Source organism: Amblyraja radiata, chromosome 27, assembly GCF_010909765.2.
Source record: "Amblyraja radiata isolate CabotCenter1 chromosome 27, sAmbRad1.1.pri, whole genome shotgun sequence".
NCBI classification, from domain to species: domain Eukaryota; kingdom Metazoa; phylum Chordata; class Chondrichthyes; order Rajiformes; family Rajidae; genus Amblyraja; species Amblyraja radiata.
Genome location: NC_045982.1, coordinates 36,837,190 through 36,909,278, shown reverse-complemented (window position 1 = coordinate 36,909,278; position 72,089 = coordinate 36,837,190).

Below are 72,089 nucleotides of genomic sequence, written 5' to 3'. Positions count from 1 at the left end.
TAGGGTCGCTCACATAAAGAAGGGGGTCGTCGGCATATAGAGACACACGATGTTCCCTGTTTCCTCTCCTAATGCCCTGGAATAATGTGGTTGACCTAAGTGCAATAGAGAGAGGCTCAATTGAAATCGCAAAAAGAAGCGGCGACAATGGGCAGCCTTGACGAGTGCCACGTGCTAATGGAAAATAATCAGATCGCAAATAATTTGTCTGTACACATGCTAAGGGTGAATGATATAATAGCTTAACCCAGGCTACAATTTTTTTGCCGAATTTAAATCTCTCCAAGACTCTGAACAAATATGGCCACTCCACTCGATCGAATGCCTTCTCCGCGTTCAAATAGATAACAACATCTGGGCGCGGAGAAACACCCAGCGAATAGACCACACTGGCCAGTCGGCGGATATTAGAAAAAGAATGACTATTTTTAATGAAACCCGTTTGAGCTTCTGAGATTATTTTGGGAAGTTGGCATTCTAAACGGCAAGCCTGCGCCTTCGCCAAAAATTTTACATCTACATTCAAAAGTGAGATGGGGCGGTATGATCCACTTTGAGTCGGATCCTCGTTTTTTTTAAGAAGAAGTGAAATAAATGCCTATGAAAGGGTGGGGGGTAATGAACCTTTTTCCAAAGATTCTTGAAACATTTCTAAAATAACAGGTGTGAGCTTATCCTTAAATTTCTTATAAAATTCTAATGGGTAGCCGTCAGGGCCCGGGGTTTTACCACTCTGCATCGCCATAATGGCATTATTAATCTCTTACTGCCCAAGGGCTTGGTCTAGATCTTCTGCCTCTTCTAATTCCAGAGTGGGTATTTCCAAATCGTCTGAGAAATTTTCCATATTCATTGTATCCAAGGGGAATTCTGAGGTGTAAAGAGAGGAATAAAAGGCTGTGAAAGTATGTAACCATATAACAATTACAGCACGGAGACAGGCTAACTCTGCGCTTCTAGTCCGTGCCGAACACTAATTCTCCCCCAGTCCCATCTACCTGCACTCAGACCATAACCCTCCATTCCATTCCCGTCCATATACCTATCCAATTGTTTATTTCATTTGGTTTGCTTGTTATGTCTTGGTGAATGTTTCTTATCTGAGGAATAAGTCGTGATGCGGATTGACGCTTCAGCTGGTGAGCCATAAGCCGGCTCGCCTCATCACCGTATTCATAATAAAGACCACGAGTCCTAACAATTAGTTGTTCTGTTTGATTAGTAGATAGAAGATTGAATTTTGTTTGTAAATCAGCACGGCTTTTATATATTTCGGCGGTGGGTGCTTCAGAATATTGCCTATCCAGAGCCAAGATGGATTGTAACAGGATTTGAATTTCCTTTTTACGTTCTTTATTGGCATATGAAGTATAAGATATGATTTGATCTCTTAAGTCGGTTTTTAAAGTTTCCCAAATTAAAGAGCAGAATACGGACTCAGTTCTATTAATTTCGAGGAATGTGTCTATGTTAGCCGATACAAAACTGCAACATTTTTCATTGGAAAGCAAAAGGGGGTTAAATTTCCAGAGAGATCGTTCTCTAATGTTTAAAGGAAAGCCTAGGTCCAGTATCACAGGCGAGTGATCTGATATTACTATAGCAGTATATTAAATTTTCTTAACCCTAGGAATGAAGGAGCTGTCTATTAAAAAAACAGTCTATTTTGGAAAAAGAACGGTGAACATGAGAAAAAAAAGAGAATTGTCTAGCAGTTGGGTTCAGGAATCTCCAGGGGTCCACATAACCATTTTGTTGCATAAACAGTGAGAAGGTCTTGTATTTGCCATACAAGAAGGTGTCCCCTTAGAACTAGACCTATCAAGCAGTGGATCAATAGCACAGTTCAGGTCTCCTGAAAAAAATAGCTGGTGCGTGTTCAGGTCAGGTATTAATGACAAAACCTTATTTGCAAAGTGAACATCATCCCAAAATAGGGGCATAAACATTCACTAAAACGACAGGTTTTTGAAAAAGACACCCGGAAACTATAATAAACCGGCCATTAGGGTCACTGACTACGTCAGACGATGTAAACTGTATTCTTTTGTTGATTAATATTGCCACACCCCTGGACCTGCTATTAAATCTGGATTGAAAGATCTGACTAACCCACGTTTTACGCAGTCTATTATGATCTTGCAGTCTCAAGCGAGTTTCTTGTAAAAGTAGTATATCTGTTTATAGTTGTTTTAGGTGAGAAAAAACGTTTGCTCTTTTAACAGGACCATTAAGCCCCTTTACATTCCAAGATATAAACCTCACAGGATAGTCTCCATCAATATCACCATTAGCCATATTTCAAAATATATGTTTCAAAAGTACATACAGGGTCTGCCATCCAAAACCACGCGAAGGATGCATGTGGGAGCCCACAATTGGGAAAAAAGAGAATACAAACAAAAAAAAGGAAGTCGAGTGCATTTGTAACAATCAAAGAATAAGTTGCTATTACCCAAAAACCTTTCCCTCATCCCCTTACAATAACAACAACAAAAACATTTAACCCCCAGAAACCTAGATCTTCTTTCCCGACTGAGGACAATCGCAGGCATTACCAAACAAACAACTTCCAAAGTGTTCCCTAACTAACATTTTAGATCCAATTGAGGGTGGCTCCCTTCTTTGAATGGTGTACAGTCGTTTATTCTACTTTTAAGGTATATAGGCTAAGATAACCCCGGACAAGCAAAGCATTACGAGAAAGAAAGAAGCAAAAGATTGTATCCCAGAGAGTAATCACAGACATTTACATTTTCGCTGGCTAAAAGTCCTCAACTCACTACTCAAATTCTGTAGCATTGCAGTTCAGCTCAGTCGAGTTCCACAAGTTAAACTGAAGAATGAACGAATCTTCCAAAGATTAACAGTTTACCGCCGCAGGAGGCCGCCGCAGGCGGCCGCGTGGATATCCTAAAAGGTAATTGTTCTTCACGGCCGTCACCTCCCCAGCGCGAGTAGTAAAGCTTATTGGCAGTCTCTGGTGTATCGAAGTAATGCTTTTTACCTTCATGAGTGACGTGGAACCGGGCAGTATACAGGAGTCCAAACCGAACATTTTTCACGTAGAGCAGGGATAGAAAGTTGCTTCCCAGCTCCACGCTGAAATCCTCATGAAAAAACACCCGGCGCACTCGGAAGGACAGCTCCTGCCTCCGTTTGGTGATGATACGATGTTTATCCTGGAAGTAATGAAAGAGAACCAGGAACACTCTTGGCTTAGATGGTTTGATATTCGGGACGTTCGTTGGTTAGGTCCAATCCGGTGGGCACGCGAAAGCATAAGAGGTCTTGGGAAGAAATCAGCCCTCAGCACTTCTTCAAAAAACTTAGTCATAAATTTTACAGGGTCCGAGCCTTCCAGCTTTTCTGGAATCCCGATTTCCGCGACCGGTTCTCGAGGTCATCTAGCTTCATTTTCAGGTGTGTGTTTTCACTCTGTAATGTAGCTATGGCATTTTCGGCGCTCACCGGTCTGTCACTGTGGTCATTCAGGCCGTCTTCAACCTCGCGAATGCGTTCATCATGCAATTCGTAATAGGATTGAACTTGCTCCAGACTGGTGTTCACCGGCGACAAAGCCACTTCAAGTTCTCTTTTGTCAGAGTCATATCAGCAAGGAGTGCTGAACGAAGCCTTTCCAAATCCTCTGGTAGTTCAAGGCCAGCTTCCGGGAGCGGTGCCAAAGCTGCAGCATTCTTGCTTGAGATTTCACTGTCTTTTCCCCCGTTTTTAGCTCGACGGCTCGTTTTACTTACTGTTTCAGATGCTTAATACTGCCTCGAGTCCTTCGTCGTGTTTAATAGTGGGTTATCTAAAAAATATAGCAAAGATAAACAAGTAGACGAGCAAAAATCGAGAGCCACGCTCACACACAGCTGTTCAACCCATGTTCAACCCGGAAGTCTGGGTGGGGGGGGGGGGGGGGGTGGGTGGGAGGATGCTAGAGTCAGCCATTAAAGATGGGATAGCAGCACATTTGGAAAGTGGTGAAATCATTGGACAAAGTCAGCGTGGATTTATGAAAGGTAAATCATGTCTGACGAATCTTATAGCATTTTTCGAGGATGTAACTAGTAGAGTGGATAAGGGAGAACTAGTGGATGTGTTATATCTGGACTTTCAGCAGGCTTTCGACAAGGTTTAAGAGGGAGTTAGAAGTGGCCCTTGTGGCTAAGGGGATCAGGGGGTATGGAGAGAAGGCAGGTACGGGATACTGAGTTGGATGATCAGCCATGATCATATTGAATGGCGGTGCAGGCTCGAAGGGCCGAATGGCCTATTCCTGCACCCAATTTCTATGTTTCTATGTTTCTATGTCTCACATAAGGAATTAGTATGCAAACTTAAAGCACACGGTATTGGGGGTTCAGTATTGCTGTGGATAGAGAACTGGCTGGCAGACAGGAAGCAAAGAGTAGGTAAGGTCCAATACCTGGTTCTCTACCTTCCTTTGCAACTAGATACTAGAGAGAGAGGGAAACTCTGGTTGAGTCGTGCTGCAACAATAATCTCTAGCTGAACTCTTAACAAGCTTGTACAGATGTACTGCAGAACGTATCCTGACTGGTTGCATCTTGGCTTGCTAAGGCAATCCAATGCACAGAAATACAACAGGCTGTATGGTGTAGTGAACTCAGCCCAGTCCATCACAGGCACACTTCTCCCCACCAGTATCTACATGAGAACCCACCTCAAGAAGGCGGCATCGGTCATCAAGATTCCCATTCATCCGGGCCGTTCTCTCATCTCGCTGCTACAATCAGGTAGGAGGTACTGAAGCCTGAGGTCCCACACCAACAGTTTCAGGATCTGCTACTTTCCTACAACTGTATTATTGAATCCATTTGTGCAATCCTAATGCAACCGTAATTCCTCCTGCACTACCATGGACTTTTAATAACAACATGATTTGACTGATGTCTTGTAGATTTACACGGTCCTCTCGTAAAAGCATTTTAAGTTTTAAAAGGAAATCCACTTTCGTGCAGTATGTGGATGACTTGTTGGTGTCTACTGTAGATGAGCAAAGCAATCGCGAGGACACTACTCAATTATTGAAACATCTGGCAAATATAGGATATGTGGTTTCTCAGTCCAAAGCATTGATGATTCAACAAAAAGTAAAGTTTCTAGGAGTAATAATTTCGGCTACAGAGAGAACTTTAGAAAAGAGCAGACTGGAACTAATTTGCGAATGTCCTATTCCAAAAGACGCAAAGCAAATGAGACAGTAGCTCGGTATGGTGAATTACTGCGGACCCTGGATCCTTAATATTGCACTAGACACCAAGGAATTGACTCCTTATGCTAGACTAGAGGGTGAATTTCAATTGGCCAAAGAACCTCGGGAAGCTTTCAAGAATTTGAAGAGATCTTTAATGCAGGCCCCAGCACTAGGAAGGCCACTCTACGATAGACCCTTCCAACTTTATTGGACCAACCTTTCTAATTGCTCGACTGCAGTCCTCACCTAAAAACACGAGGATAAGCACAGACCAGTGGCTTATTACTCATCAAAACTCGACCCAGTAGCAAGGGTCACTATGCACGTAGATCCTAACAGCAATCTATAATAGTCTACTGTCTGCTGCAAACCTAGGGCCTACAGCAAGACATAGTAGTGTACAGTCCCCATTCGGTGGCAGCCTTGTTGGGACAGCTTCAGCCTCAGCATATGACAATGGCTCGCCAAAATAAATAAGAAAATTATCTATTGAACAATCCAAACTCCAATTTGGACACTGTACGAATAGGGTGGAAGATTGCAACCATCACGTGATCCGCCCTGTTTCGACTAATGCAATCAACTCGACGTGCACAAACGGAAGATCAAATAGAACAAGTTTTTTTTTTAATTTTATTTTTATTAGAAGTACAATAGGTTGCAGTAATACACACCACATATATCTCATTACATTTGTTGTACCCCTTCATTTTTAGAACTTTAAAAAAGATAGAAATAAAAGAAGTAAGGAAAGTGAGAAAGAGTCGCGAAGGTGCAGGAAAGTGTTGGGGAAAAGAAAGCCCATTAGAAAAGGAGTTAGAGAAGAAAGTTAAGAAATAGACCCTAGAAAAGAAAGAAAGAAAGAGTAACAATCGCTCTATTATTATTTTTTTAAACTCCGCAAAAAGGGATATACCAACCGTATTTTTCACCCCCCATTACCAGATCCTGGCACCATTTATTTTATAAATTACTATTGCACCTTATCCTTGTAATAAGTCCATAAATGCAGACCACGTCTTTTGGAAGTGGTCTGCTTTGCCTGCTAGGTGGAGTCTCATCTCTTCCAGATGTAGTGTTTCGAACATGTTTGAAATCCACATTTTTATTGTTGGTATAGGAGCATTTTTCCAGAATTTGAGTATAAGCTTTTTTCCCCACTATTAGCCCGTAATTAAGTAAATTCTTTTGAAACACGTTTAGTTCAGGACTACCTTCCGTTATTCCAAAAATAATCCATTCTGTTTTTGGTATGAGTTTTATTTTAAATAGTTTTGTGAAGATTTCAAATATTTCGTTCCAGAATTTTTGGATTTTTATACAAAAAACAAAAAAGTGCGCTATGGTAGCTTAATGAGACTTACATTTATCACAAATGGGTGAGACGTTAGGGAAAAGTTTATTTATTTTTGTTTTTGAATAGTATAGTCTATGTAATGTTTTGAATTGAATTAGAGTATGTCGTACGTTGATCGAGCATTTATGCACATATAGTAAGTGTATATCCCAGCTCTCTTTTGACATTTTTATAGCTAGTTCTTGTTCCCAGTCTCTTCTAATACCATCGGTTGTAGGTATTTCTATGTTTAAAATAGTGTTGTATAAGTATGATATTAGGTTTGCTGATTCGGCCTTTGTCTTCATTGCTTCGTCCAGTAAGTCTGGAGGCATGTTATGATAGTATTTTGTGTATTTTTTCAGATAGTCACACAACTGAAGATATTTAAAATATTGATTATTTCTCAAATTATATTTCAGTTGTAATTGTTGAAATTATAATAATTTTCCGAATTCATACAAGTCTCCGAGCGTTTTGATTCCTATTCTTTCCCATTGTGTAAATTATTTATCTATAGTAGAAGGTTTAAACGACGGATTATTGACTATTGGCATTAAAAGAGATAGATTTCTTAATTTTAGATTCTGTTTTATTTGTTTCCAAGTTCTAATTGCGCTATGTATGATTGGATTTATATTGTAAATTTTGTTATTCAGATTCATTGGCGAAAGGAGAGTCGCTCCTATATTACACGGAGAGCAGTCCTCTCTCTCCATTACAATCCAGTCCACCTGCTGGGCAGAATTGTCCAGCAGGTGAATCATATTTTTAATATTTACTGCCCAATTATAGTACATAAAGTTAGGGAGCGCTCGACCACCCATCTCTTTGGGTTTACTAAGGTGTGTTCTTTGTATTCTGTGGGACTTATAGTCCCATATAAATTTTGTAATGTCTGAGTAGTTTTTTGAAAAAGTTTTTTGGAAGATATAAAGGTATTGATTGAAATAGATATAGGATTTGTGGTAGAAAGATCATTTTTATAGCATTTATTCGACCTATTAAAGACATCGGGAGCGTTTTCCAGAATTTGATTAGACTATTTAGTTTCTTAAGTAAGGGACTATAATTGGCATTAAACAAAGCGTGATAGTTTCTAGTAATTTTAATTCCCAAATATTTAAATTTTTCTGTGGCTATTTGAAAGGGGAATTTTAAGAGATGTGTTGAGTCTTTCGGTTTTATCGACATAATTTCACTTTTATTCCAGTTTATCCTGAGAAAGATCCAAAGTCCTCAATTAGCTTTAGTATGTTTGGTATCCTAATGTGGGGTTTTGTGATGTACAGTAGTACATCGTCTGCATATAAAGATATTATGTTATTTGAATATTTTGTATTATAACCGTAAATACCCGGGTATGTTCGGATTTTTTCAGCTAAAGGTTCAATTACCAGAGCAAATAACAGCGGTGATAATGAACATCCTTGTCTATTGCCCCTTGATAATTGGAATTTTGTAGATAGTATATTATTAGTTAATATTCTAGCCGTAGGTTTGTTATAACCATATAACCATATAACAATTACAGCACGGAAACAGGCCATCTCGGCCCTACAAGCCCGTGCCGAACAACTTTTTTCCCTTAGTCCCACCTGCCTGCACTCATACCATAACCCTCATTCCACACCGCTACCACTCTCAGAGTAAAGACGTTCCCCCTCATGTTACCCCTAAACTTCTGTCCCTTAATTCTGAAGTCATGTCCTAGTAAATCTCCTCTGTACTCTCTCTATTTTGTTGACATCCATCCTATAATTGGGCGACCAAAATTGTACACCACACTCCAGATTTGGTCTCACCAATGCCTTGTACAATTTTAACATTACATCCCAGATTCTATACTCAATCCCTGATTTATAAAGGCTAGCATACCAAAAGCTTTCTTTACCACCCTATCTATATGATATTCCACCTTCAAGGAACTATGCACGGTTATTCCCAGATCCCTCTGTTCAACTGTATTCTTCAATTCCCTGCCATTTACCATGTACGTCCTATTTTGATTTGTCCTGCCAAGGTGTAGCACCTCACATTTATCAGCATTAAACTCCATCTGCCATCTTTCAGCCCATTTTTCCAAATGGCCTAAATCACTCTGTAGACTTTGGAAATCCTCTTCATTATCTTGGTATCATCTGCATACTTACTAATCCAATTTTCCACCCCTTCATCCAGATCATTGATGTACATGACAAACAACAAAGGACCCAACACAGATCCCTGAGGCACCCCACTAGTCACCTGCCTCCAACCCGACAAACAGCCATCCACCATTACCCTCTGGCTTCTCCCATTCAGCCACTGTTGAATCCATCTTGCTATCCCTGCATTTATACCCAACAGTTGAACCTTCTTAACCGACCTTCCATGAGGAACCTTGTCAAAGGCCTTACTAAAGTCCATATAGACAACATCCACTGCTTTACCCTCGTCAATTTCCCTAGTAACCTCTTCAAAAAATTCAAGAAGATTAGTCAAACATGACCTTCCAGGCACAAATCCATGTTGACTGTTCCTAATCAGACCCTTTATCCAGATGCTTATATATCTCTAAAGATACCTAAAGATCTCTAAGTATCTTTTCCATTAATTTGCCCACCACTGAAGTCAAACTAACAGGTCTATAATTGCTAGGTTTACTCTTAGAACCCTTTTTAAACAATGGAACAACATGCGCAGTACGCCAATCCTCGGGGACTATTCCCGTTTCTAATGACATTTGAAATATTTCTGTCATAGCCCCGGCTATTTCTACACTAACTTCCCTCAATGTCCTAGGGAATATCCTGTCAGGACCTGGAGACTTATCCACTTTTATATTTTTCAAAAGTGTCAGTACTTCTTTTACGTTGAAACTCATAGTATCCATAGCTACTCTACTAGTTTCCCTTACCTCACATAATTCAATATCCTTCTCCTTAGTGAATACCGAAGAAAAGAAATTGTTCAATATCTCCCCCATCTCTTTTGGCTCTGCATGTAGCTGTCCACTCTGTCTCTCCAATGGACCAATTTTATCCCTCGTTATCCTTTTGCTATTAATATAGCTGTAGAAACCCTTTGGGTTTACTTTCACCTTACTTGCCAAAGCAACCTCATATCTTCTTTTAGCTGTTCTAATTTATTTTTTATATAATAATTTTATCCATGCGATGAAGTTCTCTCCCATTTGAAATTTTTGCAATACTTTAATCATGTAATCCCATACTACTTGATCAAATGCTTTTTCTGCGTCCAATGAATGATTGATAACTCTTGTTCTTGAGGTTTGTGTGAATGCATTATGTTAAGCAGACGTCTCAGGTTATTAAATGAGTGTCTCTTGGGTATAAATCCCGTTTGATCCTCGTTTATTAATTTACTAACATATTTACTTAGTCTTCTAGCTAGTGTTTTCGCTAATATTTTTTGATCCGTATTTAACAGTGCAATAGCTCTATATGAGCCTGGTTTTTCTATGTCTTTATCTTTTTTAATTATTAATGTAATCGTTGATTCTGCTAGTGTTTCAGGTAAGATTTGTTCTTTAAAAGCGTATGTATACATTTTCTGTAAACGTGGTGTAACTATATCGTAAAAACATTTATAAAATTCGTTACTGAATCCGTCTGGTCCTGGTGTTTTTCCATTCTTTAGTGTGTTTATTGTGTCTTCTATCTCCTTAGATGTAATTTGTGCTCCCAGTTCCTCTTGTTCCTTCAATTCTAGTTTTGGAAGATTACAATTGTCCAAGAACTTTGAAACTTTATTATTATCTGTTAGCGTTTTGGATGTGTATAAATTCTGGTAAAATTGAGCGAATCTTTTATTGATATCATTAGGTGGTGTTAATAATTCCCCTCCATCTGATTTAATCTTTAAAATTGCGTGGTCTTTTTCCCGTTTTTTCAGTTGGCATGCCATAAGTTTATGGGGTTTATCCCCAAATTCAAAGTGTTCCTGTTTTGTAATTTAGAATAGTCTTAAAACTTTCTCTGATAATAATTTATTTAGTTGAAATTTCAATATTAATATTTTATTATGTTTATCCATAGTTGAATCTTTAGCATTATCTATATCTAGTTGTCTGATTTGTTCTTCTAATTGTCTTTGTTCGTTCTTATTCTTTTTGTTTTGAAAAGCTTGGTATGAGATAATGACTCCTCTAAGAAATGTTTGAAGGATTCCCATAGTAAAGTGGGCGGTATGTCTGGTGTATCGTTTGTCTCAAAAAATAAGTCCATCTGTTTTTTTAGATATATACTCCCTTGTGGGTCTTTTAAAATTTGCGAGTTAAACCTCCAGAACGATTTATTTGTAAACATTCCTTCCAGTTTTAAAAAGAAAGTTAGCGGGGAGTGATCTGAAATCGTATTGGTGTGATATTTAGGGTTCATAGTGTATGGGATTAGTTTTGTATCCACTAGGAAATAATCTATTTTCAAGCAGATTTGTGGACAGAATTATCACACGAGGACGTCCTATTGGGTAGAAAGCGGACCCTCTCAAGTTCCGCATCGTTGTGGACCAATTTCAAATTCCAAGCGAGTGTATAAAAATCAGTCTAGGTCTTGCACCAAGACTCTTTTTTATTCAACAAACGTCAACGGAGAAACATATAGCCGAGAGTGGCTTGTGTTTTTCCCCTCAAAAGGCCGGATATATTCCTTTAATTGTAAACCCCTATCTTATCCAAACTCATGAAAACTCAGAGAAGCACAGGAATGCCATGTTGACCCAGAAGCTACAGGAACAAATAAAAGCAGAACAGCAGTACTGGCGGCATGTCATTGAGAGAATTGTTGCCGTAAAAGGCACTCTTGCAGGACGAACCATTCAGTGGAGACAATGAACAATTTGGATCTCCAAATAACGGCAATTATTGTATTGTATTGCATTGTATTCAAATGTATTGTCATTGTCTCAGTTAGAGACAACGAAATGAATTTCCCTTACAGACAGTATCATAAAAATAAAAATAAATAAATAATAATAAATAATAAAACATATTAAAAATAAAATAGAATTTAAAAAAAAGCACAAACACTGAAAGTCCACGACACAACATAACACAGTGGCACCAAGGTGAGGAAGGCACCATAGTCCAGCCAGCCTCCCCTCCGTTCTTCCCAGATGTTCACTCGTGGTCGAGGCCTTCCTAGCAGCCGCAGTCGCCGCACCGGGCGGCCAGATGTTCAGGCCCTCACGCCGGGCTGGTGGAACGCCGACGCCGAACCCCGACGGTGAACATCCTCCTCCTCAGCGGCCCGGACCTCCTGATCAGCCGCCTCCCGCAGCCGGAGTCCGCAGACCCCGAGTCCGCAGGCCGAGCCGGGCAGAGTCGCAGGACCCCGCGTTGTTGATCAGCGCCGCCCGCGTTGGGAGCTCCGCAAACCGCAGCTCCATGATGTCGGTGCAGCAGGTCGAGCACTCCGGGCTCCAGACGGCGATCCCCGGTAAGGCATCGCCAGCCCCGCGATGTTACAGCCCTGTCCCGCCGCTGCTGGAGCTCTGGTCGATCCCGGCAGGAAAGGCCACGCCAATCCAGTAGGTAGGCCGCTGGGGGGGGGGGGGGGGGGGGCGAGGACGCGACTCGAATAATAGTCGCGTCCTCACCAGGAAGCGGCTGAAGGACGGTATCCCCCGCACCGTGCCCTCTTCCCCCACATAAAAACACCAAAAAAACACAAAAAAACACACTTTTACATAACTAAATAAACAAAAAAACAAAAAGATACCGGGCTGTAGGTGGAGGCTGCTGGCACCAGCGCCACCGGAAGTACAACACCTGTTGTACTTCCGGTGGTCTTATCTTGGTCTTTTATAGATAGATAGATAGATAGATAGATAGATAGCCTTTTATTGTCATTCAGACCGAAGTCTGAACGAAATTGCAGCAGTCATACATATAATACAATACAATAAAACAACAATAAACACATATTAGAGCTAGTTGCAAAATTGGATCCATTTTTACCGGCTCATTTCAATCGGTATGGAATCTCCGGATCAGGAAATCCCTCTTAGTTGTCAAAAACTGTATGTGAGGAAATAATTCAACTCATGGCAAAAAAAGTTAAGGATGCAATTCTGGCTGACTTGAAAAAGGCTGGATATTTCAGCTTGTTAGTGGATTCCACCCCTGACATTTCACATACTGATCAGTTGACTTTAATTGTCAGATATGTATCACCTGAAGACGGTTTACCAAGTGAGAGATTTTTAACTTTGCTTGAGCTAAAAGTCCACACAGGAGAAAGCATGGCTGATTTAGTGTTTAACCATCTCACTACAGCTTGAAATTGACTTTAGAAAATTCCGAGGGCAGTCTTATGACAATGCTGCCAACATAGCTGGTAGGTACAAGGGTATGCAGCAAAAAATCCTCGAAAAAAACAAATTTGCAAGATTTATTCCATTCATTAGATTTGGTGGGCCGTTCGGCTGTTGATTGCTGCCTTGATGCAGTTTTGGAATTATCAATGATACGTTCTTTTCATCCTCCACAAAGAGATGGGCAGTTCTAAAATCATTTTTGCAACCTCAGTCAAAAGTGTCTAAATATTTGTCAGACACTAGGTGGGAGGCACATGCAAAAGCCACAGAAGCTCAACAAAATAGAGAGAGTACAGAGGAGATTTACTAGAATGTTGCCTGGGTTTCAGCAACTAAGTTACAGAGAAAGGTTGAACAAGTTAGGGCTTTATTCTTTGGAGCGCAGAAGGTTAAGGGGGGACTTGATAGAGGTTTTTAAAATGATGAGAGGGATAGACAGAGTTGACGTGGAAAAGCTTTTCCCACTGAGAGTAGGGAAGATTCAAAAAAGGGGACATGACTTGAGAATTAAGGGACTGAAGTTTAGGGGTAACATGAGGGGGAACTTCTTTACTCAGAGAGTGGTAGCTGTGTGGAATGAGCTTCCAGTGAAGGTGGTGCAGGCAGGTTCGTTTTTATCATTTAAAAATAAATTGGATAGTTATATGGATGGGAAAGGAATGGAGGGTTATGGTCTGAGCGCAGGTAGATGGGACTAGGGGAGTTTATGTGTTCGGCACGGACTAGAAGGGTCGAGATGGCCTGTTTCCGTGCTGTAATTGTTATATGGTTATATGGTTATATGGTTATAAGCTATTTTGCAAAGTTTTGCAAAGTTACAGCGTTATCACTGAAGCGGTCATTTGTACTCTGATGTTAATGTTTAAGCTAACAATCTTTTGCAGAAAATGGAAAACTGGAATTTGTGTTTATGCTGCATTTTTGGACCCGTCTGCTAGGTCATTTCCACAAGGTCAACAAAGCCATTCAGAAATCCAAACTGTTATTGAGTACTTGTGCAAGTTTGTACAGTTCACCAGGATTTTGTAAGCAAAATGCGAGAAGATTTTGGATGGGCTTGCGCAACAAGCAAAGACCACCTTGCCAGATGTTTACCACAGAACTGTCACAGGAAGACAAAGAGTAAGGAAATGATGGAAGTGCACCTGGAGCTGATGCTTTAGATGAACTATCTTCAAGAGATAAGTTTAGGATAAAATCCTTTATTCCTATACTAGACGCACTTGAAACCAATTTAAGAAGAAGAAGTAATGTGTACAGTGAAGCTGCACAACAGTTTTCCTTTCTTACTAATCTAAGCAAGAAATTCAGCAAGGTGCTGAACTGTTGATGGAAGCATACCCAGAAGAAGTTGACCTGAAAATAACTGATGAACTTTTGCATCTTCACTCGTACGTGAGACAAAGCCATATGCCTACAGAAGAGCACTCTCTGTCTCATACAGACCTTTATCAAATTATTTACAAGGATATTTTTTAGATGGCCTTCCCTAATGTAGAAACAATCTTGCGGCTCGTTCTTAGCTTAATGGTCACAAACTGCTCGGGGAGAGAGGTATTTTTTAAGACTCAAAATAATTTAAAATGAATTAAGGTCCACAATGTCTCAAGAGAGGTTGTCTGCCCTGAGCATTTTGTGCATTGAGAGTGACAGACTTGGACAAACAGATCTTGGTGAACTTCTGGATGATTTTGTTATGAAGAAGGCAAGGAAAAAACATTTTTGCTCTAAATGTATTTGTAGTTTCTTTATTTCTTAATATTCCACATTCAATTCAAGAGACACTTATTATCACATGCACCAAATGGTACAATGAAATTTGAGGGTCACCATGCGACATCAGAACGGGAGAACATTCTCAGCGGCTTGGACTTCCGAATCGGCCACTTCCTACCGGAGGCCGCGGTTCCCGAAGTCTGTAGGCTGAGCTGGGCGGAGATTCACGCTGGCGGCCCTAGCCAAAGGGATCCCAGAGCTCCGCGATGTTGAAATCAACGCGGCCCGATGTTGGGAGCACCGCAAACCACAGCTCCATGACGTTGAAGCAGCAGACCCAACACTCCAGAGCTACAAACGGCGATCCAGGTAAGGCATCGCCCGCTCCACGGTGAATCCAATATAACCATATAACAATATGCATTTTAAAACGAAATGTTTAATGACAACATAAAGTAGGATCTAAAAGTGTTACACTGACACTGTCGGGTAGTCATGGTCCTCTAGTCGTGGTGGTGGGGGGTTGGGAGGGCGGGGGGCTCACAAGTGAAATAGCTTAGGGCCTCTCCATCTAAATCCGGCCCTGGAGGGGGCAGAGAGACGGGGGGAGTGGGGAGGGAGAGGGGGGGAGAGCGGGGGAGAGAGGAGTGTAATAGGGGGCGAGAGAGGGGGGGGAGAGGGGGAGAGAGAGAGTGAGTGAGGGGGGAGTGGGGGTAGTGAGCGGAAGAGAAAGGGGAAGAGAGAGAGAGAGAGGGGAAAGGAAAGAGAGAGTGAGAGGGGGAGAAGGGGAGTGAAAGAGAGAGGGAGAGACAAGGGAGAGAGAGAAGGGGAAATGAAACAGAGGGGGGGAGAGGGGAAAGAGAGGGAGGGGAGACACAGGGTGAGTAGGAGGAGAGGGTAGAGATAGGCTGGCAGAGAGAGGTTGGAGATAAAGTGGGGCGGGAGGGAGAGGAGGTAGAGAGGGTGAGGACGGAGAGAGAGAGTGCGGGAGAGTGGGGAGGGAGAGCGGGAAAGAGAGTAGGGGGAGAGAGAGGGAGGAATGAAATAGGGTGAGCGTGAGAAGGGGAGAGAGAGGGGGGGGCAGTAAAGAGGGAGAGAGAGAAGGGGGAAAAGGAAAGAGTGGAGAGAGAGAGAGAGTTTGGGGCCTGTGTCAAGATGGCCGACTTTTGCCTCCTGTTCCCAGCGGAGGGCGGCAAAATGGCCGTCTCCCTCCCAGTATCCACGAAAAATCACCATGCCCCCCCCCCCCCTCCTTATCCAGAGTCCCCATGATGGTAAACATCTACACTGGAGCCGGAGCCCGGAGCGGAGAGACTGCGGCCGCCTCTGGGATGGATGCGCTCAGAGCGGGGATTTATTAATGAGCCGAAGCACTGAGGTGAGCGGATATTTCACCGCGATCTTCACCCGCTCCCTGAACCTGGACTGGGTCGCCGCGTAAATAAATGTGTTGGTGCAGCAGCTGAGATTCCTCAGCAACATCCCGACGTTGTTAAAGATCCATTGAGAATCATTCATATCAGTTGCAATTCGTGTGATCTGAATATTGACGAAATTTACAACCAGCGTCAGCCACAGGAGGATAAATGTGCCGGAGATGGTGAAGAGTAAAACCATAGACCTCCTGCTGCTCTCCATCTCCGGGTCACTGCGGTTTTCCCCTTTGCTCTCACCCTTCAGCCCCTTACAGACCCGACTCGCCACTAAAATGTGACGGACTGTCTGAGCGTTGAGCAACAGGATTACAGCGAAAGGGAGGAGTGGAGTTAAAACCGTGTCGAACCAGTCAAATGCCACCCACCCGGGGTCAGTGTAATAACGGTCTAGCGCGACACAGCCCCACGGGACATTGTCGATGATTGACAGAGGTTCATTTGTGAAGTAGCGGGGAACGTTTTTCAGATGGAGCAGAATGCCGGCTGTTCCCAGAACCGCAGCCGCAGTTTTCCCGCTGCAATATTTAGTTTTCAGCTTCTGGCAACAAATGGCGACAAACCGATCAAAGGTGAAAGCGACGGTGAACCAGACAGAACAGTCCGTAGCTGCACACTTCAGTATTTCGATAACACTGCACACAGGGATGATGGACAGGAAACTCCAATAAAAGTAATGAAATCGGATCTGATGCAAATTGACCTCGGTGATGACGGCCAGTAGATCGGCCGCTGCCATGGCCACCAGGTAGCGAGTGGTGCAGGTGGAGAGGCCGCACTTTCCCATGGACAGGATCACAATCGCCACTAAATTCACTGCGGAAAGACAAGGGAACGGACACTGGGTATTTACTGAACACGTTCTCCGGGGCTAAACACCGGCACGACTTTTAGATAAAGATCAGGAGTGTTGGAGTCGGTGCGCGGCTGAAAGTTTAACAATTTCAGACCCGGCTCCGACTGTGCCCGACCTGCCTGCTTCAGGGGAGAAGAGATAATGCGACGGGCGGGGTAAAGCGCGGGAATGGAACGAGCAACTCGCTGCAATAGGCGGAATGTCCTTTCTATAGTTAACCCTGCTCACAATCCCTGATGGGGCCGGTTTCACAGACTAAACCGTGATCGGCCGCGTTTAACCAGGGCTCTGAGAACTCGGCATCTGATGGGGACGAGGAATGTTCCGGAGGGAAGGCAGGGACAACTTACAATCCGGCAACAGGGTGGCTCCGTTAATGGATTCATTCCACAGTCAGTTCAGTTCAATAACAACACACGCCGGTAGATCCGCGTTCAGGAGATCGATCCAATTATTGACCAACAGGCGGTGGAATCCGACTGTGAAAGACACCACAGTGAGATACAGTGCCCACAGGAGCGGCTGTTCACTCAGGTCAATAACTCAGACACAGTGAACTTAACAAAGTAAACCCATCCCAGTCACACCGTGCCGGAGAGCTGCCTGTCTGTCCCGAGCACTGGGACAACTCTGGGCAAGGTCCCTCTGAAGGCAAGAACAATATTCTAGTGGCTCCCGGCCGGCAGCAGTGAGAGAAAAAGAGGGTTAGTTTCAGCTATTTGAAAATAAGACAAATCACAGCAGCGTTAATTCACAAATATTTCACGGAGAGCATTGATATTCTTCACATATCTTGAACGACCTTCATCAGTTGCGAACTTGTAACATGATCAGAATCAGTTCAACACCAGTTAATACCCTGAGTTATAAAACTTGAATTGGTCTGCTCACTTACCAGGGATTCCACCGGCAGCAATGATCACGTACAAGATTTTCTCCACGTCGTAATATTCCGAAAGATTTCCCCCCATTTCTCTGCCCAGCGCCGTGTCCCCGTGAGCTACCGGTAATGTCTCGGAATGAAATGCTGAGGCAGAACATTCCCGGAGATTTTATACCATTTTCCGTCTCCACCGGGACAGTGAAGTTTCAACAGTTTAAAAATAGAGATTTAGAAATGATTCACAAACAGATGACATCAGCCGAGTGAAATCCCTGCTGAGACAGGTTGTGATTTATTCAGGGAATTGATTGAGAAACTCCAAAGACTGGGAATTGTGGCGATGGAAATTGGGAGATGCGGCAAAGGGGATATTGTTTCAAACTCCATCAGATCCATCTCTCCACCACATGTTGTTTGTCTGATTTCCTCCAATCCGTTTCACTCAGCAAGGCAATGCCAAATTCCAGGGACCCTCTCATGGCTTCTGGTGCCCAGTTTGAATGTGGACTGGACTGGGCGACCTTTGTCCACAGGTTGAGGAATTAGTTCAACAGATCACCTCGGACTAAAATGACCCCCCGCCCCCCCCTCCACTCTGCTTCACCACTCAATATGATCGCGGCTTAACTGACTGTGACCCCAACCCCACACTCCCGCAGACCCCGGTAGCCATTCACTCCCTGCTTGCCTGGAATAAATCTGACTATACCATGGGACAAAAACATTAGAAACATAGAAAATAGGTGCAAGAGGAGGCCATTCGGCCATTCGAGCCAGCACCGCCATTCATTGTGATCATGGGTGATCATCCCCTATCAATAACCCGTGCCCGCCTTCTCTCCATATCCCTTGACTCTACTAGCCCCTAGAGTATCCATCTCTCCCTTAAATCCATCCAGTGACTTGGCCTCCACGGCTCTCTGAGGCAGGGAATTCCATAAATTCACAACTCTCTGGCTGAAAAAGTTTTTCCTCACCTCAGTCTTAAATGACCTCCCCTTTATTCTAAGACTGTGGCCCCTGGTTCTGGACTCGCCCAACATTGGGAACATTTTTCCTGCACCTAGCGTCCTTGTATAATTTTATATGTTTCTATAAGATACCCCCTCATCCTTCTAAACTCCAGTGAATACAAGCCTAGAATTTTCAATCTTTCCTCATATGACAGTCCCGCCATCCCAGGGATCAATCTTGTGAACCTAAGCTGCACTGTTTCAATCACAAGGATGTCCTTCCACAAATTAGGAGAACAAACTCTACACAATATTCCAGATGTGGTCTCACCAGAGCCCTATACATCTGCCTTCATCACCCCCGAGGAGGAACGACCCAAAGACTCAAGACACTCAGAGAACAGAAACATTGCCGCCGCAGAATTGTCCTAAACCTAAATAAAACGGCGAATGATGCAGCACCTCTACCTCCTCTCTTTCTCTCTCCCTCCATCCTTACTGCTGTCACTCTCTCTGAACTGTTACCCTCTCTCCTACGCTCTCTATTCCCCCTCTCTGGGCGGCACTGCTGGAATGACACTGTGAAATAGTACTGATGGAGTGACTCACCTTGGGGTAGTTCTATTGGAATGACACACTGCGGGGTTGTCGTGATGGAGTGACACAATGCGGCTAGTACTGATGTAATGACACGCTGTGCGGTAGCACTGAAATATTGACACTTTCTGCTAGTACCTATGGAATGATAGTTAGGTAGTTGGTTAGGTAGTCCTGATGAAACGACACATTGTGTTGTAGTACATAGAGAGACACATATGTAATGATACATTCTAGGACAGTGCTGATGGAGTGACACTCTTCGGGGTAGTACTGATGTAGTGACATTCTATGGTACTGCTGATGGAGTGAAACACTGTGGGGTAATACTGATGGAATGACACTGAGGAGTAGTATTGATGCTGTGACACTTTAGGGACGTACTGATGGAGTGACACTCTGGGATAGTACACTTGAAGTGAGAAACGGTGTGCGGTAGCACTTCCACTTCTTCTTATCGAGTCCACACACAAGATTAGAAGTTGTTCAGCCAGAGCTGAACACACTTCTCGGCATCTGCACAATGGTGTCTGTCTTGCGCTTCTTGTGCGTCTTGTGCGTGGTGGTGGAAAGATTGGTTGAAACAGGGCCGCGACGTGAACGCTCTTTCCTTGACCCCTGCGGTAGTACTGATGGAGTACTACACAGTGTGTTAGTACAGACGCAATTATACACTGTGGGGTAGTATTGATGGAGTGACTCATCGAGGTGGAGCATTGCTGGAGTGACACACTGTGGGGTAATACTGATGGAGTGACACACTATGGCGCATTACTGATGGGGTGACATATTGTGGGGTGGTACAGACATACAATGTAGTCGGAGACAGTAAGACTGGTGGGAGAACTGGGAAGGGGAAGAGGGGAAAGATGGAAAGCAAGGGCTACTTGAAGTTATAGGTCAATGTTCATACCGCAGGGGTGTTAGCTACCCAAGCGAACTATGAGGTGCTGTTCCTCCAATTCGTGCTGGGCCTCACTCTGACGATGGGGGGTCCAAGGGCACCACACTCTGTGGTTGTCCTGATGGAGTGGCATAGTTTGGTGTAGTGCTGATGGAGCAGCACACTGTGTAGTAGTATTGATGGAGTGACACACTGTGGGGTAGTACTGATGTATGATATATTCTGGAGTAGTTCTGATGGAGAGACACACTTTGGGGTAGTAGTGATGGAGTGACATACTGTGGATAATACTGCTGGAATGATAACCTGTCAGTAGTTCTGATGGTCACACATTGTGGGGAGGTTCTGATGGAGTAACAAACAGTGGGATATAACTGATGGAGTGACACACTGTGGAGTAGTACTGATGGAGTTACACACTGTGGAGCAGTCCTGAATGGGTCGCACACTGTGGGGTATTACGGATGGAAAGGCACACGGTGGGTTTGTTCTGATGGAATGCCACTGTGGGATGAATCGACTCACTGTGAGGTCGTAGTGATGGTGTGACATAATCTGGGGTGGTACTGACGTAATGGCACTCAGAGGGGGAGTACTGGTGGATTGATGCGCTGTGAGGCAGTACTGATTGAGTGACACACTGTGGGAAAGTACTGATGGAGGGACACAATGTGAGATGGTAAGGAAGGATTGAGACATTGTGGGCTGGCACTGATGTACTATATAACCATATAACCATAGAACCATATAACAATTACAGCATGGACAACATGCCATCTCGGGCCCTCACAAGTCCGTGCCGAACACTTATTTTCCCCTAGTCCCATCTACCTGCACTCAGACCACAACCCTCGATTCATTTCTCGTCCATATACCTATCCAATTTAGTTTTAAATGATAAAATCGAACCTGCCTCCACCACTTCCACTGGAAGCTCATTCCACACAGCTACCACTCTCTTAGTAAAGAAGTTCCCCCTCATGTTACCCCTAAACATCTGACCCTTAATTCTCAAGTCATGTCCTCTTGTTTGAATCTTCCCTACTCTCAATGAGAAAAGCTTATCCACGTCAACTCTGTCTATCCCTCTCATAATTTTAAATACCTCTATCAAGTCCCCCTTAACCTTCTGCGCTCCAAAGAATAAAGACGTAACTTGTTCAACCTTTCTCTGTTACTTAGTTGCTGAAACCCAGGCAACATTCATGTAAACCTCCTCTGTACTCTCTCTATTTTGTTGACACCCTTCCTATAATTAGGCGACCAAAATTGTACCCCATACTCCAGAATTGGCCTCACCGATGCCTTGTACAATGTTAACATTACATCCCAACTTCTATACTCAATGCGCTGATTTATAAAGGCCAGCACAACAAAAGCTTTATTTACCACCCTATCTACATGAGATTCCACCTTCATGGAACTATGCACAGTTATTCCTAGATCCCTCTGTTCAACTGCATTCCTCAATTCGCTCCCATTTACCATCTACGTCCTATTTTGATTTGTCCTGCCAAGATGTAGCACCTCACACTTATCCGCATTAAACTCCATCTGCCATCCTTCAGCCCACTCTTCCAAATGGCCTACATCTCTCTGTAGACTTTGAAAATCTACTTCATTATGCACAACACCACCTATCTTAGTATCATTTGCATACTTACTGATCCAATTTACCACACCATCATCCAGATCATTGATGTACATGACAAACAACAGTGGACCTAACACAGATCCCTGTGGCACTCCACTAGTCACTGGCCTCCAACCTGACAAACAACCATCCACCATTACTCTCTGGCATCTCCCATTCAACCACTGTTGAATCCATCTTGCTACTCCACCATTAATACCAAACAATTGAACCTTCTTAATCAACCTTCCACGAGGAACGTTGTCGAAGGCCTTACTGAAGCCCATATATACAACATGCACTGCTTTACCCTCATCAATTTCCCGAGTAACCTCTTCAAAAAATTCAAGAAGATTAGTCAAACATGATCTTCCAGGCACAAATCCATGTTGACTGTTCCTAATCAGACCCTGTTTATCCAGATGCTTATATATATTATCTCTAAGTATCCTTTCCCTTAATTTGCCCACCACTGACGTCAAACTAACAGGTCTATAATTGCTAGGTTTATTCTTAGAACCCTTTTTAAACAATGGAACAACATGCACAGTACGCCAATCCTCCGGCACTATTGCCGTTTCTAATGACATTTGAAATATTTCTGTCATAGCCCCTGCTATTTCTACACTAACTTCCCTCAATGTCCGAGGGAATATCCTGTCCGGACCTGGAGACTTATCCACTTTTATATTTTTCAAAAGGGTCAGTACTTCCTCTTCTTTGAATCTCATAGTTTCCATAGCTAATTCCCTTACCTCACATAATTCAATATCCTTCTCCTTGGTGAATGCCGAAGAAATTAAATTGTTCAATATCTCCCCCATCTCTTTTGGCACTGCAGATAGCTGTCCACTCTGACTCTCTAATGGACCAATTTTATCCCTCGTTATCTTTTTGCTATTAATATAGCTGTAGAATCCCTTTGGATTTACTTTCACCTTACTTGCCAAAGCAACCTCATATCTTCTTTTAGCTTTTCTAATTTCTTTCTTATAACCATATAACCATATAACAATTACATCACGGAAACAGGCCATCTCGGCCCTACAAGTCCGTGCCGAACAACTTTTTCCCTTAGTCCCACCTGCCTGCACTCATACCATAACCCTCCATTCCCTTCTCATCCATATGCCTATCCAATTTATTTTTAAATGATACCAACGAACCTGCCTCCACCACTTCCACTGGAAGCTCATTCCACACCGCTACCACTCTCTGAATAAAGAAGTTCCCCCTCATGTTACCCCTAAACTGCTGTCCCTTAATTCAGAAGTCATTTCCTCTTGTTTGAATCTTGCCTATTCTCAAAGGGAAAAGCTGGTCCACATCGACTCTGTCTATCCCTCTCATCATTTTAAAGACCTCTATCAAGTCATCCCTTAACCTTCTGCGCTCCAGAGAATAAAGACCTAACTTATTCAACCTTTCTCTGTAACTTAGTTGTTGAAACCCAGGCAACATTCTAGTAAATCTCCTCTGTACTCTCTCTATTTTGTTGACATCCTTCCTATAATTGGGCGACCAAAATTGTACACCGTACTCCAGATTCTTTATACTCCTCAAGCACCTCATCTACTCCATGCTGCCTATAAATATTGTAGATCTCTCTCTTTTTCCGAACCAAGTGTCCAATTTCCCTTGAAAACCATGGCTCTTTCCAATTTTTACTATTTCATTTCAACCGAACAGGGACGTAAAGATTCTGTACTCTTAAAAATTCACCTTTAAATGTCCTCCATTACTCTTCCACATCTTTCTCATCAAACAAAATGTCCCAATTCACTCCTTTTAAATCCTTTCGCATCTCCTCAAAGCTAGCCTTCCTCCAATAAAAAATTTCAACCCTAGGTCCAGTTCTGACCCTCTCCATAATTATATTGAATCTAATGGTATTGTGATCGCTGGACCCGTACTGTTCCCAAACACATTCCCCAACTCTGCCACCTGACCCGTCTCATTTCCTAACAGGAGGTCCCTTCTCTAGTAGTTACCTCTATGTATTGCTGCAAAAAACTATCCTGCACACATTTTACAAACTCCAAACCATCCAGCCCATTTACAAAATGTGTTTCCCAGTCTATGTGTGGAAAATTGAAATCTTCCAAAATCACTACCTTGTGCTTACTACTAATATCTGCGATTTCCTTACATATTTGCTCTTCCAATTCTCGCTCCCCATTTGGGCGGTGCTTACAAAATCCCGGTGAACTGTACAAACTTGCACAAGTATTCAATAACAGTTTGGATTTCTGAATGGCTTTGTTGACATTGTGGAAATGACCTAGCAGACGGGTCCAAAAATGCAGCATAAACACAAATTCCAGTTTTCCATTTTCTGCAAAAAGGTTGTTAGCTTAAACCCTTCACATTAACATCAGAGTACAAATGACCGCTTCAGTGATAACGCTGTAACTTTGCAAAATAGCTTCTGTGGCTTTTGCATGTGCCTCCCACCTAGTGTCTGACAAATATTTAGGCACTTTTGACTGAGGTTGCAAAAATGATTTTCGAACTGCCCATCTCTTTGTGGAGGATGAAAAGAGCGTATCATTGATAATTCCAAAACTGCATCAAGGCAGCAATCAACAGCCGAACGGCCCACCAAATCTAATGAGTGACCAGCGCATGGAATAAATCTTGCAAATTTGTTTTTTTCGAGGATTTTTTGCTGCATACCCTTGTACCTACCAGCCATGTTGGCAGCATTGTCATAAGACTGCCCTCGGCATTTTCTAAAGTCAATTTCAAGCTGTAGTGAGATAGTTAAACACTAAATCAGCCATGCTTTCTCCTGTGTGGACTTTTAGCTCAAGTAAAGTTAAAAATCTCTCACTTGGTAAACCGTCTTCAGGTGATACATATCTGACAATTAAAGTCAACTGATCAGTATGTGAAATGTCAGGGGTGGAATCCACTAACAAGCTGAAATATCCAGCCTGTTTCAAGTCAGCCAGAATTGCATCCTTAACTTTTTTTGCCATGAGTTGAATTATTTCCTCACATACAGTTTTTGACAACTAAGAGAGATTTCCTGATCCGGAGATTCCATACCGATTGATATGAGCCAGTAAAAATGGATCCAATTTTGCAACTAGCTCTAAAAGACCAAGATAATTGCCGTTATTTGGAGTTCCAAATTGTTCATTGTCTCCACTGAATGGTACGTTCTGCAAGATTGCATATTACGGCAACAATTCTCTCAATCACATGCCGCCAGTACTGCTGTTCTGCTTTTATTTGTTCCTGTAGCTTCTGGGTCAACATGGCATTCCTGTGCTTCTCTGAGTTTTCATGAGTTTGGATAAGATAGGGGTTTACAATTAAAGGAATATATCCGGCCTTTTGAGGGAAAAAACACAAGCCACTCTCGGCTATATGTTTCTCCGTTGACGTTTGTTGAATAAAAAAGAGTCTTGGGGCAAGACCTAGACTGATTTTTATACACTCGCTTGGAATTTGAAAATGGTCCACAACGATGCGGAACTTGAGAGGGTCCGCTTTCTACCCAATAGGACGTCCTCGTGTTATAATTCTGTCCACAAATCTGCTTGAAAATAGATTATTTCCTAGTGGCTACAAAACTAATCCCATACACTATGAACCCTAAATATCACACCAATACGATTTCAGATCACTCCCCGCTAACTTTCTTTTTAAAACTGGAAGGAATGTTTACGAATAAATCGTTCTGGAGGTTTAACTCGCAAATTTTAAAAGACCCACAAGGGAATATATATCTAAAAAAACAGATGGACTTATTTTTTGAGACAAACGATACACCAGACATACCGCCCACTTTACTATGGGAATCCTTCAAACATTTATTAGAGGAGTCATTATCTCATACCAAGCTTTTCAAAACAAAAAGAATAAGAACGAACAAAGACAATTAGAAGAACAAATCAGACAACTAGATATAGATAATGCTAAAGATTCAACTATGGATAAACATAATAAAATATTAATATTGAAATTTCAACTAAATAAATTATTATCAGAGAAAGTTATAAGACTATTCCAAATTACAAAACAGGAACACTTTGAATTTGGGGATAAACCCCATAAACTTATGGCACGCCAACTGAAAAAACGGGGGAAAAAACACGCAATGTTAAAGATTAAATCAGATAGAGGGGAATTATTAACACCACCTAATGATATCAATAAAAGATTCGCTCAATTTTACCAGAATTTATACACATCCAAAACGCTAACAGATAATAATAAAGTTTCAAAGTTCTTGGACAATTGTAATCTTCCAAAACTAGAATTGAAGGAACAAGAGGAACTGGGAGCACAAATTACATCTAAGGAGATAGAAGGCACAATAAACACACTAAAGAATGGAAAAACACCAGGACCAGACGGATTCAGTAACGAATTTTATAAATGTTTTTACGATATAGTTACACCACGTTTACAGAAAATGTATACATACGCTTTTAAAGAACAAATCTTACCTGAAACACTAGCAGAATCAACGATTACATTAATAATTAAAAAAGATAAAGACATAGAAAAACCAGGCTCATATAGAGCTATTGCACTGTTAAATACGGATCAAAAAATATTAGCGAAAACACTAGCTAGAAGCCTAAGTAAATATGTTAGTAAATTAATAAACGAGGATCAAACGGGATTTATACCCAAGAGACACTCATTTAATAACCTGAGACGTCTGCTTAACATAATGCATTCACACAAACCTCAAGAACAAGAGTTATCAATCATTCATTGGACGCAGAAAAAGCATTTGATCAAGTAGTATGGGATTACATGATTAAAGTATTGCAAAAATTTCAAATGGGAGAGAACTTCATCGCATGGATAAAATTATTATATAAAAGATAAATTAGAACAGCTAAAAGAAGATATGAGGTTGCTTTGGCAAGTAAGGTGAAAGTAAACCCAAAGGGTTTCTACAGCTATATTAATAGCAAAAGGATAACGAGGGATAAAATTGGTCCATTGGAGAGACAGAGTGGACAGCTACCTGCAGAGCCAAAAGAGATGGGGGAGATATTGAACAATTTCTTTTCTTCGGTATTCACTAAGGAGAAGGATATTGAATTATGTGAGGTAAGGGAAACTAGTAGAGTAGCTATGGATACTATGAGTTTCAACGTAAAAGAAGTACTGACACTTTTGAAAAATATAAAAGTGGATAGTGTGGCATTCCACCTGTAGTACCACCCAAATAGTCTCCCTAGACGAGCCCTCTAATCTATCCTGCCAAAGCACTGCTGTAATATCTTCCCTGACAAGCAATGCAACACCTCCACCTATTGCCCCTCCAATTCTATCACACCTGAAGCAACGAAATCCTGGAATATTTAGTTTCCAATCACAGCCCTCCTGCAACCATGTGTCACTTATCGCCACAACATCATACTTCCAGGTGTCAATCCAGGCTCTAAGCTCATCCACCTTTCTTACAATGCTCCTAGCATTAAAATATACACATTTAAGAAACCCACCCCTCTTATTCTCTGTTTATTACCTTTTTCTTCTTTCTCCCCTACATTTTGGGTCCGAGTGCTACCCTTCTCTGCCTCCTTCCTCACACACTGACTGCTAGCTTTCCCTATTTGATTCCATCCAACCAACCGTTCTAGTTTAAAGTCTCCCCAGTAGACTATGCAAATCTCCCCGCCAGGATATTGGTCCCCCTCGGGTTCAAGTGCAACCCGTCCTTTCTGTACAGGTCACACCTTCGCCAAAAGAGGTCCCAACTATTCAGAAACTTGAATCCCTGCCCACTCTACCAGTCCCTCAGCCACGCATTTATCCTCCACCTCGCTCCATTCCTACTCTCACTGTCGCGTGGCACAGGCAGTAATTCTGATAATGTGTGGTACTACAGGTGGAATGCCACACTGGGGATTGTATTGATAGAGTGACACACTGAGGGGGAGAATTAATGGAGGGACACGCTGTGGGGTAGTACTAATTGAGTGATACGCTATGGTGAATGTCTGATGGAGTGACAAGTTGTGTTGTGGTACTCATGTAGTGTCATGCTGTGGATTTGTTAATGAAGTGATAAAATGTATGGTAGCACGAGTGGAATGCAACACTTTAGAGTAATCATGATGGAGTGACATACTTCGCCGTGATACTGATGGAGTGACACACTGTGGGGTAGTACTGATAGAATGACATACTGTAGAATAGTACAGATAGAGTAACACACTGTGGGTAGTACTGATGGAGTGACACACTGTGGGGTAGTACTGATGTAGTGATAACCTGTGAGGTAGTTCTGATGGAGTGACACACTGTGGGGCAGTACTGATGGAGAGACACTGTAGAGTAGTACTGATAGAGTGACACACTGTAGAGTAGTACTGATAGAGTGACACACTGTGGGGTAGTACTGATGGAGTGACATAATCTGGGGTAGTACTTATAGTGACAGATTTTCATATCGTTTCAAGGATTATTTCCTTTAGTCACTATGATTGAAGACAGGGGTTCAGGAGATATTCGAAACGCATTCAAGAGCTCTCCACGAGACATTCAAAGCCGTCGAAAGGGAAATATTCCCAAATTAGTCTCCTGATTAATAGCTTCTTCATTGTAGCAGCAAAAACGGTAAGATATTCATCCAAACTTCTTCTTGTACAAATACAGAGGCCCGAGAGCCGTTGGAGTGGACGCAGAGGGAGGAGGAACACAATTCTGCAACGTTCCAACGTTCCATTCGCATTTTAAAACAAGTGGGCTTGAGGAAGCCGCTGATTGGTGGAAGCAGACAAGAGGGAGCAGCTGATTGGGGGTCAGATCCCTGCTGATTGTATTGTATTGTAGCAGATTAACCATATAACCATATAACAATTACAGCACGGAAACAGGCCATCTCGGCCCTACAAGTCCGTGCCGAACAACTTGTTTCCCTTAGTCCCACCTGCCTGCACTCATACCATAACCCTCTATTCCCTTCTCATCCATATGCCTATCCAATTTATTTTTAAATGATATCAACGAAACTGCCTCCACCACTTCCACTGTAAGCTCATTCCACACCGCTACCACTCTCTGAGTAAAGACGTTCCCCCTTATGTTACCCCTAAACTTATGTCCCTTAATTCTGAAGTCATGTCCTCTTGTTTGAATCTTCCCTATTCTCAAAGGGATAAGCTGATCCACATCAACTCTGTCTATCCCTCTCATCATTTTAAAGACCTCTATCAAGTCCCCCCTTATCCTTCTGCGCTCCAGAGAATAAAGACCTAATTTATTCAACCTTTCTCTGTAACTTAGTTGTTGAAACCCAGGCAATATTCTCGTAAATCTCCTCTGTACTCTCACTATTTTGTTGACATCCTTCCTATAATTGGGCGAACAAAATTGTACACCATACTCCAGATGTGGTCTCACCAATGCCTTGTACAATTTTAACATGACATCCCAGCTTCTATACTCAATGCTCTGATTTATAAAGGCTAGCATACCAAAAGCTTTCTTTACCACCCTATCTGTATGAGATTCCACCTTCAAGGAACTATGCACGGTTATTCCCAGATCCCTCTGTTCAACTGTATTCTTCAATTCCCTACCATTTACCATGTACGTCCTATTTTGATTTGTCCTGCCAAGGTGTAGCATCTCACATTTATCAGCATTAAACTCCATCTGCCAACTTTCAGCCCATTCTTCCAAATGGCCTACATCACTCTGTAGACTTTGGAAATCCTCTTCATTATCCACAACACCCCCTATCTTATTATCATCTGCATACTTACTAATCCAATTTACCACACCTTCATCCAGATCATTGATGTACATGACAAACAACAAAGGACCCAACACCGATTCCTGAGGCACCCCACTAGTCAACTGCCTCCAACCCGACAAACATCCATCCACCATTACCCTCTGGCTTCTCCCATTCAGCCACTGTTGAATCCATCTTGCTACTCCTGCATTCATACCCAACAGTTGAACCTTCTTAACCAACCATGAGGAACCGTGTCAAAGGCCTTACTAAAGTCCATATAGACAACATCCATTGCTTTACCCTCGTCAATTTCCCTAGTAACCTCTTCAAAAAATTCAAGAAGATTAGTCAAACATGACCTTCTAGGCACAAATCCATGCTGACTGTTCCTAATCAGTCCCTGTTTAAAGCTGCGATACATTAAAGGGCAGAAAACACTAGTGGGTGTTGTGTACAGGCCACCTAACAGTAGTAGTGGAGTTGGGGATGACATCAAACAGGAAATTAGAAATGCGTGCAACAAAGGTAAAACAGTTAAAATGGGTGATTTCAATCTACATATAGATTGGGTGAATCAAATTGACAGGGGTGCTGAGGAAGAGGATTTCTTGGAATGCATGCGGGATAGTTTTCTAAGCCAACATGTAGAGGAACCAACGAGAGAGCAGGCATATCTAGACTGGGTATTGAGTAATGAGGAAGGATTAGTTAGCAGTCCAATTGTGCGTGGCCCCTTGGGCAAGAGTGACCATAATATGGTTGAGTTCTTCATTAGGATGGAGAGTGACATTGTTAATTTAGAAACAAGGGTTCTGAACTTAAAGAAAGGTAACTTTGAAGGTATGAGACGTGAATTGGCCAAGATTGACTGGCAATTGATTCTTAAAGGGTTGACGGTGGATATGCAATGGAAGGCATTTAAAGACTGCATGGATGAACTACAACAATTGTTCATCCCAGTTTGGCAAAATAATAAATTAGGGAATGTAGTGCATCCGTGTATAACAAGTGAAATCAGGGATAGTATAAAAAACAAAAGATGAAGCGTAAAAATTAGCCAGAAAAAGCAGCCTACCAGAGGACTGGTAGAAATTCAGAGTCCAGCAGAGGAGGAAAATGGGCTTAATTAGGAAAGGGAAAATAGATTATGAAAGAAAACTGGCAGGGATCATAAAAACTGACTGCAAACGTTTTTATAGATATTTGAAGAGAAAGAGATTAGTTAAAACAAATGTAGGTCCCTTGCAGTCAGAAACAGGTGATTTGATCATGGGGAACAAGGACCAGGCAGACCAATTGAATAACTACTTTGTTTCCGTCTTCATAAAGGAAGACATAAATAATCTGCCGGAAATAGCAGGGGACCGCGGTTCAAATGAGATGGAGGAACTGAGTAAAATCCAGGTTAGCCGGGAAGTGGTGTTAGGTAAATTGAATGGGTTAAAGGTCGATAAATCCCCAGGGCCGGATAGGCTGCATCCCAGAGTACTTAAGGAAGTAGCCCCAGAAATAGTGGATGCATTAGTGATAATTTTTCAAAACTTTTTAACTTCTGGAGTAGTTCCTGAGGGTAGCTAATGTATACCCACTTTTTAAAAAAGGGAGGGAGAAAGAAAACGGGGAATTACAGACCAGTTAGTCTAACATCGGTAGTGGGGAAACTGCTAGAGTCAGTTATGAAAGATGGGATAACATTGGACAAAGTCAGCATGGATTTACGAAAGGTAAATCATGTCTGACGAATCTTATAGAATTTTTCGAGGATGTAACTAGTAGAGTGGATGAGGCAGAACCAGTGGATGTGTTATATCTCGACTTTCAGAAGGCTTTGGACAAGGTCCCACATAAGAGATTAGTATTCAAACTTAAAGCACACGGTATTGGGGGTACAGTATTGATGTGGATAGAGAACTGGCTAGCAAACAGGAAGCAAAGAGTAGGAGTAAACGGATCGTTTTCAGTATGGCAGGGAGTGACCAGTGGTGTACCGCAAGGCTCAGTGCTGGGACCCCAGCTATTTACAATATATATTAATGATTTGGACGAGGGAATTGAATGCAACATCTCCAAGTTTGCGGATGACACGAAGCTGGGGGGCAGTGTTAGCTTTGAGGAGGATGCTAGGACGCTGCAAGGTGACTTGGATAGGCTAGGTGAGTGGGCAAATGCATGTCAGATGCAGTATCGGCACTGACTAGAAGGGTCGAGATGGCTTGTTTCCGTGCTGTAATTGTTATATGGTTATATGGTATAATGTGGATAATTGTGAAGTTATCCACTTTGGTGGCAACAACAGTAAAGTAGACTGTTATCTAAATGGTGGCCGATTATGAAAAGGGGAGCTTCAACGAGACCTCGGTGTCATGGTACACCAGTCATTGAAAGTAGACATGCAGGTGCAGCAGGCAGTGAGGAAAGCGAATGGTATGTTAGCATTCATAGCAAAAGGATTTGAGTATAGGAGCAGGGAGGTTCTACTGCAATTGTACAGGGTATTGGTGAGACCACACCTGGAGTATTGTGTACAGTTTGGGTCTCCAAGTCTGAGGAAAGAAATTCTTGCCGTAGAGAGAGTACAGAGAAGGTTCACTAGGCTGATTCCTGGGAAGACAGGTCTTTCATATGAAGAAAGACTGGATAGACTCGGCTTGTACACGCTAGAATTTAGAAGATTGAGGGGAGATCTTATAGAAACATACAACATTCTTAAGAGGTTGGACAGGCTAGATGCAGGAAGATTGTTCCCGATGTTGGGGAAGTGCAGGACAAGGGATAACGGTTTAAGGATAAGGGGGACATCCTTTAGGACCGAGATGAGAAAAACATTTTTCACATAGTGGTGAAGCTCTGGAAGTCTCTGCCACAGAAGGTAGTTGAGGCCATATTTAAGAGGGAGTTAAATGTGGCCCTTGTGGCTAAAGGGATCAGGGGGTATGGAGAGAAGGCAGGTACAGGATACTGAGTTGGATGATCAGCCATGACCATATTGAATGGCGGTGCAAGCTCGAAGGGCCGAATGGCCTACTCCTGCAGTTATTTTCTATGTTTCTATGTTTCTATATTTACACTAGACGAAGTGGGACCCGTTGTGTCCCAGGTTCACACGGGAGGGCTGGCCCCCCAACGCAATATTACACCTCTCCACCAATTCCAATATTGCTGGCCAGAGGGGAGGGAAGGGGGGCTTCTGGAGCGCTAACTTTGGTTTTGTGGGACGAAGGGACTGGTTTCCAGAGGGCTAGTAAGGAAATTGAGGGCCGAATGGATTCTTGGGCTGGCAGCTCAGTCACTCATGCCTGGCAGGCTGGCAGCTCAGAAACTCAGGTCTGGTGGGCTGGCAGCTCAGAAACTGCCAGAAATTCTGCTGAAAACAGGTGACAGTCTCTGTGAGAGAGACGGGGGGATGTCAATTTCAGACATTTTCATCTTTTTTTACAGATCACAGCAATGAAGGAGGAAAGTCTATCCTTGCGTGGATCTCTGGAGCACTAGTATGGGTGTTGTGGGGTGAAGGGACTGGCTCCCAGAGGCCTAGTATGAATATTGTGGACCGAATGGATTAACCACATATAACCATATAACAATTACAGCACGGAAAACAGGCCATCGCGGCCCTTTAAGTCCGTGCCGAACACATATTTTCTCCTAGTCCCATCTACCTGCACTCAGACCATAACCCTCCATTCCTTTCCCGTCCATATACCTATCCAATTTATTTTTAAATGATAAAATCGAACCTGCCTCCACCACTTCCACTGAGAGCTCATTCCACACAGCTGCCACTCTCTGAGTAAAGACGTTCCCTCTCATGTAACCCTTAAACTTTTGTCCCTTAATTCTCAAGTCGTGTCCTCTTGTTTGAATCTCCCCTAATCTCAATGGGAATATCTTATCCACGTCAACTCTGTCTATCCCCCTCATAATTTTAAAGACCTCTATCAAGTCCCCCCTTAACCTTCTGCGCTCCAAAGAATAAAGACGTAACTTGTTCAACCTTTCTCTGTAACTTAGTTGCCGAAACCCAGGCAACATTCTACTAAATCTCCTCTGTACTCTCTCTATTTTGTTGACATCCTTCCTATACTTAGGCGACCAAAATTGTACACCATACTCCAGAATTGGCCTCACCAATGCCTTGTACAATTTTAACATTACATCCTAACTTCTATACTCAATGCACTGATTTATAAAGGCCAGCACAACAAATGCTTTCTTTACCACCCTATCTACATGAGATTCCACCTTATAACCATATAATATAACCATATAACAATTACAGCACGGAAACAGGCCATCTCGACCCCTCTAGTCCGTGCCGAACACATAATCTCCCCTAGTCCCATATACCTGCGCTCAGACCATAACCCTCCATTCCTTTCCCATCCATATAACTATCCAATTTATTTTTAAATGATAAAAACGAACCTGCCTCCACCACCTTCACTGGAAGCTCATTCCACACAGCTACCACTCTCTGAGTAAAGAAGTTCCCCCTCATGTTACCCCTAAACTTCAGTCCCTTAATTCTCAAGTCATGTCCCCTTGTTTGAATCTTCCCTACTCTCAGTGGGAAAAGCTTTTCCACGTCAACTCTCTATCCCTCTCATCATCTTAAAAACCTCTATCAAGTCCCCCCTTAACCTTCTGCGCTCCAAAGAATAAAGCCCTAACTTGTTCAACCTTTCTCTGTAACTAGTGCACAGTTATTCCTAGATCCCTCTGTTCAACTGCATTCCTCAATTCGCTACCATTTACCATGTACGTCCTATTTTGATTTGTCCTGCCAAAATGTAGCACCTCACACTTATCAGCATTAAACTCCATCTGCCATCTTTCAGCCCACTCTTCCAAATGGTCTAAATCTCTCTGTAGACTTTGAAAATCTACTTCATTATCCACAACACCACCTATCTTAGTATCATCTGCATACTTACTAATCCAATATACCACACCATCATCCAAATCATTGATGTACATGACAAACAACAGTGGACCCAACACAGATCCCTGAGTCACCGGCTTCCAACCTGACAAACAGCCATCCACCATTACTCTCCGGCATCTCCCATTCACCTGGTATCTGTGGGTGGGCGGCGCGACTCACGTCGCAGCGGCCTCTGCAGTCCGTCTGTGTTTTTTTAGTTATGTTATAGTGGTTTTTTTTAACCGAGTATGTGTGTGGGGGTCGGGGGGTTGTGGGGGAAACTTTTAAATCTTTTCCCTGCACGGAGAACCCGCCCTCTTCTTTGTCGGGTATCCGGTGTCGTTGGGGCCTAGCACCGTGGGCGGCCTCCAACCGGAACGACCTGTGGCTCCAGTCGCGGAGCCTGCGGACTTACCCACCATCGCGGAGCTGGCCGAGTTCGGAGCGGGAGGAGCGGTGGTGGCGAGCTGCTGCGGCCCGACCCCGGTGATTCGGAGGCTCCAACCACAGGTCTGGTGGACAGTGACACCGGGAGCCCGCGGGTCCCTGCTGGGAGACCGCTTTTCGGCGCTTCCGCAATGGCGACTTTTCCCGCCCGAGTTGCGGGGTTGAAAAGTACCTGGAGCAGGGCCTTACATCGCCTGGCGCGGCTTTAACGGCCGTGGGACTTGCTAGCGCCCGCCGGGGTCTCCAACACCAAGACCCGGAGCGCGGCCTTGCATCGCCCGGCGCGGCTTTAATTGCCGCGGGACAATTACCATCGCCCGCCGAGAACTTTGACTCTGACATTGGGAGGAGTGCAGGGGAGAGATAAGACTTTGTCTTCCATCACAGTGAGGAGGAGAATCACTGTGATGGATGTTTGTGTAAATTGTGTTGTATCTTGGTACTTTTTCTTGTGTGTATGACTGCAGAAAACAAATTTCGTTTGAACCTCATGAGGTTCAAATGATAACAAATAAATTGTTGTTGTAACAGCCACTGTTGAATCCATCTTGCTACTCCACCATTAATACCCAGCAATTGAACCTTCTTAACCAACCTTCCATGAGGAACCTTGTCAAAGGCCTTGTTGAAGTCCATATACACAAGGGCTTTACCCTCATCAATTTCCCCAGTAACCTCTTCAAAAAATTCAAGAAGATTAGTCAAACATGACCTTCCAGTCACAAACCCACGTTGACTGTTCCTAATCAGACCCTGTTTATCCAGAAGCTTATATATATATTATCTCTAAGTATCCTTTCCATTAATTTGCCCACCACTGACGTCAAACTAACTGGTCTATAATTCTCTTAGAACCCTTTTTAAACAATGGAACAACATGTGCAGTACGCCAATCCTCCGGCACTATTCCCGTTTCTAATGACATTTGAAATATTTCTGTCATATCCCCTGCTATTTCTACACTAACTTCCCTCAATGTCCTAGGGAATATCCTGTCCGAACCTGGAGACTTATCCACTTATATATTTTTCAAAAGTGTCAATACTTCCTCTTCTTTGAATCTCATAGTTTCCATAGCTACTCTACTTGTTTCACTAACCTCATAAAATTCAATATCCTTCTCCTTGGTGAATACCGAAGAAAATACATTATTCAATATCTCCTCCATCTCTTTTGGGTCTGCAGATAGCTGTCCACTCTGACTCTGTAATGGACCAATTTTATCCCTCGTTATCCTTTTGCTATTAATATAGCTGTAGAAACCCTTTTGATTTACTTTCACCTTACTTGCTAAAGCAACCTCATATCTTATTTTAGCTTTTCTAATTTATTTCTTAAAATTATACTCCTCAAGCACCTCATTTACTCCGTGCTGCCTATAATTATTGTAGATCTCTCTCTTTTTCCGAACCAAGTGTTCAATTTCCCTTGAAAACCATGGCTCTTTCCAATTTTTACTATTTCCTTTCAACACTCAGAGCTACTGTAGATTTGGAAGCAACAGCAGGAGAAGATAATCAAGAGAAAACACTGATTGGCTCTAGCCCAAGTGGGAGGAGAGAAGTGAGTCAGAGGGGTGAAAACAGTTGAAAAGGAGAGGCGAAACACAGGCAGACTTTACTCAGAACTGCTGTAGATTTGGAAGCAACAGCAGGAGAAGATAAGCAAGAGAAATCATTGATTGGCTCTAGCCCAATTGGGAGGAGAGAAGTGTCAGAGCGGGGAAAACAGTTGAAAACTGAGGAATTTGGTTTGTAAATTGGTAAATTTGGCAATTTATCAGTCAATATAAGCAAGACTGCTCTCAGGGAGCGGCCTTGTGAGGGAAGTGCCCTGTGAGTAAAGTGTGAGTTTGGCTCGAGAGTCTTCGGCGAGGAGGCTGAGTAGAGGAGGCTACGCAAAACACTGCAGAGGGAGAGACGAAAGAAGGAGATGTCAGGCAAGCTGATTCAGTGTGATGCTTGCAATATGTGGGAGGTCAAGGACACTGCTGGTGCCTCTGGCTGCTACAAATGTGACAAGTGCATCCAGGTAGAGCTCCTGAAGGACCGTGTTGGGGAACTGGAGAAGCAAGTGGATGACCTCAGGTTCGTCCGAGAAACGGAGTCGTTCCTCGACAAGTCCTACAGTAAGATTGTTACACCTAAGGTACTGGAAGAGAGAAGGTGGGAGACCGTGAGAAATGGAGGGAAGCATGGAATGCAAACGTCCCCAGGTGTTGTACCTCTTGTGAACAGGTGCACCCACTTAGAAGCTGTCGGGACAGAAGACGTTTTTACACAGAGCGGCGGACTGGCTTGTGATGCGAATAAGGCTGTTGAGCCAAAACCAAAAAGGCCAAAGTCAGGCAACGCCATTGTAGTGTGAGACTCCATTGTGAGAGGTACGGACAGGGGTTTCTGCGGCAACAGACGGGATTCGAGGATGGTGTGCTGCCTTCCTGGTGCCAGGATCCAGGATGTCACGAACAGAGTGCAGAAAATCCTCAAGGGCGAAGGTGAATAGCCGGAAGTGGTAGTGCATGTCGGCACAAACGATGTCGGAAAGAAGGGGATGAATATTCTGCAGCGTAACTTCAGAGAGCTCGGAAAAAAGCTGAAAAGCAGGACCTCCAAGGTTGTTATCTCCGGGTTTCTTCCAGTTTCTCGTGCTGGCGAGAGCAGGAACAGGGAGACACGGGACCTGAATGTGTAGCTGAGGAACTGGTGCACGGGGCAGGGATTTAAATTCTTAGATCACTGGGATCTGTTTTGGAGTAAGCGGGAATCTCTGGAACTCTCTGCCACAGAGGGTACTTGAGGCCAGTTCATTGGCTATATTTAAGAGGGAGTTCGATGTGGCCCTTGTGGCTAAGGAGATCAGAGGGTATGGAGAGAAGGCAGGTACGGGATACTGAGTTGGATGATCAGCCATGATCATATTGATTGGCGATGCAGGCTCGATGGGCCGAATGGCCTACTCCTGCAGCTAATTTCTATGTTTTATGTTTCAATGGAACTGTACAAAAGGGACGGATTGCATCGGATTGGGACGGATCGCAGGTATATGGGACTAGGGGAGATTATGTGTTCGGCACGGACTAGAGGGGTCGAGATGGCCTGTTTCCGTGCTGTAATTGTTATATGGTTATATGGTTATTATATCTTAACAGGTGCGGGACCAGCATTCTGGCAGGCAGGTTCGCCACTGCTACATGGGTGGTTTTAAATTGAATAAGGGTGGTGGGGTGTCGAATGGGATATTTGAGAAGGGAGTTAAAGGGAAGGGGTTTCTTAAATGTGTGAGCGTAGAGACAGAGGGGTGTAAAATGAGGGTAGAAGCAAAAGGAAGGTGAAAAGTAAAAGTGCAGGCAGACAAATCCAGGGCAAAAATCTAAAAGGGCCATTTTTCAACATAATTGTATAAGGGGTAAGAGTGTTGTAAAAACAAGCCTGAAGGCTTTGTGTCTCAATGCAAGGAGCATTCGTAATAAGGTGGATGAGTTGAATGTGCAGATATCTATTAATGCCTATGATATAGTTGGGATCACGGAGACATGGCTCCAGGGTGACCAAGGCCGGGAGCTGAACATCCAGGGATATTCAATATTCAGGAGGGATAGACAGAAAGGGAAAGGAGGTGGAGTAGCGTTGCAGGTTAGAGAGCAGATTAACGCAATAGAAAAGAAGGACAATAGCTTGGAGGATGTGGAATCGATATGGGTAGAGCTGCGAAACACTAAGGGGCAGAAAACGCAGGTGGGAGTTGTGTACATGCCGCCTAATAGTAGTAGTGGAGTTGGGAATGGCATCAAACAGGAAATTAGAAATGCGTGCAACAAAGGTAAAACAGTTATAATGGGTGACTTCAATCTACATATAGATTGGGTGAATCAAATTGGCAAGGGTGCTGAGGTAGAAGATTTCTTGGAATGTATGCGGGATAGTTTTCTAAACCAACATGTAGAGGAACCAACGAGAGAGCAGGATATTCTACATTGGGTATTGAGTAATGAGGAAGGGTTAGTAAGCAGTCTTGTTGTGCGTGGTCCCTTGGGCAAGAGTGACCATAATATGGTTGAGTTCTTCATCAGGATGGAGAGTGACATTGTTAATTCAGAAACAAGGGTCCTGAACTTAAAGAAAGGTAACTTTGAGGGTATGAGACGTGAATTGGCCAAGATAGACTGGCAATTGATTCTTAATTAGGGTTGGTTAAGAAGTTTCAATTATTGGGTATTAATGGTGGAGTAGCAAGATGGATTCAACAGTGGCTGAATGGGAGATGCCAAAGAGTAATGGTGGATGGCTGTTTGTCAGGTTGGACGCCAGTGACTAGTGGGGTGCCACAGGGATCTGTGTTCGGTCCACTGTTGTTTGTCAAGTACATCAATGATCTGGATGATGGTGTGGTAAATTGGATTAGTAAGTATGCAGATGATACTAATATAGGTGGTGTTGTGGATAATGAAGTGGATTTTCAAAGTCTACAGAGAGATTTATGCCAGTTGGAAGAGTGGGCTGAAAGATGGCAGATGGAGTTTAATGCTGATAAGTGTGAGGTGCTACATCTTGGCAGGACAAATCAAATGGATACTATGAGTTTCAAAGTAAAAGAAGTACTGACACTTTTGAAAAATATAAATGTGGATACGTCTCCAGGTCCTGACAGGATATTCCCTAGGACATTGAGGGAAGTTAGTGCAGAAATAGCCGGGGCTATGACAGAAATATTTCAAATGTCATTAGAAACGGGAATAGTCCCCGAGGATTGGCGTACTGCGCATGTTGTTCCATTGTTTAAAAAGGGTTCTAAGAGTAAACCTAGCAATTATAGACCTGTTAGTTTGACTTCAGTGGTGGGCAAATTAATGGAAAAGATACTTAGAGATAATATATATAAGCATCTGGATAAACAGGGTCTGATTAGGAACAGTCAGCATGGATTTGTGCCTGGAAGGTCATGTTTGACTAATCTTCTTGAATTTTTTGAAGAGGTTACTAGTGAAATTGACGAGGGTAAAGCAGTGGATGGTGTCTATATGGACATTAGTAAGGCCTTTGACAAGGTTCCTCATGGAAGGTTGGTTAAGAACGTTCAACTGTTGGGTATAAATGCAGGAGCAGCAAGATGGATTCAACAGTGGCTGAATGGGAGAAGCCAGAGGGTAATGGTGGATGGTTGTTTGTCGGGTTGGAGGCAGGTGACTAGTGGGGTGCCTCAGGGATCGGTGTTGGGTCCTTTGTTGTTTGTCATGTACATCAATGATCTGGATGAAGGTGTGGTAAATTGGATTAGTAAATATGCAGATGATACCAAGATAGGGGGTGTTGTGGATAATGAAGAGGATTTCCAAAGTCTACAGAGTGGTTTAGGCCATTTGGAAAAATGGGCTGAAAGATGGCAGATGGAGTTGATAAATGTGAGGTGCTACACCTTGGCAGGACAATTCAAAATAGGACGTACATGGTAAATGGTAGGGAATTGAAGAATACAGTTGAACAGAAGGATCTGGGAATAACCGTGCATAGTTCCTTGAAGGTGGAATCTCATATAGATAGGGTGGTAAAGAAAGCTTTTGGTATGCTAGCCTTTATAAATCAGAGCATTGAGTATAGAAGCTGGGATGTAATGTTAAAATTGTACAAGGCATTTGTGAGACCAAATCTGGAGTATGGTGTACAATGTTGGCCGCCCAATAATAGGAAGGATGTCAACAAAATAGAGAGAGTACAGAGGAGATTTATTAGAATGTTGCCTGGGTTTCAACAACTAAGTTACAGAGAAAGGTTGAATAAGTTAGGTCTTTATTCTCTGGAGCGCAGAAGGTTAAGGGGGGACTTGATAGAGGTCTTTAAAATGAAGACAGGGATAGACAGGGATGATGTGGACAAGCTTATCCCTTGAGAATGGGGAAGATTCAAACAAGAGGACATGACTTCAGAATTAAGAGACAGAAGTTTAGAGGTAACATGAGGGGGAACGTCTTTACTCAGAGAGTGGTAGCGGTGTGGAATGAGCTTACAATGGAAGTGATGGAGGCAGGTTCGTTGGTATCATTTTAAAATAAATTGGATAGGCATATGGATGAGAAGGGAATGGAGGGTTATGGTATGAGTGCAGGCAGGTGGGACTAAGGGAAAAAGTTGTTCGGCACGGACTTGTAGGGCCGAGATGGCCTGTTTCCGTGCTGTAATTGTTATATGGTTATATGGTTAAAAGCTTTTATAGATATGTGAAGCGAAAAAGATTAGTTAAAACAAACGTAGCTACCTTGCAGTCAGAAACAGGTGAATTGATCATGGGGGACAGGGACATGGCAGACCAATTGAATAACTACTTTGGTTTTGTCTACACTCAGGAAGACATAAATAATCTGCCGGAAATAGCAGAGGACCGCGGGTCAAATGAGATGGAGGAACTGAGTGAAATCCAGGTTAGCCGGGAAGTGGTGTTAGGTAAATTGAATGGATTAAAGGCCGATAAATCCCCAGGTCCAGAACGGCTGCATCCCAGAGTACTTATGGAAGTAGCCCCAGAAATAGTGGATGCATTAGTGATAATTTTTCAAAACTCTTTAGATTCTGGAGTAGTTCCTGGGGATTGGAGGGTAGATAATGTAACCCCACTTTTTAAAAAGGAAGGGAGAGAGAAAACGGGGATTTACAGACCAGTTAGTCTAACGTCGGTAGTGGGAAAATGCTAGAATCAGTTATTAAAGATGGGATAGCAGCACATTTGGAAAGTGGTGAAATTATTGGACAAAGTCAGCATGGATTTATGAAAGGTAAATCATGTCTGACGAATCTTATAGAATTTTTCGAGGATGTAACTAGTGGAGTGGATAAGGGAGAACCAGTGGATGTGTTATATTTGGACTTTCAGAAGGCTTTCGACAAGGTCCCACATAAGAGATTAATATACAAACTTAAAGTACACGGTATTGGGGGTTCAGTATTGATGTGGATAGAGAACTGGCTGGCAGACAGGAATCAAAGAGTAGGAGTAAACGGGTCCTTTTCACAATGGCAGGCAGTGAGTAGTGGGGTACCGCAAGGCTCAGTGCTGGGACCCCAGCTATTTACGATATATCTTAATGATTTGGACGAGGCAATTGAATGCAACATCTCCAAGGTTGCGGATGGCACGAAGCTGGGGGGCAGTGTTAGCTGTGTGGAGGACGCTAGGAGGCTGCAAGGTGACTTGGATAGGTTGGGTGAGTGGGCAATGCATGGCAGATGCAGTATAATGTGGATGAATGTGAGGTTATCCACTTTGGTGGCAAAAACAGGAAAGTAGACTTTTATCTGAATGGTGGCCGATTAGGAAAGGGGGAGATGCAACGAGACCTGGGTGTCATGGTACACCCGTCATTAAAAGTAGGCATGCAGGTGCAGCAGGCAGTGAAGAAGGCGAATGGTATGTTAGCATTCATAGCAAAATGAGTTGAGTATAGGAGCAGGGAGGTTCTACTGCAGTTGTACATGGTCTTGGTGAGACCACACCTGTAGTATTGCGTACAGTTTTGGTCTCCTAATCTGAGGATTGACATTCTTGCCTTAGATGGCGTACAGAGAAGGTTCACCAGACTGATTCCTGGGATGGCAGGACTTTCATATGAAGAAAGACTGGATAGACTCGGTTTGTACTCGCTAGAATTTAGAAGATTGAGGAGGGATCTTATAGAACCTTACAAAATTCTTAAGGGGTTGGACAGGCTAGATGCAGGAAGATTGTTCCCGATGTTGGGGAAGTCCAGAACAAGGGGTCACAGTTTAAGGATAAGGGGGAAATCTTTTAGGACCGAGATGAGGAAAACATTTTTCACACAGAGAGTGGCGAATCTCTCGAATTCTCTGCCACAGAAGGTAGTTGAGGCCAGTACATTGGCTATATTTAAGAGGGAGTTAGATGTGGCCCTTGTGGCTAAAGGGATCGGGGGTATGGAGAGAAGGCAGGTACAGGATACCGAGTTGGATTATCAGCCATGATCATATTGAATGGCGATGCAGGCTCGAAGGGCCGAATGGCCTACTCCTGCACCTATTTTCTATGTTTCTATGAACAGGGACATAAAGATTCTGTACTTTAAAATGTCACCTTTAAATGTCCTCCATTTCTCTTCTACATACTTCCCATAAAACAAAGTGTCCCAATTCACTCCTTTTAAATCATTTCGCATCTCTTCAAAGTTAGCCTTTCTCCAATCAAAAATCTCAACCCTAGGCCCAGTTCTGACCTTCTCCATAATTATATTGAAACTAATGGTATTGTGATCACTGGACCCGAAGTGCTCCCCAATGCATACCTCCGCCACCTGACCTGTCTCATTTCCTAACAGGAGGTCCAGCACTGCCCCTTCTCTAGTAGGTACCTCTATGTATTGCTGCAAAAAACAATCCTGCACACATTTTACAAACTCCAAACCATCCAGCCCATTTACAGAATGTGTTTCCCAGTTTTTGGATAGAAAATTGAAATTTCCCACAATCACTACCTTGTGCTTACTACTAATATCTGCTATCTCCTTACATATTTGCTCTTCCAATACTCGCTCCCCATTAGGCAGTCCATAGTACACCCCTATAAATGTTGCAACACCTTTCCCATTTCTCAGTTCCACCCAAATAGCCTCCCTAGACTAGCCCTCTAATCTATCCTGCCAAACCACTGCTGTAATATCTTCCCTGACAAGCAATGCAACACCTCCACCACTTGACCCTCCATTCTATCACACCTGAAGCAACGAAATCCTGGAATATTTAGTTTCCAATCACAGCATTCCTGCAAACATGTTTCACTGATCGGCACAACATCATACTTCCAGTGTCAATCCAGGCTCTAAGCTCATCCACCTTTCTTACAATGCTCCTAGCATTAAAATATACACATGTAGGAAACTCACCACCTCTTATTCTCTGTTTATTATCTTTTTCTTCTTTCTCCACTACATTTTGGGTCCGAGTGCTTCCCTTCTCTGCCTCCTGCCTCACACACTGTCTACTAACTTTCTATATTTGAGTCCCTCCCCTCAACCGTTCTAAATTAAAGTACCCCCAGTAGCCTTTGCAAACCTCCCCGCATGTACCAATAGGTCCCCCTTCGGTTCAAGTGCAACCGGTCCTTTCTGTACAGGTCACGCCTTCCCCTAAAGAGGTCCCGATGACCCAGAAACTTGAACCCCTGACCACTGCACCAGTCCCTCAGCCACGCATTGATCCTCCACCTCATTCCATTCCTACTCTCACTGTCGCGTGGCACAGGCAGTAATCCTGAGATTGTTACTTTTTTGGTCCTTCTCCATAACTCTCCTCCCAACTCCCTAAATTCCCCTTTAAGGACCTCTTCTCTTTTTCTACCTATGTCATTGGTACCTATATGTACCACAACCTCAGGCAACTCTCCCTCTGATTTCAGGATATCTTGGACACGTTCCGACACATCCCAGATCCTGGCAACAGGGAGGCAAACTACCATACGGGTCTCCTGATTGCATTCACAGAATCGCCTATCTGATCCCCTAACTATAGTATCCCCTATTACTATTGCCCTCGTCTTCTTTTCCCTACCCTTCTGAGCAACAAGGGCGGTCTCTGTGCCGGAGGCCCGGCCGCTGTCGCTACCCCCAGGTAGGCTGTCCCCCCCAACCGTACTCAAACGTGAGTACTTATTTTCAAGGTGTACAGTCACTAGTCCCTGCCTCTGCCCCTTCCCCTTCATAACAGTGACCCACTTGTCTGCCTCCCGAAGGTTGCAGTGACCTCCTCTCTATAACTCCTCTCTATGACCTCCTCACTCTCCCTGACCAGACAGAGGTAATCGAGCTGCTGGTCCAGGTTCCTAACACGGTCCCTTAGGAGCCCCATCTCGACGCACCTGGCGCAGATGTGGACGTCTGGAAAGCTATCAACCTCCACGACCTCCCACATCTGACATCCAGTACAGTAAACTGCCCTGGGTCTCATTCTCCCCCCTTCCCCAGGAAGAAATCAGCAGGGATCTGACTCCCAATCAGCTGCGGCCTCTAGTACGCTTCCACCAATCAGCGGCTTCCTCACTTATATGAAATGTGAATGGAACATGGCAGATTTGGGTTCCTCCCCCTGCAACGGTGCCTGGGCCTCTGTAACGCAAAGCCCCGCGCTCTGTTCTTGGACTTGCAGTTCAGTGAGTCATGGCTGGTGGACGCAGGTCACTAAGACATGACTGGTGGGCTGGCACATCAGTCACTTACAGCTGGTGTGGTGGCAGTTCACTCAGTTACCCCTCCTTCCTTCACCCCCCAACTCTGCTCCTTGCATCCCCCCCTCCACGCATTCAGTCCATCTCCTCCCATGCACTTTTAGTGGCTCTCTGACAGTGCATTCATTCCAACCTATTAGGTACCCATTACGATGAAGAACACGCAGACATGGCAAGTGGAAAAGGGATCTGACTTTAAAGTTTTAAATGTGAACGAGTCTTAAAACATTGTAAGTCTGCAACTTCACAGCACCCCAAGCAGAGGGCAGGCAGCAAGTCTAACCTCAAAGCAATCAGTGTGCAGGCAGCAAGTCGAACCTCACAGCACCCCAAGCAGAGTGCAGGCTGTAAGTCCAACCTCACAGCACTCCAACAGGTTGCGGGCAGCAATTCCAACCCCATAGCATTCCATGCACTCCAACAGAGACACACACACTGAGACACACACACACACAGACACAAACACACACACACACACACACAGAAACACACACTCACAGGGATACACACACAGGGACACACACACACAAAGACACACACACATACACACACAAACACAAAGACACACATACGCACACGCAAACACAAAGACCCACATATACACACACACAGAAAGACACACACACATACACACAAACACAAACATATACACAAACAAATATACACATTATCTCACACACACACATACACAAACAAAGACACACACACACAGATGCACTCACACATAGCACCAATATTAAAATGTCAAGTAACTTTAGAACGTGGTAAACATACTGAATCCTATTACTAACCATATACTCTTTGTAAGCAATTTGAAAATAAGAACACAGCTGTGTCTAAACCAAATGATTCAAATGTTTAAGTAAGTAAATAAGTAAGTTTATTGGCCAAGTATTCACATACAAGGAATTTACCTTGGTGCTCCGCCCACAAGTAACAACATGACATACAGTGACAGTTACGAATGACTCAGAAAACACTAAACATTAACAGTAATAACACATTAATGATAAAAGACCATTGATCAAGCATGTGAACCAACCAAATACCAGATCAAAGGGAGGCTCAGAATTTTGGCTGTTGAGTATAGCAACTACTCGTGGATAAACACTGTTTTTATATCTGGCTGTGGCAAGCTTTGACAGTCCACAGTCGCCTTCCAAAGGGAAGTGATTCAAAGAATTGTGGCCAGGGTGAGAGGGGTCAAAGATGATCTTACCCGCTCGCTTCCTGGCCCTTGCAGTGTACAGTTAATCAATGGAGGGAAGGTTGCAGCCAATAATCGTCTCTGCTGATCGGACGATTCACTGCAGACTCCGGGTGTCGTGCTTGGTGGCTGAGCCAAACCAGACCATGATGGAGAAGGTGAGAACCGACTCTCCGATGGCCGTTTAGATTTGGACCACCATTGCCTGTGGCAGAATGTGCTTCCTTATCTGCCGTAGGAAGTACATCCTCTGTTGTGCCTTTTTGACTGTGGAGTCGATGGTAGCCCCCCACTTAAGGTCCTTGGAGATGCTGGTTCCCAGGAACTTAAAAGAATCCACAGATGTGACTGGTGTTGATGGTGAGTGGGGTGAGGGGAGAGGGAGCTCTCCTAAAGTCTACAATCAATTCCACTGTCTTAAGCGCGTTGAGGTTATTGCTATGGCACCAGGACGCCAGCTGTGACACTTCCTGTCTGTAAGCAGATTCCTCCCCATCCTGGATCAGTCCAATCAGTCCGCAAACTTGAGAAGCTTGACAGAGGAGTCAGTGGAGGTGCAGTCGTTGGTGTAGAGAGAGTAGAGGAGAGGGGAGAGTACACAGCCTTGCGGTGCTCCTATGCTGAGTGTTTGCGGGTCCGAGATGTACTTTCCCATCCTCACATGCTGCTTCCTGTCTGTTAGGAAGTTGGTGATCCACTGACAGAGGGGTTCAGGTACAGTCAACTCGGAAAGTTAGGTGTGCAGTAGCTCTGGCACAATGGTGTTGAATGCAGAGCTAAAATCAACAAACAGGATCATCGCATAGGTCCCCTGGCGGTCTAGGTGCTGTAGGATGAAGTGCAGGCCCAGGTTGACTACATCATCCACAGATCTATTGGCCCGATATGCAAACTGTTTGTGATATTTTTCAGCTTGGCCAGCACAAGCCTTTCGAGTGTCTTCATGACCACAGAGGCCATTGCGTCAGGTCTGCAGTCATTAAGACAAGTAAGCCTTTTTGGGTACAGGGACGATAGTGGGGACTTTGAATGAGGCACGGACCGTACATGTTTGCAAGGACTGGTTGAAAATGTCTTGTATAGACCGGTGCCAGCTGTATGGCACAGTGCTTAAGTGTAGCGGGGGAAATATTGTCAGGTCCTGGAGATTTCCGGCTCTTTTGTCCTCTCCACCTCCTCTATTTTTATTGTTGACTAGAACAAGTGCACACCCGTTGGGTCTGTTTCCCCAACGCGCGTTTGCGGGGGGGGGGGCTGCGGCGTCACACTCACACTAACCACACCTCAAACACACAGGCGGGGGAGGGGGAGGGGGGAGAGCGAGGGAGGAAGGGGGAGACGGGGTGGGGAGAGGGGAGGGAAGGGGAGAGGGGTAGGAGGAAAGGGGAGATATTATAGAAGTTATATAGAATGCATATAGAAGAAACACGTTACTTCTTAAATTTTACCAATATGTTTAAAAACATTTAGTAAAGCTAGCAGATGTCAGCTATTTTTATGTGATCAGAAGTCAAGGCCCAAAAACATGTTATTGCTTAGCTTATTTTGCCTTAGTTAGAACATCATGGTAACTCAGAGATTGGAGATAAAGGGCAAGGACAGTGAGAGGTTAAAGTTAGTAAAAACATGCATGCTAAGCAGCCAAAGATAAGAACTGAAATTATAATAAAACGCTGCTTGAAATTATGGATCAGAGAACATTTGGAGTGTGGCCAAGCTGTACTATCTCTGAATGTTCCAGGCCCAGATTTGTGCAAATTAAACGGGTCTCGTCTTCTTGAAGAATTCTCCGTGTCTGTGTCATCTTATCTTTAATTTGAGTCTTGTAAACCACGACAAATTGGCGCAGCGAGCAGGGTCGGTAAGAGACCAGTAATTAAAAGACAAGTAGCCCAGGGCCTTCCCAGACCCTAATGTGGCTCTTACGGACAGCAGGACAAAGGTGGCCACCTAAAAACTATGCGGTTTTCCGCGTCATTTGGACTAATATCCTGTCGTTCATGATAAGCCATTGGGGACACAGAAGTACCTAGGTAGTTAGAAGGTCTCTCCGACCCAAGAATCTGGCACTAAATTGTTCTAAAAAGGAGGACCGGGAGGATTGTCCAAGAAGGCCGCGCTGTGTGTGGTGAGTAATAATAGTTGTGATAAGATAGTAATGTGATAGTATTAAGAGTTTATTAAGACCTCGTGGTTACTACCCTGAGCAGTCAGGGATTTGCACGGGCGAGGCAGGTATTGGGCCTTGGGTGACCAGGGGTCATCCGGGCAAAATACGAATTTGGGGTAGGTGCGTGGCAGAAGGTGTACACAGTGATAGAATATTGTAGAATAGCAGAAAGTAGAATAGCAATAATAATAGTGTATGGTTTAAGGACTGAGTGTCTTAACTATTTGTGGAGATAAGCTTGCTGCATTCTTTAAGCTGAGAGATCAGAAAATAAACGTGTTTCCTTTGTCTGGAAATTAATTGGAGTGGTGTGTGGTTAGATGTTGAGTGACTAGGATTTTGATTGGTTGTGATTTAGTGGGGTGTCGTTAGAATTTGAGTGACGGTGAGTCTGACTGGTCACGATCTGAATCAATGTCCAATCACAGTGTTTGGGAACCTGACTGATGGAGGATTGGATCATCCTATTTTGGCTTGGGAGGGAGATAAGAATTATATAAATGTTAATTTTGAAATTTTAATACGTGTAGAAAATTGAATAATTCATTTGAAGTAAGAATGGAACCAATGTGATTTGAGTGTAAAAACCGGTTTTGAATGAATGAGGAAGTTTATATATGTGATAATTATTTTGTTTGTTGTATTTGTAGACCACATTGTAATGGTAAGTAAGTAAGTAAGTAAGTTTTATTTATATAGCACGTTTTAAGTCAACTCGCATTGACACCAAAGTGTTTTACATAAAATAGATAATAAGTTTCCATAACAACCAGAGAAAAAGGTTAAAAAATGAATAAATAAATAAAAGAAAATGGAACACAACAAATTATAGAGTTGAACACAAACGTCCCCTCACAGCAGAATCAAAACATTCCACTGTGGGTATGTGTATGTTCCTTTAAATAAATTGGAAGCAATAGGGGAAGGTTACGAACAGCTGTAAGATAACGATTAACTGTTTGTATCCTCGTAACCTAAAAGGGGAAGTTGGAAAATGTAGGTTGTTTGTTTTTTTCTGATGGTTCTTTTAGATTTCTTTTCAGCAAAGTTAATTTGGAAAATTATTACTGGTGTTAGGAATTGGACATTTAAAATAGTGGTGATAATGGATTGAAATAATTGGGAATAAGTTAATTGATGAAACATGACCAGCTTTTATGGTTTGTTGTTTTATAACCATATAACCATAAAACAATTACAGCACGAAAACAGGCCATCTCGGCCCTACAAGTCCGTGCCGAACAACTTTTATTCCCTTAGTCCCTCCTGCCTGCACTCATACCATTCAACCTATCTCTGTAACTTAGATGTTGAAACCCAGGCAATATCTAGCAAATCTCCTCTGTACTCTCTCTATTTTGTTGACATCCTTCCTATAATTGGGCGACCAAAATTGTACACCATACTCCAGATTTGGTCTCACCAATGCCTTGTACAATTTTAACATTACATCCCAGCTTCTATACTCAATGCTCTGATTTATAAAGGCTAGCATACCAAAAGCTTTCTTTACCACCCTATCTATATGAGATTCAACCTTCAAGGAACTATGCACGGTTATTCCCAGATCCCTCTGTTCAACTGTATTCTTCAATTCCCTACCATTTATCATGTACGTCCTATTTTGATTTGTCCTGCCAAGGTGTAACACCTCACATTTATCAGCATTAAACTCCATCTGCCATCTTTCAGCCCATTTTTCCAAATGGCCTAAATCACTCTGTAGACTTTGGAAATCCTCTTCATTATCCACAACACCCCCTATCTTGGTATCATCTGCATACTTACTAATCCAATTTACCACCCCTTCTTCCAGATCATTGATGTACATGACAAACAACAAAGGACCCAACACAGATCCCTGAGGCACCCCACTAGTCACCTGTCTCCAACCCGACAAACAGCCATCCACCATTACCCTCTGGCTTCTCCCATTCAGCCACTGTTGAATCCATCTTGCTATTTCTGCATTTATACCCAACAGTTGAACCTTCTTAACCAACCTTCCATGAGGAACCTTGTCAAAGGCCTTACTAAAGTCCATATAGACAACATCCACTGCTTTACCCTCGTCAGTTTCCCTAGTAACCTCTTCAAAAAATTCAAGAAGATTAGCCAAACATGGCCTTCCAGGCACAAATCCATGTTGACTGTTCCTAATCAGACCCTGCTTATCCAGATGCTAATATATATTATCTCTCAGTATCTTTTCCATTAATTTGCCCACCACTGAAGTCAAACTAACAGGTCTATAATTGCTATGTTTACTCTTAGAACCCTTTTTAAACAATGGAACAACATGCGCAGTACGCCAATCCTCGGGGACTATTCCCGTTTCTAATGACATTTGAAATATTTCTGTCATAGCCCTGGCTATTTCTACACTAACTTCCCTCAATGTCCTAGGGAATATCCTGTCAGGACCTGGAGACTTATCCACTTTTATATTTTTCAAAAGTGTCAGTACTTCTTTTACTTTGAAACTCATAGTATCCATAGCTACTCTACAAGTTTCCCTTACCTCACATAATTCAATATCCTTCTCCTTGGTGAATACCGAAGAAAATAAATTGTTCAATATCTCCCCCATCTCTTTTGGCTCTGCAGACCGCTGTCCACTCTGTCTCTCCAATGGACCAATTTTATCCCTCGTTATCCTTTTGCTATGAATATAGCTGTAGAAACCCTTTGGGTTTACTTTCACCTGACTTGCCAAAGCAACCTCATATCCTCTATTAGCTTTTCTAATTTCTTTCTTAAGATTATTTTTACATTCCTTATACTCCTCAAGCACCTCATTTATTTCATGCTGCCTATAATTATTGTAGATCTCCCTCTTTTTCGCAACGATGTCCAATTTCCCTTGAAAACCAGGACTCTTTCCAATGTTTACTGTTTACTTCCAACCGAACAGGAACATAAAGATTCTGTACTCTTAAAATGTCCCCTTTAAATGTCCTCCATTTCTCTTCTACATCTTTCCCATAAAACAAAATGTCCCAGTTCACTCATTTTAAATCATCTCGCATCTCATCAAAGTTAGTCTTTCTCCAATCAAAAATCTCAACCCTAGGTTCAGTTCTGACCTTATCCATAATTATATTGAAACTAATGGTATTGTGATCACTGGACCCGAAGTGCTCCCCAGCGCATACCTCCGCCACCTGTCCCGTCTCATTTCCTAACAGGAGGTCCAGCACTGCCCCTCCTCTAGTAGGTACCTCTATGTATTGCTGCAAAAAAATATCCTGCACACATTTTACAAACTCCAAACCATCCAGCCCTTTACAGAATGTTTCCCAGTCTATGTGTGGAAAGTTGAAATCTCCCACAATCACTACCTTGTGCTTACTACTAATATCTGCTATCTCCTTACATATTTGCTCTTCCAATTCTCGTTCCCCATTTGGCGGTCTATAATACACTCCTATAAGTGTTGCTACTTCTTTCCCACTTCTCAGTTCCACCCAAATAGCCTCCCTAGATGAGCCCTCCAATCTATCCTGCCAAAGCACTGCTGTAATATCTTCGATGACTAGCAATGCAACACCTCCACCTCTTGCCCCTCCAATTCTATCATACCAGAAGCACCGAAATCCTGGAATATTTAGTTTCCAATCACAGCCCTCCTGCAACCATGTTTCACTGATCGCCACAACATCATACTTCCAGGTGTCTATCCAGACTCTAAGCTCATCCACCTTTCTTACAATGCTCCTAGCATTAAAATATGCACATTTAAGAAACCCCCCGTCTCTTATTCTCTGTTTATTTCTTTTTTTTCTTTCTCCTCTTGTGTCCGAGTGCTTCCCTTTTCTGCTTCCTGCCTCCCATTCTGTCTACTAGCTTTCTCTATTTGAGTCCCTCGCCCCAACCATTCTAGTTTAAAGTCTCCCCAGTGGCCTTTGCAAATTTCCCCGCCAGGATATTGGTCCCCCTCGGGTTCAAGTGCAACCCATCCTTTCTGTACAGATCCCACCTTCCCCAAAAGAAGTCCCAATGATCCAGAAACTTGAATCCCTGCCCTCTGCACCAGTCTTTCAGCCACGCATTTATCCTCCACCTCGCTCCATTCCTACTCTCACTGTCGCGTGGCACAGGCAGTATTGCTGAGATTGTTACCTTTTTGGTCCTTTTCAATTAACTCTCCTCCTAACTCCCTAATCCTCCCTTCAGGACCTCTTCCCCTTTTTTTTACGGAGCAACAGGGCCGGTCTCTGTGCTGGAGGCCCGTCCGCTGTCGCTACCCCCGGGTAGGCTGTCACCCCCATCCGTACTCAAACAGGAGTACTTATTTGCAAGGTGTACCGACATTGGAGTACTCACTCGTTCCTGCCTCTGCCCCTTGCCCTTTCTTAGCGTGACCCACATGTCTCTCTCCCGTGGTTTTTCAGTGACCACCTCCCTATAACTCTCCTCTATGACCTCCTCACTCTCCCTGACCAGACAGAGGTCATCGAGCTGCTGCTCCAGGATCCTAATACGGTCCCTTAGGAGCCCCATCTCTCTGCACCTGGTGCAGATGTGGACGTCTGGAGGTCCATCCGACACCATGACCTCCCACATCTGACATCCAGAACAGTACACTGCTCTGACTGTCATTCTCTCGCCTTACCCTGGATCCGATACCAGTATAATACAATAGAAACTGCTGGGAGAAATCAGCAGGTATCTGAGTCACAAACAGTTGCTCCCTCTTGCCCTTTAAACTGCACCTTTATTATATAAACAAAAAGCACTGTACCTTTAGCCCACTGTACCCTTAGCTCACTGTACCTTTACTAAAGCACTGTACCTTTAGCCCACTGTACACTTAGCTCACTGTACCTTTCTAAAGCACAGTACCTTTAACCAGAAAGCAGAAATGCTAACCTGAGGTTGGACCCAATCAGCTGCTTCCTCTAGTCTGCTTCCGCCAATCAGCGGTTTCCACCAGAACCCTCCCTATGGAGTGTGGAACGTTACGGATTTTGGAAAAAGCCCTGACCGTCCTCCACTCGCTCCAACGGTCCCGGGCCTCTGTGAAAGAAAGCCCCGCGCCCGATTTAAGTACTCACCGCCCTGACCCTCCTCCACTCGCTCCAACGGTCCCGGGCCTCTGTGAAAGAGAGCCCCGCGCCCGATTTAAGTACTCACCGCCCTGACCCTCCTCCACTCGCTCCAACGGTCCCGGGCCTCTGTGAAAGAAAGCCCCGCGCCCGATTTAAGTACTCACCGCCCTGACCCTCCTCCACTCGCTCCAACGGTCCCGGGCCTCTGTGAAAGAAAGCCCCGCGCCCGATTTAAGTACTCACCGCCCTGACCCGCCTCCACTCGCTCCAACGGTCCCGGGCCTCTGTGAAAGAAAGCCCCGCGCCCGATTTAAGTACTCACCGCCCTGACCCTCCTCCACTCGCTCCAACGGCCCCGGACCTCTGTGAAAGAAAGGCCCGCGCCCGATTTAAGTACTCACCGCCCTGACCCTCCTCCACTCGCTCCAACGGTCCCGGGCCTCTGTGAAAGAAAGCCCCGCGCCCGATTTAAGTACTCACCGCCCTGACCCTCCTCCACTCGCTCCAACGGTCCCGGGCCTCTGTGAAAGAAAGCCCCGCGCCCGATTTAAGTACTCACCGCCCTGACCCTCCTCCATTCGCTCCAACGGTCCCGGGCCTCTGTGAAAGAAAGCCCCGCGCCCGATATAAGTACTCATAGCCCTGACCCTCCTCCATTCGCTCCAACGGTCCCGGGCCTCTGTGAAAGAAAGCCCCGCGCCCGATTTAAGTACTCACCGCCCTGACCCTCCTCCATTCCCTCCAACGTTCCCGGGCCTCTGTGAAAGAAAGCCCCGCGCCCGATTTAAGTACTCACCGCCCTGACCCTCCTCCACTCGCTCCAACGGTCCCGGGCCTCTGTGAAAGAAAGCCCCGCGCCCGATTTAAGTACTCACCGCCCTGACCCTCCTCCACTCGCTCCAACGGTCGCGGGCCTCTGTGAAAGAAAGCCCCGCGCCCGATTTTAGTACTCACCGCCCGACCCTCCTCCACTCGCTCCAACGGTCCCGGGCCTCTGTGAAAGAAAGCCCCGCGCCCTATTTAAGTACTCACCGCCCTGACTCTCCTCCACTCGCTCCAACGGTCCCGGGCCTCTGTGAAAGAAAGCCCCGCGCCCGATTTAAGTACTCACCGCCCTGATCCTCCTCCACTCGCTCCAACGGTCCCGGGCCTATGTGAAAGAAGGCCCCGCGCCAGATTTAAGTACTCACCGCCCTGACCCTCCTCCACTCGCTCCAACGGTCCAGGGCCTCTGTGAAAGAAAGACCCGCGCCCGATTTAAGTACTCACCGCCCTGACCCTCCTCCACTCGCTCCAACGGTCCCGGGCCTCTGTGAAAGAAAGCCCCGCGCCCGATTTAAGTACTCACCGCCCTGACCCTCCTCCACTCGCTCCAACGGTCCCGGGCATCTGTGAAAGAAAGCCCCGCGCCCGATTTAAGTACTCACCGCCCTGACCCTCCTCCACTCGCTCCAACGGTCCCGGGCCTCTGTGAAAGAAAGCCCAGCGCCCGATTTAAGTACTCACCGCCCTGACCCTCCTCCACTCGCTCCAACGGTCCCGGGCCTCTGTGAAAGAAAGCCCCGCGCCCGATTTAAGTACTCACCGCCCTGACCCTCCTCCACTCGCTCCAACGGTCCCGGGCCTCTGTGAAAGAAAGCCCCGCGCCCGATTTAAGTACTCACCGCCCTGACCCTCCTCCACTCGGATTCTGGTTGGAGAAGGGTATTGATTGTTTGCTGAGATTTTAAGAATTTGCTGAGATTTGAGGAAGTGACCTAAGGAAGGAACTTTTAAAGTAAATGTGTGACAAGATGAAAGTGTTAATTATGAATTATATGGCCACAGATAAGTTCTAAAAGTGGGAAAAGCGGAAAGGAAAGGAATTAGATACACTTAGGCAGTTTAGAAAGAAAGGAGAGAGAGGCAGTTAGGAGATAACAGAAGTAGGAAACGACAGGTGTGAAAGTAATAAAGCAGGAGGAGTCAGTGGTAGATATAAAAAGAAAGGTGAATGAATTTGCAAGGAGGCTAGAATATTTGAGAAGCAAGAAATTGAGTTTAGAATAAGAAAGATGGCATACCAGAAAGGATTAAAGTGGGAAGCATAGGGATAAATTGATGAGACTGCTTTAAAAATAAAAGAGCAGGACAGACACAGATTATCCCTTGGGGCATCCATAAACGGAAAGGGCTAAAAAATACCTCACCGTATATCCCTGATGGGGGAGGAAATGGATTAGGGCTTTGGAGGAGTAGAACGTGGGACGATTATTGGCTATGGGAGATTTGAAGGCACTGTTGGTGAAAGTGATAGGAACCACTAAACTGACAGAACTACTGAAGTTGGCTGGTATAAAAATGTGTGAACAATGTAATAAGCAATGGCATGCTGTTTGACACAGTCAGGCAGAGAGTATGGCCGGCCCTGAGACAATGTTACCCACTTAAGGTAAACCCCAAGGAATAAAGAGGACATACACTTGAAGAGGCAAATAATTCAGCAACCTATCTGGAAAACCAGCTGAAAAGGTGGAGAGTTGAAAATGAACAAGAAATAGAAGGCAACCAGTTAATGAACATTATATTATGAACTACTGTGGTGGATGTCATTCCTCTTAAAGTCAAGCCTAGATTGGAGGTGGTGGTGGGATTGTCATTTATTTCCCACCCTCGATTCAGCGATCAGTTGGTCTGTGCGGTCAAGAAATATCGCAAAGATAGGAAAAAGACTAGCAAACCAGCAGGAAGAGCTTAAAAAGAAAGAGCGTGAAAAAAGAAAGACAATGTTGTCAATAACAACGGACCTGGTTGAAAAATTTACTAGAATGTTGCCTGGGTTTCAGCAACTAAGTTACAGAGAAAGGTTGAACAAGTTAGGGCTTTATTCTTTGGAGCGCAGAAGGTTAAGGGGGGACTTGATAGAGGTCTTTAAAATGATGAGAGGGATAGACAGAGTTGACGTGGATAAGCTTTTCCCACTGAGAGTAGGGTCGATTCAAACAAGGGGACATGACTTGAGAATTAAGGGACAGAAGTTTAGGGGTAACATGAGGGGGAACTTCTTTACTCAGAGAGTGGTGGCTGTGTGGAATGAGCTTCCAGTGAAGGTGGTGGAGGCAGGTTCGTTTTTATCATTTAAAAATAAATTGGATAGTTATATGGACGGGAAAGGAATGGAGGGTTATGGTCTGAGCGCAGGTATATGGGACTAGGGGAGAATACGTGTTCGGCACGGACTAGAATGGTCGAGATGGCCTGTTTCCGTGCTGTAATTGTTATATGGTTATATGGTTATAAAAGACTGAAATAAGTGATGAACTGACACAAAGTGAGTCCTATGACAAAACCAAGCAGGGCCAGAGAATTACATGCCAATAATAAATGTCTTTGGGGGAGCGTTTCCTCAAAATGTCCTATCAGGAGTGAAATTAATCTGGATATAAGTCCTAACAGGACTGGGGTCCCCAAGGGAGGGAGGGATTTAAAGGAGGATGTTAAGAAAGGCTAGGGTGAGGTAGGGTTTTGAATACTAGCCCCATGTTTTAATCAGATGATAAAGGCAGGGTTGGAAGGTATTTGAATGATGTGGATATGGATGATTTGTTGGTTTGTTCCACAAGTGAGAAGCAATGTAAGAGAAAGAGACATTGTAAGTCTAAAAAATTTCAGAATGTAGGACAGAGGATGATGACCTTAGGAAAGGCAGGATATAGTTCAGACTAGATTGGAAAATATGTTGAAATTGTGACGTCATTAAGAAAGATAATGAAGGAAGAAGGACAAACAAGCCTAAAGAATGTTTTACAGTTAGAACTTTTGAATGATGGAGACAAAAAGGATTTGTTTGTGAATGTTTATTGTTCAAGCGATCATAATAGAAAGTATGTAGGGTTTGAAATTGTGTATAAGGATGAATTAGACTTTAAGGTAATTAAATTACAAGCCTGTAACCTTGCTTAGCTCAGTTGGCAGAAATTAAGGCTTTAAGAGAAGCATGTGACATGAGGGAAAGTGAGAAAGATGAAGTTTATACCGACTAAGCATATGATTATGGAGTTTGTCATATGTTTAGAGTAGTAGGGAAATAGAAAGGCTTTGAGAAAAGTAACGGAGACCAAAAGTTAGAAGTAAAGTTAGACCTGATAAGAGCAATATTGAAGTCAGGGGCACTAGCTGTCATTAAATGCCAAGCACATAAGAAGGTAAATTAAAGTGCAGACGAAGCAGCCAGAACAGCATCTGGAGGATGATAAGCTGTTGTTACGTCTAGGGTAAGTTTGAATAGATTTAGGTATGAGCACTGTAGTGTCGTTTATGATGAATACGGTAATTAAGAGGTTTGGTAGACCTACAGAAATCAGCTTTGACAACGGATTGTTTTCATTTAGGCAGTAGTCAAGTTAATAACATATAACCATATAACAATTACAGCACGGAAACAGGCCATCTCGGCCCTACAAGTCCGCGCCGAACAATTTTTTTCCCCTTAGACCCACCTGCCTGCACTCATACCATAACCCTCCATTCCCTTCTCATCCATATGCCTATCCAATTTATTCTTAAATGATACCAACGAACCTGCCGCCACCACTTCCACTGGAAGCTCATTCCACACCGCTACCACTCTCTGAGTAAAGAAGTTCCCCCTCATGTTACCCCTAAACCTCTGTCCCTTAATTCTGAAGTCATGTCCTCTTGTTTGAATCTTCCCTATTCTCAAAGGGAAAAGCTTGATCACATCAACTCTGTCTATCCCTCTCATCATTTTAAAGACCTCTATCAAGTCCCCCCTTAACCTTCTGCGCTCCAGAGAATAAAGACCTAACTTATTCAACCTATCTCTGTAACTTAGTTGTTGAAACCCAGGCAACATTCTAGTAAATCTCCTCTGTACTCTCTCTATTTTGTTGACATCCTTCCTATAATTGGGCGACCAAAATTGTACACCATACTCCAGATTTGGTCTCACCAATGCCTTGTACAATTTTAACATTACATCCCAGCTTCTATACTCAATGCTCTGATTTATAAAGGCTAGCATACCAAAAGCTTTCTTTACCACCCTATCTATATGAGATTCCACCTTCAAGGAACTTTGCACGGTTATTCCCAGGTCCCTCTGTTCAACTGTATTCTTCAATTCCCTACCATTTATCATGTACGTCCTATTTTGATTTGTCCTGCCACACCTCACATTTATCAGCATTAAACTCCATCTGCCATCTTTCAGCCCATTTTTCCAAATGGCCTAAATCACTCTGTAGACTTTGGAAATCCTCTTCATTATCCACAACACCCCCTATCTTGGTATCATCTGCATACTTACTATTCCAATTTACCACCCCTTCATCCAGATCTTTGATGTACATGACAAACAACAAAGGACCCAACACAGATCCCTGAGGCACCCCACTAGTCACCTGCCTCCAACCCGACAAACAGCCATCCACCATTACCCTCTGGCTTCTCCCATTCAGCCACTGCTGAATCCATCTTGCTATTCCTGCATTTATACCCAACAGTTTAACCTTCTTAACCAACCTTCCATGAGGAACCTTGTCAAAGGCCTTACTAAAGTCCATATAGACAACATCCACTGCTTTACCCTCGTCAATTTCCCTAGTAACCTCTTCAAAAAATTCAAGAAGATTAGTCAAACATGACCTTCCAGGCACAAATCCATGTTGACTGTTCCTAATCAGACCCTGTTTATCCAGATGCTTATATATATTATCTTTAAGTATCTTTTCCATTAATTTGCCCACCACTGAAGTCAAACTAACAGGTCTATAATTGCTAGGTTTACTCTTAGAACCCTTTTTAAACAATGGAACAACATGCGCAGTACGCCAATCCTCGGGGACTATTCCCGTTTCTAGAGTAAAACACAGATTTGGGTGTGTAACACCTGCAGTCACAGGCATGGTGGAAAGAATAAATGGAACATTGAAGGTTAATACAAATAAGATTTGTGTAATTACAAAGTTGAATTGGATCGATGCCCTGCCATTGGCACTGAAGAGATGTTGCATGCAAACTAACCGAATAACCCACATAACACCACATGAGATGTTTATTGGCCGACCTATGTAGGTGGCACAATGGAGAGGTCCTTACAAGGGACGGAGTTTGGAACAATTAGAGGTAGAATTTAAGGAGTATATGCAACAGTTAATTATGATATACAAGTCTATTTATGAACTGGTAAAGTAAAAGCTGTTGGAGGTGGACCAGGAGGAAGGATCCTTTAAACCTGAAGACAAGGTGTATGTATGAGCTTTCCAAACCACCGACCGATGTTCAGGTAGAAGGTTGATATACCTGGTACCATTTCAATCATTACATAAGGGCTGTCCCGCAGGTACGAATAGATAATAGCCCTGAGGTAAGTGAACAGGAGGACAAATATTTGAGAAAAGAGTAGCGTTTTAACAAGAACGTTGTTTGACATCAGTGGTGGGCAAAATAATGGAAAGGATACTTAAAGATAATATATATAAGAATTTGGATAAATAGGGTAGGATTAGGAAGAATTGGCATGGATTTGTGATTAGAAGGTCATGTTTGACTAATCTTGAATTTTTTGAAGAGGTTATCAGGGAAATTGATGAGGGTAAAGTGGTGGATGTTGTCTAGATGAATTTCAGTAAGGCCTTTGAGAAGGTTCAATAAGGAAGTAAGGTTGGTTAAGAAGGTTTAGTAAGTAGTAGAAAGATGGCTTAAACAGTGGCTGTATGGAAGATGACAGAGAATAATGGTGGATGGCTGTTTGTCAGGTTGGAGGTCAGTGACTAGAGGGGTACCTCAGGGATCTGTGTTGGGTCCACTGTTGTTTGTCATGTGAATCAATAATCTGGATGCTGGTGTGGTAAATTGGTTAATAAGTATGCAGATGATACTAAGATAGATGGTGTTGTGAATAATGAACTCGATTTTAAAAGTCAACAGAGTGATGTAGGTCATTTGGAAGAGTGGGCTGAAAGATGACAGATGGGTTTAATGTTGATAAGTGTGAGGTGATACATCTTGGAAGGACAAATCAAAATTGGACGTACATGGTAAATGGTTGAGAATTGAGGAATGAAGTTGAACAGAGGGATCTAGGAATAACTGTGCATAGTTCCCTGAAGGTGGAATCTCGTGTAGATAGGATGGTAAAGAAAGCTTTTGGTGTGATGGCCATTATTAATCAGAGCATTGTGTATAGAAGTTGGGTTGTAGTGTTAAAATTGTACAAGGCATTTGTGAGGCCAATTGTGGAGTATGGTGTACAATTTTGGTAGGCAAATAATAGGAAAGATGTCAACAAAATAGAGAGTACAGAGGAGATTAAGTGGAATGTTTTTGCCTGGGTTTCAGCAACTAAGATAGAGAGAAAGGTTGAACAAGTTAGGTCTTTATTCTTTGGAGAGGAAGAAGGTTAAGATTGATAGAGGTCTTTAAAATGATGAGAGGGATGGACAGAGTTGACGGAGATAAGGGTTTTCCGTTGAGAGTAGGGAAGATTGAAACATGAGGACATGATTTGAGAATAAAGGGACAGAAGTTTAGGGGTAACATGAAGGGGAACTTCTTTACTGATAGAATGGCAGCTGTGTGGAATGAGCTTCCAGTGGAAGTTGTGGAGGTAAGTTAGATTTTTCCATTTAAAAATAAATTGGATAGGTATATGGATGGGAAAGGAGTGGAGAGTTATGGTCTGAGTGCAGGTGGATGAGACTATGTGATAGTAAGTGTTCGGCAAGGACTAGAAGGGCCAAGGTGGCCTGTTTCATTGTTGTCATTGTTATATGGTTAAGATAATGTGAGGTTTTTTTTGGAGACATTAGTGACTATAAAATTGGTGTAAATAAGGTCAGAATAAGGGGTGTATGTGTCTTGTTTGGGGAACCATGTTTCAATTTCATACATAATAATACTAGTCCGGAGGGGTCTTTCACTAAAGCCATGGATAAGTTAAAAACCTAAGGAGTAAGGTTAAAAGAAACGTAGAGTTAAGACATCAATTGTGTGGGTGGCTGGAGATGATGTTTGGGGGTTTGGGGAGAATGGCTGATTTAAATTGGTCTGGCCATTGGGGTCGTACTACATGCAGTGGCAATAATTGGAGGTGGACCAGGAGGAAGGACCCTTTAAACCTGAAGACAAGGTGTATATATGAGCTTTCCAAACCACCGACCGCTGTGTTTTCCCCTGTATTAAGTCCCTCCTGGTGAAAGATATTGTGAAACGACTGCCAATGATAACGGGTGTAGCCGAATCCGGCCCTATTGACCTGGACCTGGGTGATAGAATACTACTACAATGAAGAAGAAATGTTAGGAAAATGTTAAATGTAGCCTGTCAGGGAAGCTGGATCTTTTTTCCTGCCTCGTGTAATGGGGGTGGGTTTTTGGCCAGTTTCTCAAGGAGCCAGAGAAACAATATTACAAAGTATTACGTAAAATTAATTAAACAAGCCTGTATTTTAGGGCTATATGAGTGATTTTACTTCGGAGTCACGTGAGTGACTACGTGAAGAACCCCGCCAGGACGCATGCGTTCATATCGCTACACGCATTGCGAAACGTCAGGCGCGGTGGAACGCCGTTCCCCCGCAGCGGCAGTTTAAAAGCCGGAACCTGCAGGTAAGATTTACTCTGCGGTCTTTTTTCTGTTTCAATACCAACTTACAGGTGGGGAACATGGACAAACCGAAGAAGACGAGGGCTGCGACAAAGCTGGGGAGGGAGGACCGCGGTGTAGCGGGCAACCAGCAGCAGCCAGCGGCATCTAGATCACCGATAGTGGGATCAGCTGTGCCCGATGTCGCCTCCGCACCGGCCAGATCCACGCGGCCGGGCGGTAAGGCTAGACAAAAAAACAAACAAGGTCGTGGACTCAGAGTAGTCCGACTTTGAACAACCGCGGGCGGCCAGCGACCGTGAGCGCTGGAGCCGGATGGAGCGGTGTGTGGAGCATTTGCTCCAACGCGACAGGCTCCGGGAGATGGAGTCGGGTCACAGTGGGCTCTATGGCAAACCCACAGCAGTACCTCTTGAAGGGCTGCACAGTGCGTCTACCTCATCAGAGGGGAGCACTGCGGGTCAGTTCTGGTCTGAACTGGAAGAGGGGTCCGCAGAAGAAAAGTCAAGTGTGCAGGGGGTGCAGGAACGAGAAACCCTACTGGGCATGGTGTCCAACTTTATACAGCCAGACCAGACTGGCCAAAACCTGGAGCAAAAGCTAGCTGCCAGTATAGACTATATGTCTCTCAACCAGTTACAAGAACAGGCTGTACTGGACACCACATCAAGACACCTGGCACCGGGCAACTGCATATCCCTGAATGTTCCAGTAGTAAACACCTGTATATGGAAACACATTGGAATAGGAGTCAGAAGTATGGATGTCAAACTACAAAAAATATTGAAACTCCTAACAGCAGGGATAACTGCATTTGCCCGCACAGTGGATGACAAGGACATGTCCCAGGACCGACAAGATGCACTGGCACTACTTTGTAATACTCAATATGAGATAAATAACATCAGGAAGAGTGCCATCCAACCCACATTGAATCCACAATTCGCGGGTCTGTGCAAACCTGGGGAAATAAAACCACCGATACTGCTATTTGCAGGCAACCTATCGAAACAAGTCAAGGAGCTCGATGAGGAAGCAAAAACCCTGGGACTAATAAAAGGGACTCCATCAAAAACCCACTACAGTCATAGACACCCCTACGTACCCATCAGTAGAGCAAGACTGACTGGTGAAAGCTCGAAGGCCAGGTACAGGTATGAGTCTTTTTTAGGCCATGGCCCAGGCCGGCCTTCTTGGAAGATACGCGGACCTCCAACGCAAACCAAACCACAAATCCAGACACCAGCGCATCAACATCAGCGAAGAACTTACAGAAATAAGTAAACCTGCCACTGGTAACTATGGAGGTAGGTGGGTCTGGTTCCCTACAAAGTACAGGGAGCATGGATGTTGGGGGGAGATTACACTCCTTTTTGAATGCATGGAGCATGTTAACAACCGATATTTACATTTTAAGCAGTGTCCAGGGATATACGATAGAATTATACACAAGTACAGCCCGCCAGTTCAACATATACCGAACCGAATGTTCGTACTTTCTGGTAAAGAAAAAGCAGAGCCACAAGCTGAACTGGAGCGGCTTTACGCAAAAGGGGTAATTGAAAAAACCCAACACTAACCACTAGAATTCGTGTCCAATATATTTACCAAAAACCAAAAAGATGGTGGTTGTCGCATCATCATAGATCTGACCAAATTGAATACATTTGTACAATATATTCATTTCAAAATGGAAACCTTTGTTACTGCTAAACAATTAATTTCCAAAGGTTACTTCATGGCCAGAATCGATTTAAAAGATGCTTACTATTCAGTGCCTATACGAGGTGACCACAGATGTTACTTAAAATTCAACTGGATGGGACAGCTCTGGTAGTATAAAGCACTACCAAATGGTTTATCATCAGCCCCCAGGCTGTTCACAAAAAATTTTAAACCAGCCCTAGCGTTTCTACGGAAACGAAAACACATGGTCATGGCATATCTAGATGACATACGTATTGTGGGCAAAACTTTGGAATTGGCCAAACAAACTGTAACAGCCACAAAACAGTTGTTTGAAAAACTGGGGTTTATTATCCATCCAGTTAAATCTAAATTAACGCCTTCCACTACTATGGACTATTTGGGGTTCACCATTGACTCTGTTCACATGTCGGTGACTTTGTCTAAGGGAAAGGCAACAGAATTAATAGAGGCTTGCAATAACCTCATTGACATCAGCAAACCATCCATCAGATTGGTAGCAAAAGTAATTGGCAAAATGGTGGCTGCTTTTCCAGCCACACAATTTGGACCTTTACATTACCAAAACTTATAGAGAGCAAAAATACAAGCTCTCAAAATCAATGCAGGTCACTTTGACAGACCTATGAAGCTACCAATTAAAGTTAAAATGGAACTAAAATGGTGGATAGATAACATCTGGCTTTGTTCCAATCCAATCATTGTCACTAACCCTTCTATGGTACTACAAACTGATGCCAGTGCACTTGGGTGGGGTGCCACCAATTCCATCACCAGCTGTGGAGGTAGATGGACTGCTCAGGAGGCATCATTATTACTCACACTGGGCATAAACTGCCTAGAAATGTTGGGTGCATTCCATGGCCTAAAGTCATATTGTACTGGGTCATATCACCAGCATGTTAGACTACAGATAGACAATACCACCGTGGTAGCATACATCAACCACATGGGTGGAAACAAATCGACATCATGTGACAATCTGGCTAATGCAATTTGGCAATGGTGTATCCAGAGAGATATTTGGATATCAGCTACTTACCTAGCAGGATGACTAAATTTAGTGGCTGACACCAGGTCACGCAAATTTAATGAAAACATCGAATGGATGTTGAATGAAAATGTATTTCCTGATATTACAGCACGATATGGAACACCTGGTATCGATCTATTCGCATCCAGACTTAATCACCAGTTATCAAATTATGTTTCATGGGAACCAGACCCTGGGGCAGCGGCGACAGATGCATTTTCGCTGCATTGGGGGAAATTGTTTATTTACGCATTCCCTCCTTTCTGCCTCATCAGTCGGGTATTAAGGAAAATACAGCAAGACTCTGCGTCTGGTATTTTGGTAGTACCCGATTGGCCTACTCAACCCTCGTTCCCAATGGTACTAAACATGGTATTAGAACCATGTATCACCATCCCACATAGACCAGATTTATTGCTTCATCTCGTAACAAGGGATAGCCACCCATGCCATAAACATTTGAATTTACTAATTTGTAGAGTTTAAAAACACCACTACTGCAACTGGGACTGACGGACCGAACAGTGAACATGATCTCGGCGGCCCAAAGACAGTCCACCAAAAACCAGTATCTGGTCTATATCAGGAAGTGGGAGATGTACTGCCACAAAAACAACATCACCTACAGAGATATGAACATCCCGTCTGTTCTGGAATATCTGGCAGGCCTCCACTATGATGAGGGGCTCAGTTATTGTGCCATCAACTGCGCCAGAAGTGCCCTATCAACTTACCTGTGGCAAGGGACAGAGCGTCACTCTGTTGGGACTCACCCACTGGTAACAAAACTTATGAGGGGAATTTTTAATACCAATCCCCCAAGAACCAGGTACTCCCAAATATGGGATGTAAGTATTGTCCTGAAGATGCTCAGGAATTGGTCTCCAGCAACAGCTCTGTCCCTACACAGACTGACATTAAAAACAGTCATGCTAATGGCATTAGTCACGGCACAAAGGGTACAGTCATTACATAAATTAAGACTGGACAACATGACTGCTACATCTGAAAATATCACTTTTCATATTTATGAATTAGTAAAGCAGAACAGACAGGGATCAGCAGGCCTCAACATAGAATTTAGGTCATACCCAACAGATGACCGTCTCTGTATAGTAAGACATCTGTCGTTATACATGGAGAAAACGAAAATCATCAGAGGCAATGAGAAGGCACTCTTAGTCAGCCATAAGCAACCACACAAAAGAGTGACGGTCCAGACCCTCTCAAGATGGCTAAAACACGTGCTAACTCAGGCTGGGGTGGATACTAATATTTTTAAATCTCATTCCACCAGGGCTGCAGCTACATCGGCAGCAATACAGTTGGATGTACCAATGGACGAAATCCTCAAGGCAGCAGGATGGTCAGGGGGAAAAAACATTCCAACTGTTTTACAATAAACCAGTCATGAAAACTGGAACGTTTGCAGAAACAATTTTAAGTTCTGTAATTTAATTTACCCCATAAATAGGGGTTATAATTTGTGTTAATAAATGTTATGTATTTCAATGTCGAATTCATGTCCAAATTATGTTGACACAATTCCTCCCACAGTTATCAAGGCAGATGTGATGCATGGACTCGTTTCCACGGCATGAAATCACAGAGCTTTAAAATCTTCACGTAGTCACTCACGTGACTCCGAAGTAAAATAGTAAGATTAAACGAGAAATTACCAGTTTGAAGTTTGATCGTTATTTTATGAGGAGTAACGTTGAGGGATTACGTGCCCTCCGCTCCCACCCTTGATCATATGCTCAACTGGTATCTCTTCTCTAATCTTACTATGTTTAGTCATTACAGTTATCTGTGATTTCACACCGCTGCTTTGAAGAATGACACGCATGCGTCCTGGCGGGGTTCTTCACGTAATCCCTCAACGTTACTCCTCATAAAATAACGATCAAACTTCAAACTGGTAAATTCTCGTTTAATCTTGCTATTAAACCTGGGTAATGTGTGTCTTTGTCTTTTGAGACGTTGTAAAGTCTCAGAGAAGGAAGTTATATAGAAGTTATATAGAATGCATATAGAAGAAACACGTTACTTCTTAAATTTTACCAATATGTTTAAAAGCATTTAGTAAAGCTCGCAGATGTCAGCTATTTTTATGTGATCAGAAGTCAAGGCCCAAAAACATGTTATTGCTTAGTTTATTTTGCCTTAGTTAGAGCATCGTGGTTACTCAGAGATTGGAGATAAAGGGCAACGACAGTGAAAAGTTAAAGTTAGTAAAAAAACCTGCATGCTAAGCAGCCAAAGATAAGAACTGAAATTATAATAAAACGCTGCTTGAAATTATGGATCAGAGAACATTTGGAGAGTGGCCAAGCTGTACTATCTCTGAATGTTCCAGGCCCAGATTTGTGCAAATTAAAGGCTTCTCGTCTTCTTGAAGAATTCTCCGTGTCTGTGTCATCTTATCTTTAATTTGAGTCTTGTAAACCACGACAATATTTGGGAGGGAGAGGAGAGCGGGGAAGGGGGAGAGAGGGGGGGTGGGGAGGGGGAGGAGAGTGGGGAGCGGTAGGAGAGCGCGGAGGGTGGGACGGGGGGGGAGAGGGGTAGGGGGGAAGGGGGAGGGGATGTTAGAGGGGCGGGACAGGTGGAGAGAGAGGATGAGGGGAAGGGAAGATGGTTAGCGGAAGGGAGGGGGGAGAGAGGGGCGGGGTAGGGGGGAGGGAGAGGGGGAGAGTGGGGAGTGAGGGGGAGAGGGTAGCGGGGTGTGGTGCAAGAGAGAGGTGAAAAGGTTGGGGGTGATGGGGGAGAAGAGCTGTAGGGGAGGGGGGAAAGAGGGGGTGGGAAGGGAGGAGGGAGAGGGGTGAGGAGAGAGGGAAATTGTGAGGGGGAGAGAGAGGGGAAGGGGAGGAGGAGAGGGGCGTGGGGAGGGGTAAAAGAGGCTACGGGGAGCGGTTGAGAGAGGGGTGGGGAGAGGAGAGAGAGGAGTGGGGGAAGTGGAAAGAGGGTGGAGAGGGGGTGGAGGGAGGGAAAGGAGGAAAGAGGGGAAAGGGAAGAGAGGGGGAAGAGTGTGGATGGAGGGGGTGAGTGGTAGAGGGAGGGGGAAGAGTGGGGAGAGGGAGAGGGGTAGATGGGGAGAGGGGGAAGAGAGGTGGAGGGGGGGTAAGAGTGGGGAAGGGAGTGGGGAAGGGAGTGGGTTGGGGAGGGAGATGGATGGGGAAGGGGGAGAGAAGTGGTAGAGGTGTGGAGGAGGATGAAGAGGGGAGGGGAGAGGGGTAGGAGGAGTGGTGGAAGAGGGGGAGAGGGGTAGGGAGAAGGGGTGGGGGAGAGAGGGAAGGGGGTGGTGGGTGAGGGTTGGGGGATGGGGAGAGAGGTGGGGGATGGTGGTGAGAGAGGGGGTGGGAGGAGGAGGGGGAGGAGAGGGGTGAGGAGAGGCAGATGGAGAGGGGTGAGGGAGGAAGATGGAGAGGGGAGGAGAGATGGGTGGGGGAGGGGTGAGAGAGGGATGGGTGTGTGGGAGTCCATCGATTCCCCACTCCCTATCGCCCCCACTCCTCTTCCTCTATTCCCACACTCTCCCTCCTCACCTCCCCCATTCCCCACTCTCCCTCCCTACGCCCATCTGTCCCTCAAACCTCCCACATCCCCTCTTTACCTCCCCAGGATCTCGCCTGTCCCCGTTGACCTCCGGGGGTAGTGGGAAAGAGGGTGGGGAGGGGGAGAGTGGGTGGGAGAGAGGGGTAGGGGGAGAGAGTAGGAAGAGTGTGGAGTGAGGGGGAGAGGGGGAAGAGTGGGAGAGGGAGAGGGAAGGGAGGGGACAGAGGGGTTGGGGGAGGGAGATGTGGAGGGGTGGGTGGATGGGGGTGGGGGGCGAGAAGTGGAAGAGTGGTGAGGGAGGAGTAGAGGTGTAGGGGGAGTGGTGGAGGAGGGAGAGAGGGAGGGAAAGGGGGTAGGGGGTAGTGGTGGAAGAGGGGGAGTGGAGTAGGAAAAGGGGTAGTGAGAGAGAGGGAGGGGGAGAGAGAGGGTGGGACATCTGGGAGCATTGGGCATTGTGATATCACACGATGGACCATTCACCAGCATTTTATGGGTGAGAGCTTTGATTTTTTTTAACATTTTGAAAAAAAATGTTGGGGGGAGGATTTTAATAAAAATGTGTACATAAAAACGACGAATGTAAAAGTGAAATCTCTACCGAAATGGAAAACATCTCGGAGTTTCTGCGTGTGGTTTTGACGATCCAAGGGGTCAAAGGCCAAAAATCTAATCTGAAAATCCAATCTGAAAATGGAATCTGCCATACACCAACACACACACACACACACACACACTCACACACACACACACACACACACACACACACACACACACACACACACACACACACACACACACACACACACACACACACACACACACACACACACACACACACACACACACACACAGTTTTAAAAGTATACTAGCCAAGTGTAGACCCGTTGGGTCTGTTCCTCCATGAGTGGGGGGCGGGGGCAGGGCTGGGGGCATGTGGCGTCACACAAACTAACTACCACCCCGCACACACGCTAACTACCCCGCTTTATATTATATTAATATTATTAATTTGCTCCTTTTACCCGATAACCGCCCTATCCACTGACGCATAGCCCCCAACTCGCAGGCGCGTCTAGAGGGGGAGGGGAGGTAGAGAGTGAGGGCAGAGAGAGAATGGGGAGAGACAGAGAGAGAGGGGCAGAGACAGAAGGGCAAGAGACAGAGAGAGAGAGGGATGGCGGGGAGGAGGAGATGGTGGGTGGGTGTGGGGGGTGGTGGGGGAGGAGGAGAGAGGCAGATGGGGAGAGAGTGGGGAGGGGGAGATGGGGAGAGAGTGGGGAGGAGGAGGAGGGAGAGAGAGGGCGATGAGGATGGGGAGGGGAGCAGAGCGCGTAGGGTGAAGGGGGAGACAGGGGAGACAGGGGTAGGGGGAAAGACGGGGAGGGGGGTACGGTGGGTGAGGGGGGTAGAGAGGGGTAGGGGAAGGGGAGAGGAGAGGAGAGGGGAAGAGGAGAGGAGAGGGGTGGGGGAGAAGAGGGTAGATGGGGAGGGGGAGGGGAGAGGAGAGGGGGGGGATGAAGAGCGGGAGGGGAGAGGTGGAGAGGGAGTGGAGGGGAGAGATAGGAGAGGGAGAGAGTGGAGGGGGAGAGAGAGTGGGGCAGAGAGAGAGGGAGAGAGAGAGAGAGAGAAAGGGGAGGGAGGAAGGGGGGGGAGCGAGAGAAAGTGGAGTGGGGGAAAGGCACGGTGATGGAAGGGAGTGAGAGAGGGGGAGAGATCTATCCCATTGTGAAATCGTATGTAAATGAGATCGATTGTGATTGTACATCTGTGAGATGGCACTGAGACTCATGCAGCAGTTTGATTTTAGTGGGAGCACGTGAAGGTTCCAATCACACACCCCTGTCCCATTGTGATGTCATATATGTAAATGAAATCTGTAAATAAGTGATCACACTTGTACTTTACACTAGTCTTTAATGAGAACACAGGGTTAAACACACATCAGCAGTCACTATCTCCAGTCTGCTACTGTACTGCGCAGGAGTACAGTAGCAGGAGAAGAAGGCGTTATTATAATTGGTAACTAAGGCGTGGATAGTGGTATTGAGGTAGCTATATTATTGGTTGCATGCATAAACCATCTACATCCTTCCCCTTAGAAAAATAAACATGGCATGGAACCATGGCAACAGAGTTAAACAAAATTAAACAAAATCGCCGTAATGAACAGGCGGCTTACTAACCCGACCCGAGCGCGTACTAACCCGACCCATGCCTCCCCCCCCCCCCCCCTTCACCGGAAAGAACAAAGGAATCAGCGGGAAACCGAGAACGGTAGGGGGGACCGACATGCAGGAGGGGTGAAAACGCGGTCGGCACAGGGCGACCCACGCGGAGGAGATCGCAGCACGCGAGGGGTCTGGGGGATGCAGGGGTCAGCAACCGGGACGGTTGTCGGTAGCTGAAACAGCAGCGGCGGAGCGTATGGACCCTCAGGCGGCGGTCTCGGCTCGTTCACGGCAAGCAGATGCTGACGGCTCCTACGATAAACAGTTCCTTCAAAGTCAACCAGGTAGGAGCGGGGAGACTCGGCCACATGAATCATATAGTCTGGTAATAATACCCAATGCAAGATAATAGTCGAAGAAATATCGGAGGTCTCACTTTCTGTAGTTGGAACATCAGAGGTGCGAACGAGCCAATTAAGAGGGGTAAAATTCTGGCACAATTAAAATCATTAAATATGGATATTGCTTTCCTACAAGAGACACATTTGAAACAACAAACTCAGATCAGATTAAGGGCAAACTGGATAGGTCAAACCTATTATTCCTCATTCACCTCTAAAGCAAGAGGCACGGCCATTATAATTCGGAAGGGTATACCTTTTAAATTAAAGAAATCCATATCTGATAAAGAGGGAAGATACGTTATAGTCACGGGAGAAATTTACAATACACCATTAACTATTATAAATATTTACGCTCCTAATTTTGATAACCCACAATTTTTAAAGAAAATAATGGATTTAATCGCAGAGCATAATTATCAAAATATAATAATGGGGGAGATTTTAACTGTGTTATAGACCCATACTTAGATAAATCAATAAAGGTAGGGAAGCGTCTTGTTAAAACTAAGACCTGTGAATTTTTAAATACTTATATAAAAAATAACAACATAGCTGATGTTTGGAGAATAGCAAATCCAAGTGGTAGGAAATATTCATTTTACTCATCAGTTCATAAAACTTATTCACGAATTGACTATTTCTTATTGGACACAAAATTAATCCCGTATACGAATAAACCATCATATCATAATAGTATTATTTCTGATCTTTCACCATTGACTTTTATACTTAAAATTGAGGGAATGCCGGGTATGAAACCTTTTTGGAGATTCAACGCACACATATTAAATAACCCGCAGGGCTATGAGTATATAAAAGAACAAACACATTTTTTTCCGAAATAAATGACACGCCGGGTATTTCTGCACCGCTATTATGGGAAACCTTCAAGGCATATATTCGCGGAGCCATAATCTCTTACCAAAGTTTCCAAAATAAGGAAAATAAAAGAGAACTTCAGCGGATAGAACAGGAAATAAAATTACTAGAACTGGACAATGCAACTGACCCAA